This window comes from Pleurodeles waltl, chromosome 3_1 (assembly GCF_031143425.1).
Source record: "Pleurodeles waltl isolate 20211129_DDA chromosome 3_1, aPleWal1.hap1.20221129, whole genome shotgun sequence".
NCBI classification, from domain to species: domain Eukaryota; kingdom Metazoa; phylum Chordata; class Amphibia; order Caudata; family Salamandridae; genus Pleurodeles; species Pleurodeles waltl.
Genome location: NC_090440.1, coordinates 822,130,128 through 822,202,216, shown reverse-complemented (window position 1 = coordinate 822,202,216; position 72,089 = coordinate 822,130,128).

Below are 72,089 nucleotides of genomic sequence, written 5' to 3'. Positions count from 1 at the left end.
CCCTGTCACTTCTATCCCAACTCAGGAGTTGAGAATGTTTGGCATAGGTTTAGAAAACAATTGGGTCAAAATCAAATTTTTGCTACTAGAACAAGGTAAATCCTAGGCACTCTCAACAGCTGCTGGGTAATGAAACAATGTTCTGTGGAGGACTAGTTATTTGATGTATTTATTTAGTGTAAGTAAAGGGCACATTAGCACCTATAGGCAGTTAGGCATTCCTTGAACATGGCAGCTTGACTACATGAATTAAAACATAGGAAAGGAGATTAATACTGATTTACATCAAGACAATGGAGGTAAGAAAAACAGTGAGGAGGAATGCAGAAAAAAATTAAGGAATGTACTCTGGAAGCTAGTAAAAATGCAGTGTAAGAATTTGAAGAGGAAGGTAGAGACTTAGCCTGATTTGCAGCTGAAGCAATGGATTCAGTGTCATTTTACCTCAGATAGGGATTCAATCTGTCATTTTAATTCAGGAGGGGCAGTTCAGGGAGTATACCAGACCTTATGAAAAAAGAGGCAGAATGGATGAGTTTTTAGATATTGCCTGAATTGAAGCACAGTAGGCTGGGTTCTGATGTTTGTGAGTACAAGGAAATAATTGCTGTTCTGAACTATGGAGTTCTTGAATTTCACAACACCAATTCTGAGGTAATTATGATTTTGAAGGGTTCTTTGACCTTCTGACATTGGGATTAGAGCAGAGATAAGAAGGATTATTTGTATATTAGGGCTACTAATCAATCTAAACAGTTTGAATATTAACATAGATTTTAGAAGTAGCTAATGTAATTCTCATAGGATGGATGAAAGGAGGTCAAATTTCCTTTCACTAACCTGGTTGCAGAATGGAGTATTGCTGGTAGTAACTGCAGGCTTGATTGGAGAACTCCTGCTATAATTGAGTGGACATGTTATGATGTGAGAGCACTAGACAGTGAACTGCAGTTATTAGATGCTCTTTGCTACTGATCAGTGATGGAGCAGTAGTCAGCAAAGATATGAGAGTCTTCTATTTCAACAGTTTTGTCTTCAGACCTACTTTTTTAAAGCACAAAACCCTTCAATGAGGAAAGGATGGATGCTGGGGCCAAAAAGGGCTTCAGGAGATAGTTTTCTCAGGTAGGCTTGGCATCTTGACGTAGTCTTCTAGAAGTTGGAATGTTCCCAACTTCCAACATGTTCAAACCTTTTTACTGGATGCTCCAATTGCTTCACAATATTCTAAAGGTCTTCTGGGGATCTATGCCAGAGAGTTTAGGGAAAGATACACCTCTTAACTGCTTCCTTCAGATTATCTACTATAGTTGGGTTCTAACTTGGATACTAGTTATTTTTCAAGGTAGCAAAGCTCACTATGTCCTGGATATTTTTCTTCCCATTGCTCTAGGTGTAGTTAGACATCATTGGTTTCTCCTCCTGGTGTAGTCCTGTGCCCTTTTAGTTTTGGGGAATATCAGGGGATTCTAGGTCTATAAGTTTAGCTTCAAGCTCTGAAGATGCCAGAGGAAGCAGAATTGCCTCAGTCCTTCCTTCAAAGTTACTGTAGCATGCTTTCCACAGTATCTCCTGGTCTTTTTCATATTTGAATGGCAATCTGGTTGCTGGGTGGTAGGGATCCCAGTTTATAGGGAGTAACACAGAAATTGATAGTAGGGATCACTGAATATATACTTTCAAACTTCAGACACTGCATCCTCACAAATGTTAAAGTACTTCCCATAATTCATGATTATAGCTTACCCAGAAACCACTAATCACTCAGTTTTCCAATGAGATAAGTGACTCTCAGTATTATTCAACTGTGTGGCTTCCTCAAGTTCCCTTATGTGATAGTTCATTATTTCTCAGAACCTTCCTCTTTCCACCAGATATAAACCTTCTTAAAATGGTGCTCTCCCTCTAATTGCATCAATATCAGAGGTTCCAGAGGGTCTATGGGAAGATCGCCTTCAAAAGGTTGTCACAATGTCAATCTATCTTTGACATAGGAATGACATTTCCAGAAAAGCATTTAAAATGTTTAAGGTATAATCCAAAACTGCCCTTCTTTCTATCTCAACTATCTTCTAAATTTGTGATGATGTTTCTTCTGTGTAAGTCAACAGAAAAAGTTACCAACCCCTTTTACAAGTCAATGTTGTGAAATTTGTCCTACAATCTACGTTTGCTAGTAAATCTGATTTTCATTAATTACTCAAATGTTGTGCAAGAATGCCATTTGTACGTAGCATGTAGCAGAGAAGCAAGGATGAACAATTGTGATTTTAAATATTGTTCAGGCATAGTCTCTGACAAAGCAGCTTTACCCTTTTTCTGCTATTAGCAGATCTGGTGACTGCTACTCCAGTAACATGCTTATATTGTTCTTATTTCATTTCTACACATTTTTCAAAAGGGACTTGAGGGTTTCAAGGCAGACTTATTAGAATCTAGAGGTAGGTGTTAACATGTAAAAATATTTTATTCTGACAAATACTGCAGCTTGACATGTAGAGTTCTACAGCTGCTTGCCAGCTTCCTACAATATTTGTACTCTCATCGGCTTACACTGCTTTTGACACTTAAGCTTCTTTAGCCATGTTTGTACATCCCTACTGTGGACCAATAAAATCATCAACTATTCCAATTTGTTTTGGATAATTAATTGCCATGCACTGTGAGTAGAGGTTATGCACAGTAGGCGTGTCTCTTCTGCCCTCGTGCTAGGTGCCAGCAAAAAAGTGCTTTCTTGGGGCTAGTTAGCCCCTCACTCAAAGATACCGGCTCTGCAAAAGCAGACACACAAATCCTGCTTAAATCTGGGACAGATTGCAATGGATTGAACACATTTCATGGAGCTATGCGAGGGCCAATAGCACAAGATCACAATATTGTGGGCGCAGGCTAGGATCGTGGTAAACATTGTGAACTACAAAGTAGTGAACTCACGGCTGCAGAATGAAAAACTGTTGCTGGAAGTGGCTGAAGACTGTGCAAATAAGTGGTCTGCTTTGGTCTGGGATGTTGGATGCAAGCGGGGAAGCACTGCAGTTGGCTCTTGAGGACAGAGGTGAGGCTCTGAGAGGTGCCTAGAGACTCACAGCAGGTGAGGTTGGGGGAATGTTGCTTCGAGAGGCATAGACATAGTTGAGCAGATGAGGGCAAGGAAAGAGGTCTGTCACTGGCCCTACTTCGACCTGTGGACAGGTGTGTTCCCTCTGCTCCAAGCCACTTAAACACTGCAAAGAGTTGGCAACCTGGTCAGGAGGCCCTCTGCCATTCCTATGCCATGGAGGAAACAAGAAGCTTCTGTGGAGAGAAATGAGCATTGATCCGCTGGTGCAATATTAAGATGGAATGCCCTTAGGCAGCTGGGACTAGAGTACAGCTATTGTCCTAAGGTAGTTAATAGTTAGCCTTAATAAAAGTAGTAAGGTGGGCCCAAATCATACTGAGTGCTTCAACAAAGACTGCAATTAATATTGAAATGCTTTGGCATATTTTGAGATATATTATTAATGATGAATTCATAGGTTTGCATATTATGTGTGTTTTATTAATGACAATATTAATGCATTGAATTTATTATTTCTGCAGAATTAGGCCTGAATCTTTTGTATCGCAGTAACATGAACTGCTGAGTCATCTTCTTTCCCTCTAACATGAATTTTTCCTTTAGGTTGTTTCACATAAATTGTAAAGAGTCCTATTGTATTTTGTATATGCTTCATTCACAGTAACCTTGATGCAGCACTATTGTTTAACTGTTTGGTCTCATGACAAATATTTGAATTATTGTGAGCCGTGGGAAGGTGTTTGAAAGTATCAAAAAATGTACAGAGCTGCTAGTTATTATCAGATAGAAGGAGAGATGACTTCATCCACACCTGGGAATCTTCATCATTGCAAATTCATCTCATGCTTCAATTTTTATTGGATTTTTTCCTTTTTGTGTAATGTGGACTCATTGAATAGACCAATCAAACAGTTTTGCATATTCGAGAATAGGGATTGACATTCTAAGTTAAAGTTCAGTTCCTAGTTGTTTTCCATTCTGCTAAGAAGTCCCCCCTTGATCCTAATATTGTGTTCTGCATTTTCCAGCTGATGGTGCTTCTAATGGACTTTGAAGAAGATTTATTGCTTTGCTGACAAATCTGAATTGTATGCTGATCCCTGGCGAGATATATTTAAATGAAATGCTAATTGTTTCCCCTTACTTGCCTTATTTCCAATTAAAGTTAGCATGTTGACATCTACCTATTTTATTTTTCTAGTCTGACTTAGTCCGAGATAGATGACCTTGTTTCAAATTTTTTTGCCTTCTTTTTTCTTGTTTTTGCCAACACGTGTTAATCCATTCCCACACATGTTTATCCTAATTTGCGAGAGTAGTAGGTTGCCCGTCCACCTGGACCACCTAATCTGATATATTGATCTGTGAACTTGGCTTGACTAATTTGTTCTTTGCTAGTATGTGTAAATCTTTTGCATGTTCAATGGTGTTGATATTAAGCAGATTAAACTTATTTTGTAGATTTGGTCAACCTATGGTTTTCATTTACTTGTTTAACTTGATATTTCACACAATTCACGGTTACTTTGTTGTAGTTTATCAGCGATTAGATTAAGCATTAGCAGAAGGCATCTTGTATTTAGTAACTATTGGGAACATTTTGCGGAATCCATTTTGTATTTATGGCAGCCATTTTCTCTGCCACATGCTGCCATGTGCTCACCATGTGCTCTCTCCTACCTTTCTGTTAACTACTCTTGAAATTCTGCCTAGTGACAAGTTATATTTAGCATCTCCCACTTCGCACATGCTCAGTAAGGTCTGCAGCTGCTAGTCCTTGAAACTGTCAGCTCCTCCTACCTGTCGACTGTGCATTTCCACATGACTTTACATGTATGCAAGTCTTGCTTCTATAATTGTACCACCTCCTTTTAGCCCCTGCGTGGGTATAAAAGGACCATGCTCTCTCAGTTCAGTGTGCTACTTCAAACATTACTGAAGGGTGCTGTTTGAACTGTAGTACCACCTCATGAGGTTAATAAACTTTGGGGGTCATTATGACCTTGCCGCCCGCCAAGATCTGACCGCCATGCGGCCGCCAATTCGGCCGCACCCCCGCCGCAGCCATTTGGAGATCCCCGCTGGGCCGGCGGGCGGAAACCTGGTTTCCGCCCGCCGGCCCAGCGGGGATCACGGCTGCAACATAGGAGCCGGCTCCAAATGGAGCCGGCGGTGTTGCGGCCGTGCGATGGGTGCAGTTGCACCCATCGCGCTTTTCACTGTCTGCACAGCAGACAGTGAAAAGCCGCATGGGGCCCTGTCAGGGGGCCCCACGACTGCCCGTACCGCCAGCATTTTCCTGGCGGTTCAGACCGCCAGGAAAAGGCTGGCGGTTGGGGACTCGTAATCCCCTGGGCAGCTCTGCAAGCAGCGCTGCCCTGGTGGATTACATCCGCCGGGGCCATTGTGGCGGAAAACCGCCGGCCCCAGCGGTGCGACCGCGGCGATACTCCGGGAGGCACCGCCAGCCTGTTGGCGGTACTCCCGTCGTTTTGGCCCTGCGGTTGTAATACCGCCAGGGTCATAATGACCACCTTTGTCTTTTATTTCAGTTTCTGTGCCAACTTCTTCCTACATGGTCTGAGGACTTTGTGCAGAGAAAGGTGAACCCCATGCACTAGTAGGCCTTGCTGAGGCTTACTTCAACAACTTTGGCTCTGTGGTTATAAAATAAAGCTTTGAAACTTTTCACACATTGGAGTTTTGTTTCCATGGTCATATTGGGCATGATGTTCAAATTTTGTGTTGTAGTGATAGAGATTGGAATGACAGTATGAGGTTAACTACACTCCTTACCGAGTCTAAAGATCGCATCAACCTTGACAAATGTGTTTTCAAATCCGGGAGGAGAAACCACGTTAGCAATTTCTGGTAGCAGAGGGATGGTTATGTCCTTTGTGAGGGGAAACCATGATTTTGTTCAACATTAGGATTGACAATTCTATTATTAGATCGATGATTGGTTATGTTTCAAATTTTGCACACATTGTGAGTTATTCTATGGTTAGTTGAGAGGTTGATGAAGTTCCAGTGTTGTGTTACAAGTGTTACAGGATGTGTAAGTGTAGGGTTTTTCGCTTGTGGTCTTTTTGCTAAAATTGCGGTGTAGTGTGATGTTTTGAGGTGTATGTGGAGTCATTGTACTCAAAGTGATTATGACGCTTTGTGCTGAAAAATGTCTGCAGTTGTTGTATACGGGTCCGTTGTGGCCTAATACCCTGGGGCGATGCACAAGTGTATGGAGACACTTGGTTAACTTATTGTCTGCAGTGAGATATTGGTCACGAGGCACAATTGAAAATTCCAGTAGTTTCCTTGAGTGAGTGTGAGTTGTTGGTTGGTATTAGGTGAATACTGAGTGTATGTGGAGGTTCCATAACAACCAGGGTGAGATTTGCTGATCAAGTCTTGCTTGTGTAAATGCTAAAGCCACAGACAGATGTGTAATCTGTACAGCCTTCAAAGCGTTTGAGTCTAACCCACAGTGAGCAGACAGGTTTTTGTTTTTTCTAGTGCTCGCAATATTTTGCATTTAGTATACGTGTGAGTTGTGTCAGAGACAGTTGTGAAGCGAGTTGCAGCTGCAGAATGAAATGAGTGTGATGTAATTTGGTCCATACTGGAATTGGTCGGTTAGTGAGAAAGCAGTACTCATAATGGTGGGCAGTACTGCGCTGTCATTGGTTGAGGACTGCTTGCGAAAAGGATTGTGGGACTGAAATTACTTCCTGATTTCTTTCGTATTTATATTTGTGGATTGAAATTATCTGAAAATTAAAATTTTCAAAGCGTTAAGAAGAGTGCTGAGAGGAGACGTGTTTATTCTAGTTAGGGAGGGGGAACCAATACCTCCCGAAGGAACACCAGCCTATTATGTGATAAAAGCGAGGAGTTTTGGCATGCATGTGAATCAAACAATGGTGTGAAATTACAGAGAAAGAGGGTTCATTAGCTTTCGCATGTTACAGAACCTTTAATTTGGGGATTTTAGAAAATTTGAGAGGAGTGTTGTGTGAACTAAAGCCTCCTCCAAGATTTGCACAATTTGAAGCACTTGCTATTGGGGAACTAGTTGCAAGACAAAAAGAAACACTGATATTTGAGAATAGAATGAGAAGGGCAGAAAAGACACTAATAGAAGCTAGATGGGATGAGGAAAAGAACATTTGGAGATCAGATATGCTGGAGGGAGTAAAAAAAATTCCAGCAATAACAGAAGAAGGTAATGGAAGTACAAAGTTTAAAGCAAAAGAGAAGCAGACAAACAAGACAGAGCGGCAGGAAGATGAGAATAAATAGACAGCTGCCCATGACAGTGACTCAGAAGACAAGTTTATAAATCAGCTTTTAATTAATTGTACTCCGCCATATCATACAGTTGAAAGGTTAGCCCAGAACGTAGCCCTGCATGTGCCCACAGTTCCAGTTTCACAGAGTCCGGTTCAAGTAGTCCCAGGTACATATGTCTGTTCAGTGATGCAGCTGCCGCCAATTTATCCAGCAGTCACAGTTGTTAGTACAGCCCAGTAAATTACAAGCACAGTTGTGAATCAGATAATACCGAGTACAAAAGTGATTCAGTTGGAATCACCGATTAATATGACAGCAGCTGTGCAATTTTTTTAAATCAGAGACAGACGATGCCCGTGTATTCTCCAATATTGACAACAGATGATGCCCATGTATTCTCCAATATTGACAACCCCAAATATTGCCCTGAATCAGGACAGACTTACAGTACAGCATTTACAGTTCAAAGTGCAGGAATGATGATTCCGCAAAATCAGACAAATTTGACAAGTCCAGAAGCATTGACAGTCCCCGTAACCACAGGTCCAGTTGTCCCACTGTATGCTCAAGGTAATAATGGGAGTAGCCTCCAGACCCCAAATCGACCATCTGCAGGGGTTTCACCATAGGATACACAGAAATCAGTGTTCTCAACAACTTCAGAAATGGAAAGGTTAGCTTTGTCTGTTCCAGCTATGATATTCATTCGAATCACAGATCCCAGCTAGATTTGAGATTGGACTGGTCCAATAATAGATGTGAGATGTCCTCCCAAAACCCTAGTTACACATATATCTTCACCAGAACAAATTGAAAGGGACCACGCAATACCCCACATAATATGACACAGGAAAACATCACTTTGCAAAGACTTTCAGCACAGCAATTGAGTGAGTGGATATAGACTGAGTGGAGCAATGGGTACAGTAAACAATAGTGGCAGAACAAAAGAGACCCCATAGATAGACAGGCCAGTGAATATGCCTCGATTAGGAATACAATTAAATTAATTAATTGAGGGAACACCTGAGCTGGATAGATTGGATAAATATAATGAAGGAGGATTGTGCTTCATGTGCAAGGATGTCACAAAATGTGCAACACTGACTTATGACAAATTGGAGGATTTGGCTGAAAAATATGATGTGGATTTAAACAAACCAAAACCCTTAAGGAAATTTACAGATTAGAATTCAGCTCCAAAGACATTGCAAATATGAGATCACCCGGCGAAGAATAAATTCCAAACATTCGAACATTGGGAGCATTAGATAAATGGGTAGGCAGATGGACAAAGAAAGGTGTTCAGAAAAAAAGAAGCAGAATTTGCCTCGGGCTGGAGCAAATCAAGCTGATGAGAGTGTAAAAAATGCTGTTGATGAGAGAGATTCCACGTGGAAATTATGTACATGTCCCTTGGAGTAGAAGTAACACATTGACATTCACAAATGATTACCCGAGATTGAGGGAGAAACCAGTAGAGTGGTACACACAAACAGAGAGGTTTATGAAACTTTCAAAATGCCTGTGGGAAGATTTGAATACCTTATTTGACATTGTGGTTTCAGTAGATTTGTGGGTTGAGTGCAAGCAGAGTGGTCATCTTCCATCCAGGAAAAAAGGTGTGTGGTCTGAAGAGGTGATGAAAAGGTACTGGAAAGTGATTACTATTCTGAAAAAACAAAGTTTTCCCAAACTTTGTTGATTGGCAAAAGATTGACAAGACAGCACAGGAGACGAAGGAGTAGACTGATACTTATTTTGAGAGATTTGTGCCAGCATTTAAACAACATAGTGAGTCTGAAGTTATTGAACAGAAAGATATGTGTCATTTTGTGTTCAGATGTTTGCAAGGACTGAAATCTGAAATTGGCAACATGATTCAGAATCATTTGATTTGTTGGCAGAATAAACTGATTGATGAAGTGTTGCAGTATGCTTTGTACTGTAGTCATGAAACTGAATTGAAGCAGAAAATGTTGAAGGAGAAAATGATGGTGATGCAACTTAAATCTGCCTAGCCAGGAACACAGAGTCCACAAGGGATGGTAAACACTAATGGGATGCTAGGTATGCAACAGCAGGTTCACAACGTGCCTCAGTTTAGAGGACATAGTGGTCGCATATGTTAGAGTGGTAATGTGGTTGATTTTTAGTCAATGAAGAAGCTGAGCCCATGTGATGCTTGCTGTAGTTTCGGGCACTGGAAGTGGGAGTGTCTGTACAGTAACGTAAATAATTTGGTGCTGAATGGTGGTGTTGCACAGACTGTGGATAACAGTCAAGTTCAAATTCAGAGAGTTCAAAGACCTGAATTCAAAATATGACCATTACTTCTGGAGTGCAGCAGATGCAGGTGCCAAACAAATGCAAGTTCACCAGCAAATGCAGGTTCCTCAACCTCCAATGCAACAGCAAGAAGAATGAGAAAGCAAATGCGAATGTGAATCAGTTAATCACACAATACCCATCAATTGATTCCAATAATGATGAAGCCCCCAAAACATATAACAGTAACAGTTCAGATGAGGAAAAATGTGTACTGACTGCATCCTAAGAGGTGGATCAGTGTGGTCCCTAGGTAAATGCAAACACTATATTATAATAATGGCAAAACCATAAACCTCCCAAAATTCTGCTACCTCCAGGGACATGATGTTTCATTCTTGGTGGACACTGGAGCAACGCATTCCACTGTCAGAACTGCAGAAGTGTCAAATGTGCCCTTGTCAGGAAGGAAAGCACAAGTGGTAGGAGTAGCAAATCAGCATTTAACAAACCCTATAACAGAACACATTTCAGGTAAAATAGGGTCATTCGATGATTTGCATCAATTTGTGGTTTTTAATTCAAGTCCTGTGAGTTTGTCAGGACGTGACCTGTTGTGCAAATTAAATTGTTCCATTAGTTGTAGTCACAATGGAATAGCAATTCAAACAAATAGTGATGATGAGACATCCAGCAAAATTGATGAGATGTATCCTCTCATTTCATTGTTCCCAATGATGAGAGTTAATGATTTGTCCAACTAGCTGCAAGGAACAGTGATGGTGAAGGTTTGGGATTTTTCAGGGAAAGATGTTGGACTAATAAGAGGCGTTGAGCCAGTCAAAATAACAATTAAGCCAAATACAGTGTTTCCCAATATTCCCCAGTATAACGTGGCCCAGAAGTGAATGCAGGAATTACTTCAGTAATTGGAAATTTAGTTGAGCAAGGAATTATGAAGGAAGTCGTTCGAAGTCATATATTTCTACTTCTATGGGACTGTGGAAACCCAATTGAAAATACTGCATAGTGCAGAATTTGAGAGAGGTGAACAAAATTGTCGCTCCCTGTTTTCTAGTGGTACCGAATCCTGCAGTGATTTTGTTTCAGTTTCCCTGTGAAGGGGAATGGTTCTCTGTCATTGACTTTACAAGGCATTTTTTTTCCATTTCACTCCATAAAGATAGTCAGCTCTTATTTTAATTTAAATCAAAAGCTGTGTATATTCCTGGTGTCGTACTACTCAGGGGTACATGGAGTTACCATCCATTTTCAATCAGATACTGAAAAACAATTTAGAGTCCCTGAACATGCCATTTCATTCAGTCCTTGTTCAGTACATCAAAGATGGTCGCATCAAACACCTGTGAATCCTGTAGAAGAGATAACATTGTCCTTTTGAATCATTTTGGTGAGAATGGTCAGAAAGTTTCCCAGTGAAATTACAGTATTGTCAGGGAGAAGTGAAGTATTTAGTTCAACACATAGAGAAAGGAGTAAGGATGGTGTCCCAAGACAGAATTGCAGCAATCATACAAATTAATCCACCAGTGACACAGAGAGATGTCAGAGTGTTCCTGGGAATGTTCGGCTACTGCCGCCAGTGGATCTGGAATTTTTCAATGATTTCCAAGACATTGTAAAAATTGACACACAAGAAAGTGCCTGACCCGGTACCATTTTATGACACATTTCTGAAATTGTTCTCTGAGCTGAGAGAAAGCCTGTGCTAAGGACCAGCTCTGGTAATCTGATTATCATAACTGTTTTTCACTGTTTTGACATGAATGTGATGGTTGTGGACTTTCTGTTTTGACACAGTTACATGGAGGTGTCAATAGACCAGTGGCCTATTTTTCTGCCACATTGGACCCTTTAGCTGCTGCTTTGAAAGGCTGGTAAAAAGCAGTTGCGGTGGTGGTTGTTAGCATCAAACAGTGCGAAGACGTTGCTATGGTCATTCCCCTGAATGTCTATGTACCCCACTCTTTTGTGGTCCTTTTGACCCAAATAAAACCCAATACTTGACCAATGCACTTTTGACCCATTATGAGCTAGCAATTCTTGGTTTGCCAAATGTTAAAATTAAAAGATGTACTATGTTAAATCCTACAACATTCTTACCTGTGAGTGTTGGCAATCTTAATGATGAAGATGAAGTGGAACATGACTGCCTTGATGTGACTGAACTGTGTATTTAACCTAGACCTGATATTCAAGATACCCCATTAGATGAAAATGACTATATCCTGTTCCTTGATGGCTCAAGTTTGAGAGATATTGAAGGAACTCTGACAGCTGGTTATGCAGTTTGCACCAGGTTTAGGAGTAATAGAAGCTTCATGGCTTTAAGGAGCTGTTTCAGCCCTAGTACCCAAATTGGAGGGTCTTACTAGAGCATGATATGCTTCTGAACAGCTTCAAGTGACCATTTTCACTGATAGTCAGTATGGGTTTGGTATGGTTCATGAATTCGGACAGTTGTGGTCCTAGAGAGACTTTATGATCTTTTCAGGGTCACCAATCCAAAACGGTGAAATAATATTTCAGTTATTGAAAGCATTACATTTTCTTGTAAAAATTGCAGCTGTGAATTGTGCAGCACATCAAAAGTCAAGTGATTATATTTCGTTGGGCAATGCCTATGTTGACCAAGTGGCTAGATACTATGCTCTACGCTGCACATCCTTAAATGAGGAATGGAGTGATGAAAGTAGCACCAATGAGACAAACCAAAGTTTCTTGATGACAGCCATTGACACCTAGGAAGAGGTTAAGAGATTACAGGAAGAAGCTATGGAAGAAGAAAGCAGAGTTTGGAGTAGAGCAGGTAGTGTTCATCGAGATGAGGATGATGCTTGGGTTTCAAATGAAGGGAAAGCAGTGTTGCCAAACAGTTTGCTGCCTCCAATAGTGCGGTATTACCATGAACAGGTACACCTTGGCAGGGACGCTATGATTAGAAAATTCAAACCGACATGCTACAATCCCAGATTCAGACTAGTTGCAGAAGCAGTGTGTCACAGATATATAACATGTCAGCAGATGAATGTTGGGAAACACACTGTGGTTAATCTAGGCCACATATGTAAAGTATGAGGTCCTTTAAAATGAATGCAAGTTGATTTCATTGAAATGCCTGCATGCAATGGACTGAAGTATGTGTGGTGATGTGTGTATTCTCATACTGGATAGAACCCTATCCAACTCACAGAAATGGTAGCCTCACTGTTGCAAAGCTGCTTTTAAGGGAATTGATCCCAAGGTTTGGATTCCCGACCTCTTAGGAATCAGACCAAGGATCAAATTTTTAACGATGAGATCCTTTAATTTCTGTGTGCAGCATTACAAACTGAGCAAAGATTGCAGTGCATTTACCCGCCAGAGGCATTTGGATTGATTGAGCAAATGAATATAATTTTAAAGTCTTGATTCGCAAAGGTGTATGCTTCTACAGCATTGAAATGGCCTAATACATTGCCACTTGTTCTGATGAGCATACGTAGCACTCCTGACAGGAAGACAGGATGGTCCTCACACAAGATTCTCATTTGACGCCCCATGAGACTGCCAGTTGTGCCTGCAAATGCATTTGCATACGTACAGATGAATTAGTGCTGGATTATTGCAAAGGACTAACTGATGTGATTTGTTCTTTGTCTCATCAGGTTTAAGAAGCAACAGTTCAACCATCACAAAAGCAATGTCGTGACTTTGGTCCTGGTGAATTGGTTCTGGAGAAGAAACATGTTAGAAAGATATGTCTAGAGCCATGTTAGAAAGACCCGTATCAGATTGTTCAAGTAACTACAACAGCTGTGAAGTGTGGTGGTCTGCAAAACTGGGTTCATGCAAGCCATATGCCCAAAGTTCCAAGTCCTCTTGAAGATACAGGTGGTCATTCTGACCGCGGCGGGCGGCGTTACCCGCCCGCCCTGCGGTCACCACCATTTGGCCGCTCCGCGGTCAAAAGACCGCGGAGGCCATTCTGGCTTTCCCGCTGGGCCGGCGGGCGCCCGCCAAGGGAAAGGCCCTGCAACCCAGAAGCTGGCTCCGAATGGAGCCGGCGGTGTTGCAGGGGTGCGACGGGTGCAGTTGCACCCGTCGCGATTTTCACTGTCTGCTGAGCAGACAGTGAAAATCATGCTGGGGCCCCAGGGGCCCCACAACACCCGTTCCCGCCATCCTGTTCCTGCTGGTAAAAACCACCAGAAACAGGGTGGCGGGAAGGGTGGCGGAATCTCCATGGCGGCGCTGCTTGCAGCGCCGCCATGGAGATTCATCCCAGACAGGGGAAATCCCCTTTTCTGACCACGGCTTTACCGCCGCGGTCAGAATGGGCAGGGAAACACCGCCAGCCTGTTGGCGGTGCTTCCGTGGTCATCCACCCTGGCGGTCGATGACCGCCAGGGTTGGAATGACCCCCCACAGTGCCTGTTGCTCTATTGTCGGAATCGGTGAGATAAGGGTGAGGACTGCACAAGTGGCTATCACAGAGCCGGCACAGACTGGTGAGAGTTTGAGCACATCAAAGATTGATGGAGGTGCAGGGCAGTCCAATCAAAGTCAGTTGACTCCTGCTAGCTCAGCCAATGCGGAGACTCCAGATGTGCCTGAAACACAAATTGTGAGAGGAGACCAGTGGCCCTCAAAAAGTCTAGACCCAGTTGCAGATGTGCTCCCAACAATTGCTGAAGTAGCCGAAGTGTCTGATGAAAGTGACGGTGAAAACAGAACAGCAAGAATATCAAAGCGAAAAAGGATGCAAAGCCACAGGTACTTTGCTGCAAATTAAAGGGAGAAGGAGTTTATTGCCTTCTGTTTTGACCGTGCGGATTCAGGTGTATATTCTGTAACTTGAAATCGCTTTAGAGTGGAACTTTGAAATAACCTTGCCAATTGATTATCAAAGAGACACTACATGTTGGAAGTGCTCATTAGTGATTACTTAATGGTAATTTATTAAAGACTTTTCCTTTTAAACTCTTTGAGAACTTGTTAGTAGAAACTTGATAAACTTTCAAAATCTGTTGTAAGTCAGTGCAAAAAAAACTTTGAAGTACTTATGATTTTGTTTTGCTAAAGCTAAGAAAAAACATTTTAAAAGCCACTTTACATTTTTGAGTTTGTTTATGATTTTTGAATTTGGTCTTTTGGTCTGATTCTATACAAATCATTAATCTGGATCAGGGTAAGCGGAGTAAATGTAAATATGTGTGTATTGGTTTAGCCATAGTATGCATGATTGTGAGCATATTGATGATTGCTGGTTTGAGTGTGTCAGTGAAGGACAATTTAAAGAGCACAGTTACACCAGTGCACGAGGAGACACATACAAAACAATAACAAATGTATAAGGATGAGAGATTGCTTTATTTGGACAGCTCAAAGGGAGATTAGTCTTCTAATGTATACAACAAATTACTTTATTAATACATTGAAACTATGGATGTGCGTGATTATGTGAGTAAGCAGATTCTTTCATCTATACAGGAAGGATTCAAATACCATAGTCTGCCTTTGACTTATGGTGTTAGCTGCAGTTTGTTATTAACACATATATAATCAAGAGTAAATTACGTATTTTTATTCCAATATGGATTTCGATGGTCAGTATGAACATGGCGGGAAACACCGCCAACAGCCGTGGTGACGGTGAACAGAAGACCGCCATTGGCGGTGAACAGCACACTGCCATATAATAATGGCAAAACCATAAACCTCCCAAATTTCTGCTACCTCCAGCCACTGCCAGGGCCCTTGGTGGAGGAAAGGCTGCACACCCACCCCGCTACAGCCAAACAGAAAAATCCCCCACCCGCCAAATAAAGATGTAGAAATCACCGTGGGGGATAGTGGATGTCGAACAACCATTGGGGGTACGGACTGCCACGGCCAGCAAGTGGACCCAATAGCAAGATATGCACACATTGGCAAGTTTGAAACCCACATACCTGACACACATCCACTACACTATAAAAAAGTCACATATACACCCCACAATCCTTTGCATTGCCAATAGGACAACTGCGATTGACAACACAACACGCATACACTGAACGCAGCATCACACAAGTCACACACACCACAGCACCCTCACCAGTAATCCTACAACACACCACACACAACACAGACCATGGCACACCCTAAGCACCCCCGCTTCACAGATAGGGAGATAAGAACAATGGTGGACGAGATACTCAAGGTCGAGCCACGTATCTTTGGGGCACAGGTCCAGCACACACCCATCGCCAGGAAGATGGAGTTATGGCAGACTATAGTAAACAAGGTAAACACAGTGGGAAACCATCCACTCACAAAGGACGACATCCGCAAGAGATAGAACGACCTGCAGGGGAAGGTGAGGTCAATGGCATCCAGGCACTACATTGCGGTCCAGAAGAGTGGTGGAGGACCCCCACCTACACCCCACCGACTACACCGACTGGGAGGAGAAGGTACTGGCCATCCTGCACCCGTAGGGCCTCATTGGACTTACTGTTGACTGGACTCGGGTAAGTCATCTACAAATACTTCATATCCATCACATCTGTAATGCATGTACAACCCTACCCCTCCAACTACCATCAGGACCACTACCCCACCCAGGCCACAATTGCTACATCCAGTCACCCTGCATGCCCACAAACCCACAAATAGGCCCTCATCCCTCCCCCTGTGCACAGCCACCTACCCCTGCAAGGAATCACAATGGCACCACTGCACCCACAATGCACCTTCACATTCCATGCAAAATGTTAGGACAACCCCACAATAGGTCCCTGCATGGCCCGACAGGGGAATAAATAGCACAAAATAGGGCAGAGCTGTGCATCCTTATTCGAATTAGTACATGTAACATACATGTCCATTCCCCCCCACAGGCACCATCCACCCTTGCCACCCTGACGGAAAGGCCAAGGAGTGTCAGAACCCCACATGGAGACAGAGGCCCCACTCAGGAGACTGGAGAGAGAAGTATGGGCAGTGATGATTACCCTGGCCCGTCACACAGTCCTGGACTGTCACCCTCCAGCAGTCCCACCCAGGATACCACTGACACCCCTACCACCCAGCCTCCAACATCAGCTCTGGCCAAACGACCCCACACTAGTGTGCCCGGGCCACAGATTGGCAGACCACAAGTACAGAAGCCAGAGTCACCACCTTCTAACAGGCAGGATGATGATGGCCCCAATGCAAGTGGGACTGACAGACCTGTGCAGGTGACACAGGCACAGGGGGCTAGGCCGAGTGGGAGGGCATCAGTGGCCCAGGGGGAGGCCAACGGATGGATGCTGCAGCCCAAGAGGTGATCTCTGAGGTCCTGGGAGCATACCACTATACACAAGACAGGATGGGACAGATCCTGGCCACCCGAAACAGAGTTAAAGGCTGAAGATAGCCCAACATCAAGAGACCATGGAGCAGTGGAAACAGCTCATTGCCACCATGGCCACTATTGCAGGGATGCTGCAGCACCACTACCCAACCCGGCCTGTGGTCCCCACAAACCTGGAAGCCCCTACCACTGCAGGACACAGACAAGATCTCTACATCAGCAGCAACAATTGGACAGGTGGCACTGGCAGAGTACACACAAGAGACCAGCACCCCTACCCGTGCAGCCAAGCACTAGACACTCAAACGGGCCCTTAGACCCAGATATGGCACTGGAACACCTGCCAAGACCAAGGCCCCCACAAAGAAGTGACTTTGACCTGAACTGTCTCCCAAGTGTGCCACTGTGCTACCATCCTCACTGGCCAATAGCAACTTAACAACTTGCAAGGGACAATGCACCTATACCCACTGCCACCAATCGCTGAGCCCATGTACCTAGTATGGACATCCACCATTAGCCCACCCCCATCACTGTACAGTGCACCAATGCATTTGTGACACCAAATAAAACACATTTACACCAATTCGTATGTCCCTTGTCATTATGTGGATTAAACTGCAAATGTGAATGCATTTGCCAGTCAATTCCATAATCATACCTTTATTGCAGGAATAGTACCCCACACACAACATCGTTTGGTGTAAACCAAAATGTACACCATGTTTGTTTCCATGGCACATGCCACCTTATTCTTCAGGTAACAGTGTCAATGACTACAGACCCCACATCCCCAAACAAATTAGTTAGGCAAACATTATGCAGTACAGACAGCATCATCAGTGAACAGTACCTCATAGTCACTTGAAGTATAGTTGGATCAGCTGGTTCCTGGTGTGGACATCTTACCCCTCTTCATCCTCACCATAACTCTCATTCCCTCTGAGAGGTAGCAGGTCTGGATGTACAGCACTCTCCTCCTATAGTAGGGGGATAGCTCTCCTTGCAGCCACGTTGTGCAGCATGCAGCAGGCCACCATTATTATACACACCTTCTCAGGGCCATAGCACAGGGATCCCCCAGAGAAATGGAGGCAACAAAATCTAGCCTTCAGGAGACCTATAGTGCGCTCAATTACCCTCCTAGTACATCCATGGGACTCATTATAATTCCTCTCTGCATCTGTCCTAGGATTTCTCACAGATGTCAGGAGCCATTGCATGTTGGGGTAGCCAGAATCACATGCAAAAGTGGGCGAAACAGGACTGTAACAAAGTGCCATTACTTGCAGACAGCCTGGCTGTCAGCTATGTACTGATCCAGTGTCATACACACTCACCTATAAGCCATCCTCTGTCCCCTTGTAGTTGTTCCATCATGTGTGCCACACTGCTGTTCCTCAGGACAAAGGAGTCATGAACTGATTCTGGAAACCTGACATTTACATGTGAAATGTACTGGTCAGCAGTACACACCACTTATATATTCATTGAGTGGAAGTTCTTCCTGTTCCTGTACACCTGTTCATTCACTCTTGGGAGAATGAGAGCTATGTGGGTGCCATCAATGGCACCTATCACATGGGGAATGTTAGCAAAGGCATAAAATTCAGACTTGATGGCAATGAGTTCAGCCCTTTGGGGAATCTTGACATATGTCTGCAGTTGTATAAATGCATCCAGGAATTTGGACAGGACGAGCCTAAACATTGGCTGTGAGAACCCTGCACCAATGCCCACTGTCACCTGAAATGAGGCCGTAGCCAAGAAATGGAGTACAGACAGCACTTGCACTTCACTAGGGATGGCATGCTGATTCCAATTAACCGGTCTCAGTACCGGATCCAGTAAAGCACATAGGTCATGGATTGTTGCATGTCTGTAAGAAACAATGATGTAACGTTCTACCATGGTTTCCAAATCAACAAGAGGTCTGTACACAGATGGGGCCCCCCCTCGCCACATGGGTTGTACCTATGGGAAGGAAAAAACACATATGAGGGACAGACATACACATGCCAAACATGTTCTGTATGAATAACTGCTGTACAATACGTTGGTTACACACACAAGCGATGTATGATGTACAATATGTAGGACCTGTATGCAGTGATACCTCTGGACTGATATGAGACACTCATGTGGGCAGGCACCAAAGGGCTGGGACCTGAAGGCCCTGAATGTGGCCCCTGACAAGAAAATATGTACATGGTGCTAGCAAAATGGCGGCCTCCTGCCATCCAGATATGAAGGAGTGAAAGTGACCACATTCCGCTGGCAGTAGTTGTCATGGCGTAAGGCGGTGTTCACCACCGTGCACCCATTCATTGGTTTTACATGGTTGTCAATGGGGAACCTGGGCCTATCATGATCACCGCCGGCAGTGATGGTGCACACCGCTGCAGAGTGTACACCATGTCATCACCCCAATTTCACTTGACTCCCGTATCACTTGCATGCACATACTCCACTGAGTGTGCTGCTGTGTCCTGACTCTGGTTACTCCAATGGCACGAGTCACAGGGGAAAGGTCCCCAGCCTTCACCATGGAGGAGCTGGAAAGTCTGGTAGACTGGGTCCTACCCATGTATGCCAAGTTATATGGGCGACCAGAGGAGCAGGTGATTTGGCGGTTGCCTTGCATGAATGTGTGTGATGGTGGCAGATGCCTGTATGCATGTGTGGTCAATATGTAACTGCACAGGCATAGATTGTGTGGCAAGTACTGTGAGTGAGGTGGTGAAATGATCCTGTGAAGTGTCCGTCCCTTAGGGGAACATATTGTCAGCTGTATGAAATGGCCATATCCTGACCTCTGTTTTTCTTCTCTGTGTGTCCCGTACTGGTAAGCACCCATCAGAAGAAGGGAGTCTGGCAGGCCATCATCAGGGAGGTGCATACCCTGGGGGTCTACAACAGGCGGAGCACCCACTGCAGGAAGCGGTACGAGGACCTGCGGCGTTGGGCCAGGAAGAGCTGCGAGGCCCAGCTGGGGAAGGAATCCCAATGAGGAAGGGGAGCCCATTGGACCCTGACCCCCCTAATGTGTTGCATTCTGGTGGTGGCATATCCGGATTTGGATGGGCGTTTGAAGGCAGCACAGCAGCCACAATGGAGTAGATACCAACACCGTTTCATACCATTTTGATGGATGTGTTTGGGTGCCGTAGTATGTATGCTGTCTAGTGCCAGGCACTCTGTAGGTGTCTTCCAGCAGTCCTGCCCCCATGGGCACAGAAATTATTAGGGGCAGGTCTCACAGTTAATAGGGTCTGTGGGAAATACGTTTTATGCTGGGTAGTGGCCACTAGTGAGGGGCATAGTCATGACTATAGTTGTAGGTGATGCGTGTAGGTGTGTGAGCTGGATGGGAGTGTGTGTGCATCAAGTATGTACATCCATTCAGGTATTTACATATTTCTCTCATGTTTTGTCTTCCCACCCCTATGCTCTTGTGTTCTTTGTGTACATTAGCATTATCTGGCGAGGGAGCAGTGGCACCGGCGAGTGGGGATGCAGCGGACCACAGTTCCAAGGAGGCAGAGTCGACTGACGCCAAGGGGACCAGTGGGTTGGAGGGCGGGGGGAGTACCACAGGGAGGCAACTACCACTGGCAGTAGTGACTCTGATACCTCCTCTGATTGGGGCTCCCTGGTGGTGGCAGACCCTAGTGGGCCCACCCATTCAGTGTCATCATCCGGCACCCCCCATACCATCCCCGCCCACCCAGAAGGGTGGGCGTCTCCTTTGCCCTAGGCACCTCATCCTCTGCCCCAGTCAGCCCTGCTGCCCTCACGGATGAGGCTATTGACCTCCTGAGGACCATCTGTGTAGGGAAGACAACCATTGTCAATGCCATCAAGGGGCTAGCATCCCAGATGCAGCAATGCAATATATACCTGGAAGGCATTCACAGTGCCATGTCTGGCCTACAGAGATCTTTTCAGGCTCTGGCCTCCTCTTTGATGGCAGGCAGTGTCCCTGGTCTTTCCGTTCCCCCTACAACCACCTCTACCCCTTCCAGCACCCCACTCCCTTCACCCATCCCAAGCACACGTTCAGACAGCCATGCACACACCTCAACACACAAGAAGCACTCAGGGAAACACAAGCACCACACTTCCCACCACAGGCATACACTCAGCCAACATACAAAGGCACACATGACAACATCCACTTCCCCCAGTGTATCCCCCTCTCCTGCCTCCCTGTCTGTCACCTCAACATGTACACCGACAAGCACTGCACCCTCAGTCACTGCTGCTGGCCCCAATCATCCACCACAGACACCACACCTGCACTTACCACAGCGACATTGACTGACACATGCTGCAGACACCCAAAGAACATCCATTTATACTGGCAGCCTGCCTTGTCCTACTGTGTCCACCCCCCTCCTCCCAAGACGCTCAAATGTTCCCAGATACCCACTCAACACACATCCACCACATCTCAGCATACTGTACAAGCACCTGCATCCACTTCCAGCACACCTACACCAGTTACAAGAACTCTCTCTACCTCTGCTCCACACCTTCCTCCATGTCCACCGCAACTGCCCCTAAAAAAGTTTTCCTGTCCCTTGTTGACCTGTTCGAACACACTGGCTCACCCCATCTCGTCCCTAAACGCACACATCTTGCCCTGTCCACTCCTTCCATGTCTAAGTCCACACCAGTCTGCCCTTCCCATTCCCGTGCCCCTTCCCCAGAAAGGAAGAGGCACTGTGCTGCCTCAGGTCCATCTGCCACCACCCGGTCTAAGCCCACTCCCCTAGCTTCCAAGAGCAAACCCAAACCACCTCCACCTCCCAAATGTAAGCCCAAGCCCCTCCTCCTAGACCTAAGTCCCCACCTCCGACACCCTCTCCCCCTGTTCCCTGAGGTGTCTGGCTGCTCCATTGATGTCCCTTTATGGTGAAGTACCATTTGCACATGTGGGAGTCAAGTTTTGGCCATTTGGGCCCTTCAGCCTCATGGACTGGCCAATGGCCTTATTTGGACATTACATTTTAATGTTCAATTAAACATTGTGTGCCCAGTGTTGCTGTTGGCACAATATGGAGACATGGGGGGTCATTCCGCAGTGCGGTCATTCGGCGGTTCCCTCCATGCGGGCGGCTCCCGCCGCCCGCTGGGGTCAGAATGACCCCCATGGTTCAAAGTTTCATTGTGGTGGTGTGGTGTGCACATGTGAGTACTTTGGGCAGGTTTTATTTGCCTTGTGTCAGGTAAGTACCTCTTATTCTGGTGTGTATAGCTTGTTATGGTGTGAGGGGTTGGGTGTGCATTGCATGGGTGTGTAACTGTGCCCTTTCTTCCCTTGTTTACTAGGTTGCGATACTTACCGTTGTCATCTTCATTGGCGATCACAGTGGTGGAGGTATATTGCAAGGAGCAGGACTGGCATTATTTGCAACTCTCTCTCCATGTCTGCTTCAGCGAGTTGTGTGTGCCTACGGTGAATGTTTCCTTTTATTTGGCTTGTTTCCAGGTCCCTCCCCGGAACTGATGGCGGTCTTCTGCTTCATTATTTGTTAGGTGGGTGGGGCCTTTCCGTCGGCCTGTGATCGGCCTCTTCCATCTTTGACGGCACTCCAATGCTGGTGGTGTGTGGATTTCCCGCTGGCTGTTTCTCATGTGCTTCATTATTTGGCGGTCCGGACCGCCAGCCTGTTGGCGGGAGTTACCTCCACCGCCTGTGGAGCGGTGATTGCCACCATGTTCATAATGAGGGCCTTCGTCTTTTCCTTTGTGACTATTAACCAGCATTTAAGTAGCATTGCTAAAGCTAACAATATTGACATAGTGGGAGGTTTCTTCAAATCAACACTAACCTTTGTCACTGCTTATGTTCAGAAGAATATTCTGATATGTATCCTCACGCAAGTAGAGAAGGATTTCATTAATCAAGTCAATGACAGGAGAAAAGCAATGAAAACCATAATAGAAAAGAGAGTAATTTTACAGGTTTGGAAGCAAGATACTACCCATCTTGCAGGGGGTGATACACAAGGATGCTTAGCTTTAGATTGGAAACAAGTAGGGAAACTATGTATATATAGGCTGCAATCAAAGATTGATGATAACTTTGTAGGAACTAGTGAATGCAGACCTATTTTTGTTTAAGAGTGTTTGGCCTTTCATGTGAAATGGATAGGACCCTGCCGTAGCAGGTGTTCATTTAATTTCTGTGAAAAATGCCTATTACAAGCTGCTGAAAGGCTGGTAATGCACGTTTTTAAGGAGTAGTTTTTCAGAAAATCTACTGTGTAGATTGCACGTAGATGAACATGACAAACTTGAAAAATTACCTAAAAGACCTGAAAGACAAAACATCTGGGATACAATACAAAGAATTTTCGAATGTTGGATCATGGCTTGGAGATCTAGGAGAGGGAACTGTGAAAATGATCCTGAGACCTTTGTTGATTTAGACTGTGGCCCTCATTATGACATTGGCGTTAAATCCCGCTTACTGCCAAGCTGACGGCCGTTAGAGACAACTGTAAGTGGGTATAGAAGTGGGAAATACTAGAATGCCAATGCCACACAGAATACAACCAAAGTCATTGAAATGTAAAGTTACACTCGCACCTGTGTGTCATTGGAAGTACTGACAGATTACAGTTGTTCTGTTGTCCTCATCCTCTGCCTCCTCATCCTCACTGTCCACAGGCTCATCTGCTGCCACTGGGTCATCTACAGTCTCCTCCTCCTCCTGCAGAAAAGGGATATGGTGTCTGAGGGCCAGGTTGTGCAACATGCAGCACGCCACTACTATCTAGCAGACCTTCTTGGGTGAGTAGAACAGGAATCCACCTGTCAGATGGAGGCACTGGAACCTGGCCTTCAAGAGGCCAAAGGTTCTCTCAATTATCCTTCTGGTTCACCCATGTGCCTCATTATAACATTCTTCTGTTGTTGTCCTGGCATTCCTCACAGGGGTCAGCATCCATGATAGGTTTGGGTAACCAGAGTCACCTGCAAATATTGAGGGACAACATTTAGTCACACACCATCCTATATGGCCAACACCATACCCATACACCAACATATACTGGGTGGGAACCAGGGCTCACCTAGTAGCCACACCCTGTGCCTGTGTAGTTGGGCCATCACATTTGGGATGCTGTTATTCCTCAGGACAACGGCATCATGCACTGACCCAGGGTACTTGGCATTGACGTGGGAGATGTACTGGTCCGCCAAGCAAACCATCTGGACATTCACAGAGTGGAAACTCTTATGATTCTTGAAAACATGTTCATTCTGGCGAGGGGGGGGGGCAAATGCAATATGTGTTCCATCAATCGCCCCAATTATATTGGGGATATGTCCCATTGCATAAAACTCAGCCTTCACAGCGGCCACATTCTCAACCTGGGGGAATGCAATGTAGCTGCACATGTGTTTTATCAGAACAGACAATACACTTGTCAGCACTATTGAGAACATTGGCTGTGGCATTCCTGCTGTCAAGCCCACTTTCACTTGGAAAGAACCAGCTGCCAGGAAATGGATCACTGATAGAACTTGCACAAGAGGATGGATCCCTGTTGGATGACGGTGTCAAAGCCCAGCTCACCTGAGTCCTTGTTCAGTTCTGATGGAGGTTGAAGACAATCCGACCCCACCCTGAAACTGCTTGTTCCAGCACACTAGTTTTTAAAACAGTGCACTAAGAACAGAAGCTCAAGGGAAGGGGGGAAGTGGATAAAATAAAAAAGAGAGACAACACCGTTCTTGCGTTTCCACTGTTGAAGTGCTGCACAAATCTGCGGCCCTTTCTGACTTCTGTAGAAACTGGTGCCTAATGAAACATAAACAAAGAACAGATAAGTACAACCTATTCCTAAATGGGTTCCTGACTATCCCTTTTTTTTATTAGAAATTCTCTTCTAAAAGTACCTCTTGGATCCTGGTCTCTAGTTTCCAGGTTTGGAATGTGTTACTGCTCTGGGATGTGCTTTCTATTGCTGTAAAGCTTCTAAAACATTAAACAAATACCGTTATCAGAATTACCAATATCAAACATTCATCTTAATATAACTAAAGCCTAAACTCCCAATAGCAGACTCACTTTTCCCATATTTCCAGAATCTTTTATAAAACAAATACTGTACTTTTACATCAAAATACAGCATGTAATTTGTGCAAGTCCTTGATTTACTGTTTGTCTTGCTGTTAATGGTTTCCACTGTTCGATTCTTAAAAGTTCCATAAAGTATTCTTGTAACAAAGAGTTTGAATCACAATGTTCGTGGAAGGTATCTTGTTTCAAATTGTCTATACATGAATCCAGAAATTGTTGTCAAAGTTCTTTCAGGTAATAAAAGTTTTGCACTTACTTGTTGCTGGCAAGAGATACTGATCAGTCTAACCTTGTCTTCTTTCTCTTTTGCAGGTTGCTTGTAGGAGAGAGGCTGAGGCAAGGAGGAACCGGAAACCGGAGGAAGGAAGAGCCAGCAGCTGCACCCATTGAAGCCAATGAAAGTCTGTAGAGAGCAGGAGTGCCAGCGCCAAGGGATCTGGTCTCAGGTAAGCGGGAGGTAGACGAGCACAAGGACTGGGTGAGGTTCGGGGGCTGCCTTTTATAGACAGGGCTGGGTGTGGTTCGAAGAGCTGGGTGTGGTTTGAAGGGCTGGATGTGGTCCTCACATGCTGCACATGTTCTTGAAAGGTGTGCAGAGCTGGGTGTGGTTTGAAGAGCTGGGTGTGGTCCTCACATGCTGCACATGTTCTTGAAAGGTGTGCAGAGTTTCAATTATTATACACATGAGTTGAATTAACACATGGCCTAGGGAGGAGTGTTTTAAAGAAGCCTTGGTAAGAGCAAGGCCCAATGTGTAAACAAAACAGCATATTAAACAACATACACAGAAGCCGGGGGGGGAAGGTGAGATAACAAGAAAGGCTTTCAATAGTAAGTTTAAAAGGGAGCTATTACAGAACCCACTAGTGCAGTGAGAGGGGACATGCTCTTTGCTGTGCACAAACCCTAACAGTTGCCCCCCTCAAAGGCCCTCCTACAGGACGGGGTTTTCCTGGATTTTTTAAATAAAACCGTCTAATCAGCTGTGGGGCATGATCATATGATGCTGGTTCCCATGAATTCTCAGATTCATCATATCCTTTCCATTCTTCTAAATAAAACAGACGTCCACTAATTCTTTTTGAGTCTTTTATGCTTTTCACTTCATATTCTAGATTTCCCTTAATTGGTATGGGTGGAGGTGGTGGTTCAGGTCGGGTTTTTGGGTTGTACGGCTTAAGCAAGGACACATGGAATGTAGTATGTACTGGATATTCTTTTGGTAAATCTAATTTTACTGTTACCGGGTTTACTATGGCAGTTATACTAAAGGGTCCAATGAAACGTGGTTGCAGCTTTCGGGATCCCTCTATGTTTAGGTTCTTTGTGGAGAGCCATACCTTGTCACCAATTTTATACATTGGGGCCTCAGATCTGTGTTTGTCTGCTTGCCTTTTCATGCTTTCCTTGTACTTTAATAAATGTTTCCTGGCTTTGTCTTGTATGTCACCTAACCTTGTTAGTCTCTCCGTTACTGTAGGTAACAGGGAATCTTCTAACAAAATGGGTATAGCTCTTGGATGATACCCCTGCAAGAAATAGAATGGTGAGCAAAGTAGAGCTGAATGCTCAGTATTATTATAAACAAACTCCGCTACAGGGAGAGCTTCCAACAATTCACTAGAATAATCAGCCAATAAACAACGTAGCGTTTGAAGTAAGGTTTGGTTCAGTCGTTCAGTCTGTCCATCTGTCTCTGGGTGGAAAGCAGTGGATAATGCCACATCTATTTTCAGTTTTTCACATAATTTTTTCCAAAATCTAGAGTTGAACTGGCTCCCTCGGTCTGACACCACTTTGCTTGGCAAACCATGTAAACGCACAATTTCCCTTATAAAAATATCGGCAAATTCTGCCGCCGTGGGTAATTTCCATAATGGTACAAAATGTGCCATTTTAGATAAAAAAATCCACTATAACCAACACTGTTGTGAAAGATTTTACAGGTGGTAAACCTACAATAAAGTCTATGCTCACAGTGTGCCAAGGTTGTTTGGGTGTTGGCATTGGTATTAACAAGCCGTCAGGGGCCTTATGAGAAGATTTATGTCTTGCACAAATTGGACAGGTAGTGACAAATTGCTTAATGTCCTTTCTTATAGTGTCCCACCAAAAGTGTTTTTGCACATTTTCCAGGGTTTTTACCCAACCAGGATGACCTGCCAACGGTGAGGCGTGATGCCACATTATCACCTGTGTTTGTAATTCAGAGGTGGGCACTAACAGCATGTTGTCATGATACAATAAACCTTGTTGTATTGTGTTATGGGAATCCTTTAACCAATCCTGAGGTGCTATTTGCATGAGTGCATTATATAGATCTGTGATGAAATCCTTCTGTTGTACTGGTGCCAAAAACTTTTGGGGAGGAATAATGGGTTCTCCTATTTTATCTTGTTTCATGTCTGAGGTATGTCCGTATCTAGATAACACATCAGATTGAATTTGTTGTGCACCTGGTCTATAGGTTATTACAAAGTCAAATGTGCTAAAAAGAATTAACCAGCGCATCTGACGTGGTGTTAGTGCTTTAAGTGATCCAAAAAACTGTAGATTCCTATGGTCAGAAAAGATTGTAACTGGGTACTTGGCTCCCATTAAATGGTGCCTCCATTCTGAAAAGGCTACTTTGATAGCTAGTAGTTCCCTTTCAGCCACAGTGTAATTTTGTTCAGCTGGTAATAACTTTTTGGAATAGAAGGCTATAGGATGTAACTGGCCATCTACTGCATCTCGTTGAGAGAGAACTCCTCCCAAAGCTACTTGTGAAGCATCCGCTTCAACAAAAAAGGGCAAGTCAGGATCAGGATGTTTCAGAATTGGGGCTGAAGTGAATTTTTGTTTTAGGAGTTGAAAGGCGTGTGCCGCCTCATCAGTCCAAAGAAATCGTTGCCCTTTCCGCAACAAGGTAGTTATTGGGGCCGCAATGTCTGCAAAATGTGCAATAAACCTCCTATAAAAATTGGCGAAACCCAGAAATTTCTGAATATCTTTTACAGAGGGTGGTTCTGGCAATAGCACTGATTTTCTTTACATCCATAGTTATTCCTTGAGGTGACAGGCAGTATCCTAAAAAGTCCACCTTGCTGACATTAAAAGTACACTTTTCTAACTTAGCAAAAAGATGATTTTCTTTTAACTTTGATAATACTGCACGAACATGTTGGGTATGTTCTTCTGAGTTCTTAGAGTAAATGAGGATGTCGTCTATGTATACTATGACACAAACGTCCAGGAATTCGTGTAGGACCTCATTTATAAAGAACTGAAAGGCCGCAGGGGCATTACATAACCCAAAAGGCATTACTGTGTACTCAAATAAACCAAACTTTGTCTTGAAAGCTGTCTTCCACTCATCCCCCTCTTTTACTCGGACCAGGTGGTAAGCTCCCCGCAGATCTAGTTTAGTGTATACAGTAGAATGTCTTAACTGATCCAACAACACAGGTATTAGAGGAAGAGGATATTTATTCTTTATTGTAGCCTTATTTAGTCCTCTATAATCGATACACGCGCGCAGGGATTTATCCGGCTTCGGGATAAAAAAGAGTGGAGATGACACCGGAGATGTGGAATGACGGATGAACCCAGACTGTAGTAGGTCATCTAGGTAGGTTCTTAAGTATTTGGTTTCTTCGTCAGTCAAAGCATATACTCTGTTATTAGGTAAAGGGGCCCCTGGGATAAGATCTATACGACAGTCATAAGACCGATGTGGGGGCAGCACACTAGCCTTTACTGGATCAAAGACGTCTTTAAAGTCAGAATATTCAGGAGGGAGACTTGGTTCATCTTGTGTAAGACTAGCACAGTGTAATACTGTGCTCTGTTCTGTACCTGCTTCTTGATAGCAATTGGTTCTACAGAAAGAGGAATCCAAAGTAACAGTTCTATTCACCCAATCAATTTTTGGGTTATGAGTTGTTAACCAGGGTACCCCGAGAATCAAACCAAAATTAGGAGTATCTATCAGATCAAAGCTAATCACCTCTGTGTGCCCGTTCTGACAGACCATAACAAGTGGACTTGTTTGTTTTGTGATTAATCCAGAGGTCAATTCTGACCCATCCACTGCACATACAGCTTCTAGACAAGGCTTTAGGCACATAGGAAGTCCTAAATTTTCAGCTAACTTATTATCCACAAAATTTCCTGTCGTGCCTGAGTCCAGTAGGACAGGGAGAGAATGCCTCACTTGGGTAGTAACAATTAAAACAACCTAAATTATGAAATGTCTAGGTATGTGCGGTACCATGAAGGCTGCAGCATTAGAGGTTTGATTAAGATGTTTTCTCGAACAAGTAACCTCTCCCCTTGTCGAGCTTAATCGTTTCCCGATTCAGTTGAGGAGGTGGAGGAAACAGCACCCTTTCGTGGAGTTTTAGGCTTTACTGGACATTCTCTGGCAAAGTGACCTGCCCTGCCACAATATAAACATAATTGAAGTTTTCTCCTTCTTTCTTTTTCCTCTGATGTGAGTGGACCTCTGAGTGTCCCTATTTGCATAGGCTCAGGTTCAGGGAGTTTATTATCTGAGACTTTCTTCTCGTGTCTAATAAAAGTTAACCGTGATTCCAGTTTGTATTTATCTCCCTTTCTTTCTCCTAGTCTATGTTCTAATTTCACAACTAAATCTACAAAGTCCGGATAGTCTTTTGGCAAATCAACGATATGAGCCAGCGCGTCTTTTAACTCGTCTCTCAAACCTTTATAAAAAAGGGAGACACGCTTTTCTTCTGGCCACTGTGTCTCGGTGAGTAAACGATTAAAACTAGTGAGATAGGTCAATAAATCCTTGTTACCTTGTTTATGATTTAAAAGCTCATTATCACTTGCCTGCATGAAAGTGTGTTTTGCAAAAAGGCTGGTCATGGTACGTTTAAATTGATTCCAATTATGGAGGATGGGATCATCTCTCTCCACGAAAGGAATTGACCAATTGGCTGCTGTGCCACCCAAATAAGACAAGACGAATGCCACTTTCGTAGCATCAGAAGGGAATTGTTGTGGCTTACAAACGAAGTGTAATTGACATTGATTGATAAAAACATGGAATTTGTTACTATCTCCATGAAAACGTTCAGGTGCTGCTAAGGGCACAGCATTAGGAACATTAACAGTAACCTCAACTGGGGGAGGCAAAGTTGTATGTTTTGATGGCGCCCCTGTCTCTGAGGAGGTTTTCAACAAAGGCGTAAAAGCTGTGTTGCAGTGAGATCCCCTAAATTTATACCTGCTTAAATCCTGTTTTAAAGAGGTATTCTCCATCTTTAATCTCTCTATTTCCTCTTGCATATGTTGCAAGATGCCAGACACTGATTCATTATGAGCCAAGTCCTCATTTAGGGCCTGCGCCATATCCGTGACGTCAGTGCCCTCTATTACTTCACCGGTATTCATCGTCCACCAGAACTGAAATATATTTTTTTTTAAGGCTTGTGCTTCTGTCAAAGCCCAGCTCACCTGAGTCCTTGTTCAGTTCTGATGGAGGTTGAAGACAATCCGACCCCACCCTGAAACTGCTTGTTCCAGCACACTAGTTTTTAAAACAGTGCACTAAGAACAGAAGCTCAAGGGAAGGGGGGAAGTGGATAAAATAAAAAAGAGAGACAACACCGTTCTTGCGTTTCCACTGTTGAAGTGCTGCACAAATCTGCAGCCCTTTCTGACTTCTGTAGAAACTGGTGCCTAATGAAACATAAACAAAGAACAGATAAGTACAACCTATTCCTAAATGGGTTCCTGACTATCCCTTTTTTTTATTAGAAATTCTCTTCTAAAAGTACCTCTTGGATCCTGGTCTCTAGTTTCCAGGTTTGGAATGTGTTACTGCTCTGGGATGTGCTTTCTATTGCTGTAAAGCTTCTAAAACATTAAACAAATACCGTTATCAGAATTACCAATATCAAACATTCATCTTAATATAACTAAAGCCTAAACTCCCAATAGCAGACTCACTTTTCCCATATTTCCAGAATCTTTTATAAAACAAATACTGTACTTTTACATCAAAATACAGCATGTAATTTGTGCAAGTCCTTGATTTACTGTTTGTCTTGATGTTAATGGTTTCCACTGTTCGATTCTTAAAAGTTCCATAAAGTATTCTTGTAACAAAGAGTTTGAATCACAATGTTCGTGGAAGGTATCTTGTTTCAAATTGTCTATACACGAATCCAGAAATTGTTGTCAAAGTTCTTTCAGGTAATAAAAGTTTTGCACTTACTTGTTGCTGGCAAGAGATACTGATCAGTCTAACCTTGTCTTCCTTCTCTTTTGCAGGTTGCTTGTAGGAGAGAGGCTGAGGCAAGGAGGAACCGGAAACCGGAGGAAGGAAGAGCCAGCAGCTGCACCCATTGAAGCCAATGAAAGTCTGTAGAGAGCAGGAGTGCCAGCGCCGAGGGATCTGGTCTCAGGTAAGTGGGAGGTAGACGAGCACAAGCACTGGGTGAGGTTCGGGGGCTGCCTTTTATAGACAGGGCTGGATGTGGTTCGAAGAGCTGGGTGTGGTTTGAAGGGCTGGGTGTGGTCCTCACATGCTGCACATGTTCTTGAAAGGTGTGCAGAGCTGGGTGTGGTTTGAAGAGCTGGGTGTGGTCCTCACATGCTGCACATGTTCTTGAAAGGTGTGCAGAGTTTCAGTTATTATACAAATGAGTTGAATTAACACATGGCCTAGGGAGGAGTGTTTTAAAGAAGCCTTGGTAAGAGCAAGGCCCAATGTGTAAACAAAACAGCATATTAAACAACATACACAGAAGCCTAGGGGGGGAGAAGGTGAGATAACAAGAAAGGCTTTCAATAGTAAGTTTAAAAGGGAGCTATTACAGAACCCACTAGTGCAGTGAGAGGGGACATGCTCTTTGCTGTGCACAAACCCTAACAGACGGATAGCAAATATCAGGTCAGGCTCCAATTGGGCACACAGCTCTGTGATTGTGGCTCTGTCCAGTCTACAGGTGAGCATTATGTGCCTGTCCTCCAGTGTAGCCACGTCCACCAGGGGTCTGTACATGGGGGTATGTCTCCATCTCCTATTCATCCACAGCGGTAGGAATCTAAGGGACAAAAGAGTGAGGAGGCTGTCACAAACTGAACAATAGAGCCACAACAGTAGTTTGCAATCTGTAAACATGTAATGGGTCAGTGTGATTTGTCCAGTATGTGCCTATTTCTCCTGTATTATTCCATAAGCCTGCCTCCCCTGAAATGGCGTCCGCCTGTCCTGTGTGGAGGGACAGGTAGAAGTGAGGTAATGCTGCTGACGTTGTGCGCCGTGGCCGGAGGCGGTAGGTAACCGCCATGCAATTCCTCATTGGTTAATATTGGGCCCTATGGGGTAAAGTGGCCAATGGTGATCTACACAGGTGGTGACAGGATGCACCGCCGCAGACGTGACCACCATTTTCTATCACATTCCTCACTTGTTAGCTGACCTTCCATAGGAGAGGACCTACACTGCATGTGCTGCTGTGACCTGTGTCTGGAACCTACCATGGCCCGTGTGACCTGGGAAAGGGCCCCAGCCTTCACTTCGGCGGAGTTGGAGAGACTGGTGGGTGGGGTCCTACCCCAGTACGGACTGCTGTATGGGCCTCCAGACCAACAGGTGTGTACACTGTGGGCACGATACATGTGGCATGCATGTATGGAGGTGTGTGTGAAGGCATTGTGTAAGGGGGTGATGTCCCCAGGCTGCGTACACATTGAGTGCTGGGCTATATGTGTGCCAATAGTGCTGGAAAAGGGTATGGTGGACCATTTGTGTAACTGGCTGGACTATTTGTCTAATGGTATTATCCTGTCTTTATTGCCTCTGCAGGTCAGTGGCCATGAAAAGAAGGGTATATGGTGTGCCATCACCATGGAGGTCTGGACCCTGGTGGCCTATGGCAGGTGGAGCACCCACTGTCGCAAACGGTGGGAGGACTTGAAATGCTGGGCACGGAATACCGTAAAGGCCCAGCTGGGGATGGCTTCCCAATGAGGAAGGGGTGCCCGTCGAACCCTCACCCCCCTGATGGCCTGCATACTGGCAATGGCCTATCCAGAGCTGGATGGGTGCTTGAAGGCAACACAGCAGCCACAGGTGGGTGAGTATAGTGGCCGTCATTGAAGGAAACAGCAGGAAGGGTGGTATCTGGGTGGTGGTTGTGTGTCAGTGGGTGCCCCTAGGCCAGGCCAGACATAGCAGCGTAGGTCCTCTGATATCTAAGGGTCTGAAGGGGAAATACTGCCTACCTAGCTTGTTAGCATCCACTACTGGTCAGGACTGAGTGGCTCCCTGGTGTGCTGCAGTTGGCAGTGTGTGCTCCTCCTCATGCCTTGGTGGCTAACATTATCACTGGTAGTGCAATGCATAGTGTGTAGGTCTGTACCTTGTGTGTGAGGGTGCTGTGTACGCCAACGGTGGTGCTGGTGCAGTCATTGACCCAGTGTATCCTCTGTCTCTCCCCCCTCTTTTTTGTTTTGTCATCCTGTCCTTTTGTGCATTAGCATCATCTGGCAGAGGAGCAGAGGCACCGGCGATGGAGGGAGCTGCATCCCACAGAACCCTGGAGGCAAAGTCCACCGACGCTGAGGGTACCAGTGGGATGGGGTGCGAGGGGAGCAACACGGCGGAGACTGGAGGGGACAATACAGACTCAGATACCTCCTCCGATGGGAGCTCCCTGGTGGTGGTGGACACCTCTGTGACCACCCCAGCTACAGGAACAGCCACCAACCCCATACCAGCACTGCCCTCCCAGCAGCCCCTCAGCGAGTTGCCCATGCCCACTCACCCAGGAGGGTGGACATCTCCTTCGCCCCAGTCACCTCATGCCCTGCCCCAGTCAGCCCTGCTGCCCTGAGTGAGGAGGCTATTGACCTCCTGAGATCCATCTTTCTAGGGCAGTCAACCATTGTGAATGCCATCCAGGGGCTGACAGCCCAGATGCAGCAATCTAATGCATTCCTGGAGGGCATTCACAGTGGATTGGCACCCCAACAGAGATCGATCCAGGCTCTAGCCTCCTCTCTGATGGCAGCCATTGTCCCTGTTTCAACCGTCCCCCTCCAACTTCCACTTCCCAGTCCCATTCTCCTCAACCCCAACCCTTCCCAAGCACACAGCCAGACGAGCATGCACACAGGACAACACCCAATAGTGTCACAGGCAAACACAAGCATCACACTTCATCCCACTGGCACTAACACAAACACCATTCATTTGCAGACACAACAATATCCACTATTTCCACTGTCTCCCCCTCCTCCTCCCCCACTTCCCACCTAGTTATATTCACACTCACACCTGCATGCAATACACCATCATCCACTACCAGCATCATCAGCCACCAAGCAGAACACACACCTCACTGGCAGACACCTCCACAACTTCCATGCACATGTCCCCTTTGTCCTTTCCCACTGTGTTTGCCCCCCCTCGTAAAGTACACAAACTCAAGCGCTCAGACACCCAACAGCCATCACCCTCACAACAGTATACAACCCGTGCACCTGCACCCAAGTCCAGCAGACAAACACCTCCAACAACCACTTCCTCATCCTCCACTCCCATTTCTACTCCCTCTTCCCATCCCAATGTCCCTAAAAAGCTTTTCCTTTCCACCATTGACCTCTTCCCTACCCCTACCCCCATCCTGCACGTATGGCCAGGGTATCGAGAACCCAGCCAGGCACCTCAGCCAAACAGTCCACGGGCCCAGTTCCATCAGCACCTACTTGTGGTGGAAAGGATTACAGGCCACAAATACTGAAGGGGAAGGAGCCTGCACCAGCCAGCAGAAAGGGGAAGGACCCTGCACCATCCAGCAGAAAGGGGAAGGAGCCAGCACCAGCCATGGAAAAGGTGAAGGAGCCTGCACCAGTACCTGTCACAGAGCCCCCACTGCCAGCCGTGGTTGTGCAGCCATTAGTGAGTGGCTGAGCAGGATCCTCACACTACCACAACCACCACAGTGCAGCCATCTGAGAGTGCAGGGGCTGAGCAGGAGCCTTCCACTACCAACACCACCACAGTGCAGCCATTGGAGGGTGCAGGGGCTGAGCAGGAGCCTCCCACTACTACCACCACCAAAACAGTGCAGCCGTCATCGCCGGCGGACGCCATATGATCGAGCTTCCATGGGCTGCTGTGCAGTCTGTCCCCACCAGAACCAGTGGGCAAGTCACCCACTTGAGAGACTGTGGCCTTGCACTCCCCAGGACCATGCACAGGGCATGTTGCCCCCTCCAGAACCAGTGGGCAAGTCACCCACTCGAGAGACTTTGGCCTTGCACTTCCCAGGACCAGGCACACAGCATGTTGCCCCCTCCAGAACCAGTGGGCAAGTCACCCACCTGAAAGACTGTGGCCTTGCACTTCCCAGGACCAAGCACAGGGCATGTTGCCACCTCCAGAACCAGTGGGCACGTCACCCAGTCCAGAGACTGTGGCCTTGTACTCCCCAAGACCAAGCACAGGGCATGTTGCCCCCTCCAGAACCAGTGGGCTTGTTTCCACATCCGGCTGAGGTGCCTCCCCTCCCCCTGAGGTGCCTGCCTATTTGCCAACTGATGCCCCTGCAGTGTTCTCTCCATATTGGTGCAGGGAACGAGTGGGGCCTTGGAATTTGCTCTGTGGCCATGTGGCCCCTGTGAACTGAGAACTGGACAGTGTCCCTTTTTACACATTTGTACATATATGTTACATTGCCACATCAATGTATTAATTTTGATTTTGAACTGATTACAATCACTCTGGGCAATTCCTGTTGTCCTTGTATTTTTCAGCCAATTTATGGGGATACATTGTTTTCTTGTGCAGCTGGTTGTGTGTATGGGGGGTATGTGTTGTGCGTGTGTGTGTACCTCTCGTTTTCCTCCACCCTTCCCTTGTGTGCTAGGTGGCTGTACTCACCGTCGTCGTCTTCGCAGGCGTTGGTGTTCCAGGTGGAGCATAATGTAGAAGCCCTAGTGAAGAGAAGGATATCCACATCGGCTGTGCTACTACTGGAGAGTTGAAATGCTTGAACCGTAACCCCTCAGCAATGGCTCAAGAGAGGAAAGCAATACTGAATAGCTCAAAGAGGCAAGATAGCATCTCAACCAGATAGCGCAGAGAAGGTGAGGGCGGGCCTAAGATGTTTAAATATTTCTCGCAATGTTTTTGGAAGATGCAGTATTGCCTTCTGTAATTCACTATCAGAGGGTAATAATGGTATTCAAATTCACCATAGCTTTTGCTTCGATTTCGATTTCATGTTCAAGCTCTTCAGTTTGACTTGCTCATTGGGGTGAGGGGCAATTTATATTATGGAGTGCATAGCTACACTGCAAAATTGAGGAAAATAGGGAAACAAAGGGACCAGCAGATGAGCTCTCATTTAGGGCAGCCTGTGGGGAATAAAGAGAGCCAACATAGAAAAGGAAGTTTATGTTACATGATGCAGTTCAAAATAGTTAGCCTTAACATAAAGAGGGTAAGCAACCTAGGAAAATTCAAAGTGATAAGTAGGAAACTGTGCTTTAGATTGAGGGGGTGAAGACCCTTCTTAAGCAACAATTACAATCCCTGTAAGAGTGAACCACCATAGTTACTTGATTAACCACTGCTTAACCCTCTTTTAGTATGCCACAAAAGCAGTCAGGCTTAACTTAGAGGTGCTGTGTAAAGTATTTATGCAGCACACAAACAGCAAGAAATTAAACAAAATACACAAAAATCGCAAACTAAATTGGAAAAATACAGAAAACGTTAATGAATATTTGACAACCAAAACAAATAAAATAAAATCAGTAGAGCTGGAGTTATGAATTTTAAAAGTTTTCAGTGAAAAATTGCACCTAATACCTGGTATGACACTACCATGGCAAACTCAAAAGTTAAGTTTGACCACAATGGAGTCTTGTTCAGATACACAAAGTAAATTGGACCTGGTCTCAGCTTACCTTCAGACTTTTAAGAAATTTAAAACAAAAGTTTTTGAGAAGGTAAAATTCAATGAGGCAAGGCAGTCGGTGGAGTCAGAGATAGAGGGGTCGTCAGAAGGGTGCTGCTGTACGTCACTGCGAAACTTTCTACATTCGGACTTTGGCACTTTTTTGGGAAATAAAAAATCTCCACTGGTATGAAGCTGCACACTGTAGTTGAAGAGGGCTCTGTTAGGCTGGATACCCATTCTGAGAGAAGCTGATTAAGAGGATTTGCTTCTGCAGAGAATGTAGTGGGAATTACCGCAAAGTAAGGCCAACTGGCAATGCACCGTGGGCAGATCAGCGAGCAGTTAGGTCCTGGTGTCCTGTCAGTTCACAGACCACTTTTTGGTGGAACATTTTTTAAGTCCCACAATTCAGGTTTTGGTTTTTTGGCCACCATTAAGACCACTTCCAAGGGTCCAGGACTTTTTGGGCACAACTTGGAGGTCTGGACCCACTTCAGGCAGGGTACAGGTGCAGGAATCAAGGTTGTTTGGAGCTTGTTGTGTCTCTGTAGTTCAGAAAAAGAAGGCAGCCAACTACCCCTTGGAGCCACTCTGGCAGTCCTCTGTTCAAGCAGCAAGGCAGTTCTCTAGTAGCAGCAGGGCAGTCCTCTTAGTTACAAAGCAGGCTTTTAGCAGCATGGCAGTCCTCTCAGTTACAAAGCAGGCTTTTAGCAGCAAGGCATTCTTCTGGATGCAAGGCAGTCATTCTTAGCAGGTCCAGGAGTGATCTGAAATGTTGATCTGAGGATCTGATGTTAATACCTGGTGCCAGCATTTGAAGTGGGAGAACCTTCTAGACTATCCCTCTTTCTTGTTCTGGAAATGTCCTTCTCCTGCCCAGGCACTAGTTGATCTAGGGTGACAATAGGCTGGTGTCACATCCCTTTGTGAGTGTGCTGGAGGCAGCCTTTTGAAATGTGGGCAGCAAATGTGTCAAGGAACACCTCTGCCACCACCCATCAAAGCAGGATGGCCCAACCTGCAAACACCTGCTCCTCCTTTATCTCACTGTCTGGGAGGAATATATAAAAGTGTTTATCAACTACAATGTTACATACCACAACAAATGAAAAATGTTTCTGCACTACGATATTACATTCAAGTAGCCTCGGCTGGTTCATAGTTTACACAAATAGGTTATTTAAATGTGTTGATATATTTTACAGACCAGCTTAGAGGTCAGGGGGCAGAAATCAAGAAAATTAAATTATCCATTGGTTCATGCTATAGCAATAATAAATATAAATGGATTTTGTTCAGAATGCATGCATTAACATTAAGAACTCATTGGACACAATGTTTTATTAGCTCATGGAAAGAAGACAATAACTAAAGAACCGTCACCTATTATCAATATTATGCTTTTAGAAAAGAGCACACGTGATGATGAGTGTTGCTAAATCACAGAAAACCAATATATTAATCTCAAAGATGATTTGTCACCCATGGCAAATACATTTTTCCCAGAAACACAAGTATTCACTGTCATTAGAAAGAGGTTCTTGAATTATAAGCCTGATGTACGATGGTCTAATTCAGTTGCAAATCCATGTGATTCACATTTTCTTCAATTGAAAAAGCTTTTTACAAATCAAAAACGTTTGTGACTCATAATAGAGCTTTTACGTTACTTTCGAAATCGCAAATAGCAGCAGCCATGAATGGGACGCCCCCTTCCTATTCTGATTCAGAAGGGAATGTATCAATAATTTATGACCACAATTGAGGATGCAAACCATTGAATAGTTACCGATGCCTGAACTGGGGTGGTAACCATCAAAGGTGAAGGTGTTCTTCTGAAACACCTTTTCTTTATGATTCATGTAGGCCTGAGGGGGAGTAGGATGTGATCCAGGGGGACCACTGCCTACTTTCCCTTTGTATTTCCAAAGAGGAAACATTTCTTTACAAGGGACACCTGTGCCTTTAATGGGCACAGCCTGCTTAACAAAATATCCAGTTTTTAACAGTGAATACAAGGAGAGAGGACTGTTATGCCCTACATCTGTTATTCCCTGCATTGATAGCCAGTCACATGGAGTGCAACTCATGACCTGCTTAAGTAATAATCATTAGGCATGTCATTTTGTGAGCTCCTGTGAATGGACATTTGGCAGTGCATCTTATTAGTGCAAATTGCATTTCAATTCATAAATTAGTGGGTGTACAAGGTGCACATTGCTGTTTTAGGAATGGGAGCTATAACTCTGTCACTTAATAACAAACTTGTAAAACAAATCAGTTACATTTTAAATGATCACAGTTATTACAAGATCTAAGATTGGCAAACATACCAGGCTTGTAACTGCAATAAACAAGTAGCAACGTACTTAAGGCAGTATGTGAGCTAGAAGAGTCGTTAAGTTTTCAAAAGCGCCTCTTGCAACATTTTTTGAAGTTCAAATTCCAGGGAGCATGAAATGGGTGTTGCACCTCCTTATTATAAGACGCAGTAAGATACAGTTCTTAATTCGAGCCAGTGGTTTCCAGTGCGGGGCACCAACATCTATTTTTGAGGTCTGTCGTTATTTTTCTGCCTCGAGTATTTACTGCAAGCGAAAGACACATATGGGAAAGACGGAGAAGGAGAAAAATTAAAAAGTGTCAGAAAGGGAGAAAGCAGAAAGCTGCAAGAGTGAGATGAAGGGGCAGGTAGTGGCTGTAAATCTATGAAAGTGGCCCAAAATGTCTTTAGGATAACACTGCCTCAATATTCTGTGCTCAAACATTTAAATGCAGCAGCCACATGTTTCAGAGGAGAGCTTTGGGCGCCGGTTCATTTTTATTCACAAATTAAGCAATGGTAAGATATATCAATGCTTTTCACTCTAAATTGTTTTTGCAAAACATTGAAAAAAACTGCAGGATCCAATTTGTTGTACTGACTTGTTTGCAAAGCGAAAGCTGTACCAATGGCCAAATGGGATGGCCCTCACTGTAGGAATGATGATTACTGGCATTGGGCTGGGGAGGGGGGGTCAGACAGTGGGCTGAGACCATTAGATGCTATCTCAAATGTATTCTCAGAATGCAAACTTTTTAAATAAAAAACATCCCGTCTATTTAAGGAGTGGAGGATGCTTTTAACCCCTTCGCTGCCAGGCCTTTTCCACCTCAGGTGCTAGGCCTTTTTTTGGCTATTTGGGGCATGGCACGCTTAGACCCTCATAACCTTTTGCCCACACAAGCTACCCACGCCAAATTTGCGTCCTTTTATTCCAACATCCTAGGCATGCTAGAGGTACCCAGAGTTTGTGGGTTCCTCTGAAGGAGACCAAGAAGTTAGCCAAAATACAGCATACATTTCGTTTTTTTTTTTGTTTTTTTCAAAAAGGGAAAAGGGCTGCAGAAGAAAGCTTGTGTTTTTTTCCCTGAAAATGACATCCACAAAGGGTTTGTGGAGCTAAAATCACCAGCTTCCCAGCTTTCAGGAACAGTCAGTCTTTAATCAGAAAACCCATTTTTTCAACACAATTTTGGCATTTTCCTGGGACATACCCCTTTTTTACGATTTTTTGTGCTTTCTGCCTCCTTCCAGTATGTGACAGAAATGGGTGTGAAACCAATGCTGGATCCCAGAAACCTAAACATTTCTGAAAAGTAGACAAAATTGTGAATTCAGCAATTGGTAATTTGTGTAGATCCTACAAGAGTTTCCTACAGAAAAAAAACAACTGAAATAAAAAAATATTGAAATTGCGGTGAGAAAAACTGACATTTTGCTCCACGTTTTACTCTGTAACTTTTTCCTGCGATGTCAGATTTTTTAAAGCAATATACCGTTACGTCTGATGGACTCATCTGGTTGTGAGGATATATAGGGCTTGTAGGTTCATCAAGAACCGTAGGTACCCAGAACCAATAAATGAGCTGCACCTTGCAGTGGGTTTTCATTCTATACCGGGTATACAGCAATTCATTTACTGAAATATAAAGAGTGAAAAATAGGTATCAAGAAAACCTTTCTATTTCCAAAATGGGCACAAGACAAGGTGTTGAGGAGCAGTGGTTATTTGCACATCTCTGAATTCTGGAGTGCCCATACTAGCATGTGAATTACAGGGCATTTCTCAAATAGACACCTTTTTTACACACTGTCTTCTATTTGGAAGTACAAAATGTAGAGAAAGACAAGGGAAAATAACACTTCTTTTGCTATTCTATGTTCCCCCATGTCTCCCGATAAAAATGATACCTCACTTGTGTGGGTAGGCCTAGTGACCGCAACAGGAAATCCCCCAAAACACAACATGGACCCATCACATTTCCTAAAGAAAACAGAGGTGTTTTTTGCAAAGTGCCTACCTGTGGATTTTGGCCTCAAGCTCAGCCGGCACCTAGGGAATCCTACCAAACTTGTGCATTTTTTAAAACTAGACACCTAGGGAAATCCATGATGTGGTGACTTGTGGGGCTCTCACCAGGTTCTGTTACCCAGAATCCTTTGCAAACTTCAAAATCTGGCTAAAAAAACATTTTCCTCACATTTTGGTGACAGAAAGTTCTGGAATCTGAGAGGAGCCCCAAATTTCCTTCCACCCAGCGTTCCCTCAAGTCTTGTGATAAAAATGATACCTCTCTTGTGTGGGTAGGCCTAGTGCTCACGACAGGAAATGCCCCAAAACACAACATGGACACATCACATTTTTCCACAGAAAACAGAGGTGTTTTTTGCAGAGTGCCTACCTCTGGATTTTGGTCTCTAGCTCAGCCGGCACCTAGGGAAACCTAGCAAACCTGTGCATTTTTGAAAACTAGACTCCTAGGCGAATCCAAGAGGGCGTGACTTGTGGGGCTCTCAACAGGTTCTGTTACCCAGAATCCTTTGCAAACCCCAATTTGGCTAAAAAACACTTTTTCCCTGCATCTCAGTGACAGAAAGTTCTGGAATCTGAGAGGATACACAAATTTCTTTCCACCCAGCGTTCCCACAAGTCTCCCGATAGAAATGATACCTCACTTGTGTGGTTAGCCTAGTGCCCACAACAGGAAATGCCCACAAAAACACAATGTGAACACAACACATTTTTCCAAAGAAAACAGAGGTGTTTTTTGCAAAGTGCCTACCTGTGGATTTTGGCCTCTAGCTCACCTGTCACATAAGGAAACCTACCAAACCTGTGCATTTTTGAAAACTTGAGACCTAGGGGAATCCCAGATGGGGTGACTTGTGGAGCTCTCACCAGGTTCTGTTACCAAGAATCCTTTGCAAACCTCAATATTTGGCTAAAAAAGCATTTTTTTCTCACATTTCGGTGAAGGAAAGTTCTGGAATCTGAGAGGATACACAAATTTCCTTCCACCCAGTGTTCCCCCAAGTCTCCCGATAAAAATGATACCTCACTTGTGTGGGTAGGCCTAGTGACCGCAACAGGAAATCCCCCAAAACACAACATGGACCCATCACATTTCCTAAAGAAAACAGAGGTGTTTTTTGCAAAGTGCCTACCTGTGGATTTTGGCCTCAAGCTCAGCCGGCACCTAGGGAATCCTACCAAACTTGTGCATTTTTGAAAACTAGACACCTAGGGAAATCCATGATGTGGTGACTTGTGGGGCTCTCACCAGGTTCTGTTACCCAGAATCCTTTGCAAACTTCAAAATCTGGCTAAAAAAACATTTTCCTCACATTTTGGTGACAGAAAGTTCTGGAATCTGAGAGGAGCCCCAAATTTCCTTCCACCCAGCGTTCCCTCAAGTCTTGTGATAAAAATGATACCTCTCTTGTGTGGGTAGGCCTAGTGCTCACGACAGGAAATGCCCCAAAACACAACATGGACACATCACATTTTTCCACAGAAAACAGAGGTGTTTTTTGCAGAGTGCCTACCTCTGGATTTTGGTCTCTAGCTCAGCCGGCACCTAGGGAAACCTAGCAAACCTGTGCATTTTTGAAAACTAGACTCCTAGGCGAATCCAAGAGGGCGTGACTTGTGGGGCTCTCAACAGGTTCTGTTACCCAGAATCCTTTGCAAACCCCAATTTGGCTAAAAAACACTTTTTCCCTGCATCTCAGTGACAGAAAGTTCTGGAATCTGAGAGGATACACAAATTTCTTTCCACCCAGCGTTCCCACAAGTCTCCCGATAGAAATGATACCTCACTTGTGTGGTTAGCCTAGTGCCCACAACAGGAAATGCCCACAAAAACACAATGTGAACACAACACATTTTTCCAAAGAAAACAGAGGTGTTTTTTGCAAAGTGCCTACCTGTGGATTTTGGCCTCTAGCTCACCTGTCACATAAGGAAACCTACCAAACCTGTGCATTTTTGAAAACTTGAGACCTAGGGGAATCCCAGATGGGGTGACTTGTGGAGCTCTCACCAGGTTCTGTTACCAAGAATCCTTTGCAAACCTCAATATTTGGCTAAAAAAGCATTTTTTTCTCACATTTCGGTGAAGGAAAGTTCTGGAATCTGAGAGGATACACAAATTTCCTTCCACCCAGTGTTCCCCCAAGTCTCCCGATAAAAATGATACCTCACTTGTGTGGGTAGGCCTAGTGACCGCAACAGGAAATCCCCCAAAACACAACATGGACCCATCACATTTCCTAAAGAAAACAGAGGTGTTTTTTGCAAAGTGCCTACCTGTGGATTTTGGCCTCAAGCTCAGCCGGCACCTAGGGAATCCTACCAAACTTGTGCATTTTTGAAAACTAGACACCTAGGGAAATCCATGATGTGGTGACTTGTGGGGCTCTCACCAGGTTCTGTTACCCAGAATCCTTTGCAAACTTCAAAATCTGGCTAAAAAAACATTTTCCTCACATTTTGGTGACAGAAAGTTCTGGAATCTGAGAGGAGCCCCAAATTTCCTTCCACCCAGCGTTCCCTCAAGTCTTGTGATAAAAATGATACCTCTCTTGTGTGGGTAGGCCTAGTGCTCACGACAGGAAATGCCCCAAAACACAACATGGACACATCACATTTTTCCACAGAAAACAGAGGTGTTTTTTGCAGAGTGCCTACCTCTGGATTTTGGTCTCTAGCTCAGCCGGCACCTAGGGAAACCTAGCAAACCTGTGCATTTTTTAAAACTAGACTCCTAGGCGAATCCAAGAGGGCGTGACTTGTGGGGCTCTCAACAGGTTCTGTTACCCAGAATCCTTTGCAAACCCCAATTTGGCTAAAAAACACTTTTTCCCTGCATCTCAGTGACAGAAAGTTCTGGAATCTGAGAGGATACACAAATTTCTTTCCACCCAGCGTTCCCACAAGTCTCCCGATAGAAATGATACCTCACTTGTGTGGTTAGCCTAGTGCCCACAACAGGAAATGCCCACAAAAACACAATGTGAACACAACACATTTTTCCAAAGAAAACAGAGGTGTTTTTTGCAAAGTGCCTACCTGTGGATTTTGGCCTCTAGCTCACCTGTCACATAAGGAAACCTACCAAACCTGTGCATTTTTGAAAACTTGAGACCTAGGGGAATCCCAGATGGGGTGACTTGTGGAGCTCTCACCAGGTTCTGTTACCAAGAATCCTTTGCAAACCTCAATATTTGGCTAAAAAAGCATTTTTTTCTCACATTTCGGTGAAGGAAAGTTCTGGAATCTGAGAGGATACACAAATTTCCTTCCACCCAGTGTTCCCCCAAGTCTCCCGATAAAAATGATACCTCACTTGTGTGGGTAGGCCTAGTGACCGCAACAGGAAATCCCCCAAAACACAACATGGACCCATCACATTTCCTAAAGAAAACAGAGGTGTTTTTTGCAAAGTGCCTACCTGTGGATTTTGGCCTCAAGCTCAGCCGGCACCTAGGGAATCCTACCAAACTTGTGCATTTTTGAAAACTAGACACCTAGGGAAATCCATGATGTGGTGACTTGTGGGGCTCTCACCAGGTTCTGTTACCCAGAATCCTTTGCAAACTTCAAAATCTGGCTAAAAAAACATTTTCCTCACATTTTGGTGACAGAAAGTTCTGGAATCTGAGGGGAGCCCCAAATTTCCTTCCACCCAGCGTTCCCTCAAGTCTTGTGATAAAAATGATACCTCTCTTGTGTGGGTAGGCCTAGTGCTCACGACAGGAAATGCCCCAAAACACAACATGGACACATCACATTTTTCCACAGAAAACAGAGGTGTTTTTTGCAGAGTGCCTACCTCTGGATTTTGGTCTCTAGCTCAGCCGGCACCTAGGAAAACCTAGCAAACCTGTGAATTTTTGAAAACTAGACTCCTAGGCGAATCCAAGAGGGCGTGACTTGTGGGGCTCTCAACAGGTTCTGTTACCCAGAATCCTTTGCAAACCCCAATTTGGCTAAAAAACACTTTTTCCCTGCATCTCAGTGACAGAAAGTTCTGGAATCTGAGAGGATACACAAATTTCTTTCCACCCAGCGTTCCCACAAGTCTCCCGATAGAAATGATACCTCACTTGTGTGGTTAGCCTAGTGCCCACAACAGGAAATGCCCACAAAAACACAATGTGAACACAACACATTTTTCCAAAGAAAACAGAGGTGTTTTTTGCAAAGTGCCTACCTGTGGATTTTGGCCTCTAGCTCACCTGTCACATAAGGAAACCTACCAAACCTGTGCATTTTTGAAAACTTGAGACCTAGGAGAATCCCAGATGGGGTGACTTGTGGAGCTCTCACCAGGTTCTGTTACCAAGAATCCTTTGCAAACCTCAATATTTGGCTAAAAAAGCATTTTTTTCTCACATTTCGGTGAAGGAAAGTTCTGGAATCTGAGAGGATACACAAATTTCCTTCCACCCAGTGTTCCCCCAAGTCTCCCGATAAAAATGATACCTCACTTGTGTGGGTAGGCCTAGTGACCGCAACAGGAAATCCCCCAAAACACAACATGGACCCATCACATTTCCTAAAGAAAACAGAGGTGTTTTTTGCAAAGTGCCTACCTGTGGATTTTGGCCTCAAGCTCAGCCGGCACCTAGGGAATCCTACCAAACTTGTGCATTTTTGAAAACTAGACACCTAGGGAAATCCATGATGTGGTGACTTGTGGGGCTCTCACCAGGTTCTGTTACCCAGAATCCTTTGCAAACTTCAAAATCTGGCTAAAAAAACATTTCCCTCACATTTTGGTGACAGAAAGTTCTGGAATCTGAGAGGAGCCCCAAATTTCCTTCCACCCAGCGTTCCCTCAAGTCTTGTGATAAAAATGATACCTCTCTTGTGTGGGTAGGCCTAGTGCTCACGACAGGAAATGCCCCAAAACACAACATGGACACATCACATTTTTCCACAGAAAACAGAGGTGTTTTTTGCAGAGTGCCTACCTCTGGATTTTGGTCTCTAGCTCAGCCGGCACCTAGGGAAACCTAGCAAACCTGTGCATTTTTGAAAACTAGACTCCTAGGCGAATCCAAGAGGGCGTGACTTGTGGGGCTCTCAACAGGTTCTGTTACCCAGAATCCTTTGCAAACCCCTATTTGGCTAAAAAACACTTTTTCCCTGCATCTCAGTGACAGAAAGTTCTGGAATCTGAGAGGATACACAAATTTCTTTCCACCCAGCGTTCCCACAAGTCTCCCGATAGAAATGATACCTCACTTGTGTGGTTAGCCTAGTGCCCACAACAGGAAATGACCCAAAACACAATGTGAACACAACACATTTTTCCAAAGAAAACAGAGGTGTTTTTTGCAAAGTGCCTACCTGTGGATTTTGGCCTCTAGCTCACCTGTCACATAAGGAAACCTACCAAACCTGTGGATTTTTGAAAACTTGAGACCTAGGGGAATCCCAGATGGGGTGACTTGTGGGGCTCTAACCAGGTTCTGTTACCCAGAATCTTTTGCAAACCTCAAAATGTGGCTAAAAAACACTTTTTCCTCACATTTCGGTGACAGAAAGTTCTGGAATCTGAGAGGATACACAAATTTCCTTCCACCCAGCGTTCCCCCAAGTCTCCCGATACAAATGATACCTCACTTGTGTGGGTAGGCCTAGTGCCCGTGATAGGAAATGCCCAAAACACAATGTGGACACATCACATTTTTCCAAAGAAAACAGAGATGTTTTTGCAAAGTGCCTACCTGTGGATTTTGGACTCTAGCTCACCCGTCACAGAGGGAAACCTACCAAACCTGTGCATTTTTGAAAACTAGAGACCTAGGGGAATCCCAGATGGGGTGACTTGTGGAGCTCTCACCAGGTTATGTTACCTAGAATCCTTTGCAAACCTCAAAATGTGGCTAAAAAAAACACTTTTTCCTCACATTTCGGTGACAGAAAGTTCTGGAATCTGAGAGAAGCCACAAATTACCTTCCACCCAGTGTTCCCCCAAGTCTCCCGATAAAAATGACACCTCACTTGTGTGGTAGGCCTAGTGCCCGCGACAGGAAATACCCCAAAACACAACGTGGACACATCACATTTTTCCATAGAAAGCAGAGGTGTTTTTTGCAAAGTGCCTACCTGTGGATTTTGGCCTGTAGCTCAGCCGGCACTTACAGAAACCTACCAAACCTGTGCATTTTTTAAAACTAGAGACATAGGGGAATCCAAGATGGGGAGACTTGTGGGGCTCTCTCGAGGTTCCATTACCCAGAATCCTTTGCAAACCTCAAAATTTATCTAAAAAACACTTTTTTCGGTGACAGGAAGTTCTGGAATCTGAGAGGAGCCACAAATTTCCTTTCACCCAGCATTCCCCCAAGTCTCCTGATAAAAATGATACCTCACATTTGTGGGTGGGCCTGGTGCCTGCAACAGAAAAAGGCCAAAAACCTGTAAAGGTTGAGGGGATGGCACAGCGAGTTGATAAGCACATATTTTTCTTTTATATATCTTTAGGCTAACTCTGCTTTGGGGACCCATACAAGTGAAGTGTCATTTTACTTGGGAGACTGAGGGGAATGCTGGGGAGTAGGAATTTTGTGCCGGAGCGGTGATCCTACAAAGAAAAGTCAGGATAATATGCTTTCTTAAGCAATTCTTTGACTTTGCAGAGGAGTCTGGGTAAGAAGATGTTGGGGGATCCACGCAAGCCACACCTCCCTGGACTCCTTGTGGTGTCTAGTTTTAAAACATATCTGAGTTTGGTAGGTTTCCCTAGATGAAGGCCGCACCCAGGACCAAAAACATAGGTACCCCCTTTCCCCCAAACACAGGTAGTTTTGTAATATATCATTTTGATGTGTCCACGTTCGTCTGTGATGTGCCAGACACTAAAATTGTGAAAATAAATGCACTTAGGTTATGTGAAAAAGACCCCTCACCCACCAACCAAGTTGTTGGCATGCTTCTTCATCGGGGTCCCACCTGAGACACCTCGCATGTCACAAGTGTGCTGTGATGCCTGATTACAGGGGATCAGGTTTTGTAATTTTTACCACACATACTGGTTGGATTTGGCACAAGGGTGAGTAATGGTTCAGTAGATCAAATTTTATAAATACTAGATGCCACAAAAGTGAAATGCACTGTTAATAACTGAAAGGCCAAAAAGCTGAACCAATGACTCACAGCTCGTGAGTCGTGAAGTCGTGTCAATGCACCAACCGTTTTACAGTCCATTCACACACCTTTCATACATGACATGCACAAGACCATTCACGCCGCCAGCCACGGGCCCAGCACATTACAAAACTCACATCGACAGACAGCGCAACGCAAGGGCCCATCACTTACATACGCCCACATGCCTGATACAGCAATCACACTAGGTGATGGGAGTGTATGGAGTGACATTTGGCTGGCACCGCCAGCCAAACACCACCCCATGCGCACTGCCAGCCAAGGCCACTCCACGCACACCGCCAGAGAAGCACCATCCCATGCTCACCGCCCGCCAAGAGCCACCCCAAGCACACTGACAGCCAAGCACCACCCCACGCACACCGCCAGCCAAGCACCACCCCAAGCACACCATCAGCCAAGCGCCACCCCACACATACCACCAGCCAAGCGTCACCCCACACACACTGCCAGCAAAGTGCCACCCCACACACACCACCAGCCAAGCACCACCCCACACACCGCCACCCAAGTGTCACTCCACACATACCGCCAGCCAAGCGTCACCCCACACACACTGCCAGCCAAGCGCCACCCCACGCACACCATCAGCCAAGTGCCACCCCACGCACACCGCCATAACATTTTTTGATTATAAACTACAAAGAAACCACTAACTAATTATAAAATAAGTACAAAACTACAAATACAAAAGCTCTATCTAAATACATGAGAGTAATGCCAATCGTGAAACTGAACATATGACAATATAAAATAGGCAGTTTACGCTCACAATATATCCCAAAAATGTTTCTTGGTGTGGTAACTCCTGAAACAGACGGCCACATGCAGCCCAGTCTTTGAAGGGCAATCGGGGCAGTACATCCGGCTCTCCCTCTGGACTCCTCTTCAGGCACATACTCTACATTTCTTAGTGGGCAAGTCTTTTTTGGGAGTGGGAGGAATGTGATATGGAAAGTGGCGATCTTTCAAACTAGCCACATCCTCCAACACTGCTACTCTAAGAACTCTTGCCTGTTCCACCACAATAAGGCTCTCTATCACTGACTCCTGAAATGTAACAAATTTCATCCTTGACTCAGGTGAACAATCCTTGAACACAATAAAAGCATTAAAAGTTGCCAAATGAAATAAATGTAGGGCCAACTTTTTATACCAAACGTGAGATTTACGAAGAGCAGTGTAAGGTTCCAACCTCTGATCTACTCTATTAACACCACCCATGTGCCTATTGTAGTCCAAAATGCACGCAGGTTTGCGCACTTCGGCATCCTGACCCCAAACAGTCACAGTGGAAGTACTCTCATCATGGATGGTAGATAGCATGTACACATCCCTCCTGTCTGAAAATGTCAGAGCTAGCAGCTCATTATTCCACAAGGCACTGCACTGTCCCTTCTCAAGTTTTTTACAGACAAGCTCCCTTGGATAGCCTTTCCGGTTAGAACGGATTGTGCCACAAGCAACACTGTCCACTCTAAACAACTCCTTGTACAACTGCACTCCAGTGTAGAAATGATGACCTTTGTTAAACAGTCGTCACCAAGTTCCCACACAATTTTCTCGCTAACTCCAAAAGTGGGCAGACAAACCAGGTGGGCCAATACTGGAATCCCTACCAGTGTAGACCCAGAAATTATACACGTATCCTGTACTACTTTCTGACAGCATATACAATTTAGTTCCATACCCTCCGTGCCCTCTTACTATGAATGTACTGCTTAAAAACTAAACGCCCCTTGAAAAGGACCAAAGACTTGTCCACACTTATCTCTTTTCCTGGAACATAGACCTCTGAAAACCGATCTACAAAATGATCAAGGACAGGCCTAATCTTAAAAAACCTGCCGCAATCAGGGTGATCTTGTGGCAAGGCTAAAGCATTGTCTACAAAATGCAGCATACAAAGAAGTAGCACATAGCGATTACGAGTCATAGTTACAGGAAATATAGTCGTTGCCATCAAGGGACTAGTAGACCAATAAGAAGCCAGTGACGGCTTCCTTATCAACCCCATCAAAAAAGTCAAACCTAAAAACTTTTTCATCTCTTCCAGATATGTGGGAACCCCCTGAGTAGCTCCAGACTGAGGCCTAAGTCTGGCAGCGTTGTCCCTCAAATATTGTTCCGCATACAAATTAGTCTGCTCCACAATCTCTTCCAAAAATACATCATCAATAAACAAGTGAAAGAAATTGACAGGCAAAATGTTTTCCTTATTGACTCTACACCCTAGGAAACCAGTAAATGCAGGTAACTGTGGCTGCTCCATGTTTGGGGCAATCCAGATGTCAGGTCTTCTAATGGGAAACCCCCAGGCTGCTGCACTCTTGGCACATTAATGTACTCATCTAAAACAGGCCCTTCATCTGCACTGAGAGTGGCTTCCTCATGAGAAGGATCCTCTCGGACGGAAAACTCAATGCCAGAATCTCTCACTTACTCCTCTGCCTCAGATGCAAAGTCAGTCTCATAATCATGGTCGGAAGACGACTCAAAAAGCATGTCAACAACCTGCTGAGCGGTCACTCTGCAGCTAGCCATGATCCTTTCTAACAACAAATGGATTGCCAACAACAACCAGCACTAAAATAAGTAAGAAACAAAGTGTAGCTTTATCACAAAGAGTTATTTACTAAAAAACTATACCACTCACTTGCCTGAAAAAGCTACTCACTAACAACTACTCTGCACAGACACAGCAATCACCAATGATATCCCACTAAAAAGAAAACAGACACAGCAATCAAATATGACAACACAAATAAAAAATCCCTGGTGTATTGGTGGTTTCTGCCCCCAAGGGGAGCAGAAATGGCCATCAGTAATGTGCCCCCCTTTGGGGGGGTGACCCTTGCCAAAGGGGCCGCCCCACCCACATAAAACCCACACACACAAGATCCCTGGTGCCTAAGTGGATTCTGCCCCCCTTGGGGGAAGATGGGCCTAAAAGAAAAAGGCCCATCTGCCCCCAAGGGGGGCAGAAATGGCCAATACTAATTTCCCCCCTTTGGGGGGCAACCCTTGCCCAAGGGGTGCCCCCAAACACACAAAACTCACACACACACCACACAATCCCTGGGGCCTAGTGGGTTTCGACACCCCCCGGGGGTGAGATCGGCCAAAAACATGGCCGATCTACCCCAGGGGGGGAAAAACATATAAAAAAATATTGCCCCAGGGGCACCAACCCCTGCCTAAGGGGTCGCTGCCCAAAAACTTCAATAATAAAAATCCCTGGTAGTCTAGTGGGTTTCGACCCACCCTGGGGGCAGATCGGCCGATAAAACGGCCCATCTGCCCCCAAGGGGGGCTGAAACAGGATTTATTAGTGCCCCCCCAGGGGAGCGACCCTTGCCCAAGGGGTTGCTCCCCAAAGTAATACTAAAAGTAAATCCCTGGTGCCTAGTTGGGATTCCTGCTCCACAAGAGTGGAGCAGGAATCCATTGAAAACAGGGTCGGGGGGAAGGAAAAACTTTCCCTTCCACCTGTGTATGTTCCCCCCCCCCAAAACCCCTAAAAAGAGAAGGACTCCCTGAAAACAGGTCCTTTCACTAGACGCGCTGGAAGCAAATGGCTTCCAGCGCGTCCTCAGCAGCTTCTGATGATGTTGGCGTGCTGTGAGCGCGCTGACGTCATCAGATTGCCAAGGGGAAGGGGGGTCGGGGTGGAAGGGGAAGCGATTCCACTTCCATCCCCGACTGGGGTGTGTGGAAGGGAGGCCCACAGGGGAAGCGCTAGCGTTCCCCTGTTGGCCGGGTGCAGGACGAGCTGGTCTCCGTGTGCCTGGACAAGACCAGCTCGTCCCAGGCACCCTAGGGGTTAAACAAAATATTGGTAAAATGCAAACACAGTGATGGAAGGTTGCAGTGCCTGGAAGTCCTCAATAAATTAATTCTCAGCCGTTTGCAGCAGCCTTAAAAGTGTTCATGCTTCATGCATATTAAAGAGAAATATGTTTTTAATTTATGCTCAGTTATTTGAATCAGGAAACAGGTGCAACACAAATTTAGGTTGAGCAGGATAAAATTCCACATAACTAGGTCAAATCAGGCTAAATAACATAAACAGGACATAGAGCTATGCATTATATAGTTAGTACTTCTAATCATGTCCATTTGATGGTGTTGTATTTAACTTTGCCAACATCTGGGGCCAAATATATATGGTCATCTCATTTCAACTATCAATTTCCACATGATACCATTAAGATGTGGGAGTTGTCTCCAAAAGATAACTCCTTAGTGAGGACCAGATCTCCTTACGGCTAGAAGTGGGAGTTAGGGTAGAGGAATAAATATCTACATTTTCAATGCAAAAGGTTAAGCCAGAAAGCCAACCTGCCACTTTGGATAGGGGGACAGTGCCCCATTATATACCCACATGTTTCCTGCCCAAGAGACATGCCAGCATAGTAAACCTATAGGTAAGCTTTGGGATTTCCTTGACAAGTGCAGCAGGGAAAGGAGCGGTGGTGAGGTCAACTGGTAAAGTATCTTGTCTGAGAGTATATTAAAACCCTGACCTCAATATTCTCGAATCTGTGGACAGGCCCATGGCAAGTGGAAGTAGTCCATCTTGGAATAATGACATCTAGAGAACCTCTAATCCAATCAAATTAAAACCTGCCAGTGTGAAATATACTCAATTCAGAAATTTAAAATGGAATAATCTATGTCAGTCATTAAGCTAGATTTCTCCAGTTTGGACAAAACAGTAGGCCACAATGGGTTGTTATTTCCACTCCTATGCCACTTCCCCATCATCTCCTCACACCTGGGTTACTGGGAACAGGTAATGCAGGAGAGGATAGTATCTACTGAAAGCGTGTAGCTTGGCTGGTCCACTATGTCTCTGGGAACAAATTTGTGAAAGAGTGATAATTTTCTGGTAGTCACAAGATGATGGCCACCTTTGAGTAACATTTAATATCGTTCATTTCATTTCTGCACTGCAAAGCATGTGAGTGGAGTGCATCTTTGCTTATGGCATGTAATCAACATTTTATAAATATTTTTTTTAGACTAATGTTTTAAAGGTTTTATTTTACATACACATCTTGTGTTTTCCTTATATGTAGTGTTTAGAATTCACGTAATTTGAAAGTATATTTGTATTTTATTAACCTGGCTAGAGTGAAGGCCTACACATATAATTTTCTTTTTCCACTTAACATTTACTGTGAAGTTTATTAAATGTTTCTTTTGAGATGTGGGTGTTAGGAGCAAGGACAAAAAGAGGAGTGTTCTGGAAGCTTGGTAGTAATAATTTTTTTGAATTTGCTGAGACAGAAGAGTAGTACAATGGGATGTGTCAGGGGCTGGAAACTTAACTTCCAATTAATTTTAATTAGGGTTTTCATTCGAGAAGCTTTGACTGTGATGACATCATTCTGCGGAATTTTGACTCAAGGAGGATTTCGTTAGTGAAGATTCAAACCCTTTCCTATCTTTAGAGCTGAACGGACCCTTCTGAGGTAAAGACCTCATACTTTGTGTGGCTTCATGCCATTACATCTCTCTTCACAGAATATTCTACTTTTGTTTTTTTGTTTGCTGAGCGTTTTCAAATATTTTTATTATTAGAATAGTTAGAGTTTAGTTTAAATTGTTAGGTAGGATAGTTTGGTTCTAGTGACTAAGAATCATATGCTTTTCCTGATCTTTTGTATTGTTGCAATTGAAGTTTTAGTCCTGTATATGCTAACAGGTTTAACATAGTGCAACATTTGAATCCTCCTTTAGTGATATTATATGTTTATACTATGGTTTTGAGACTCTTTTATGTAATGTTGACTTTGAGTCTGTAATAAAACCTCACTTAGCCCTATGAATTGACTCTGAATATTATTATGTGACATCTAGGTTATAAAGAAACTGATGAAATTGAAATTTGTTACTTTTGACCCCGTGGAACTGAGAAGAAAAATCAATTGAACCCCAGAATAAGTGAAAGGGCCCCAGGCTCTATCAGATGCTAGCAGTAACAGATGGTTCACTTTTCGAAGTGGAGAGAACTAGAACCATGTTCTAGAGTAGGTAGTCCCCAGTTTCCACTGTCCATGCCCAGAACTGGAAAATCGGCAAAGTTGCAGAAGAGTGGAAAAGACTTGGGACCTGATTTAAGAAAAGTGGCGCTGCACCCAGTGCAGTGCCACTTTTTTTGCACCCTTAATCGCCCCTCTAATGCCACTATGTGAGCACCATATCTAAGATACCGCTCACCATGATGGTGGATAGGGAACTAGCGTCAACATTTTTTACACTAGGGGGCGTGGCCAACTGCCGGGAGATGGCGCATGCGTAGTCTCCTCGCTCCGGAGGGGCCGAATCATTTGTTGCTAGTAAGCGTGCCATCCCCAGGCGGTCTGATGTCCGGAGCCGAGCTGTGAACAGGGGGCCGGCCCTGGAGGCGGCTGGGCCCCCATCCTGGCGCTGGGGCGAGTGGGGAGAATGAATCCGGCCCGCTGACTGCGGACTGGACCTGCGGCCTACTCGGTCATGGAGAGCCGGGGCCTCGGGTGAGGCTGGGGGCTGCCACCGTGCGGCCGCGGCCGGCTCGCACCGGTGGGGTGGTCTCAACCGTAGGACCTTCTGAGTGAAGCAGAGGAGTGATCGGGTAGCGCCCGATCTACCTAAGAGCGGAGCGGCCCAGCTGGGCATGGAGACAGTGGCACGGGGCCTGCTCCGGAATGGAGAGCCAGGGCCTTGGGTGGGGCTGAGGACCGCCGCCGGGTGACCGCGGCCGGCCCGAGCCGACGGAGCGACCTCAGCCGGTTGATCCCTGAGGCGGGAGGCCGAACCATCTGGCAATCATTGGACCGAAGCAGAAAGATCTAGCGGCAGAGGTGACTTCTCTTGCTGCTAGAGTAACACGACTTGAGCAAAGGGCTGAAGATGCAGAGGGTAGAAGCAGGAGGAACAATGTGCGTGTGGTGGGTCTTCCTGAGGGGGCCAAAGGAGCCAACATGATGGACTTTTTGGAGAAATGGTTTAGTACAACGGTGGCGCCTGGATGCCTAACACCCTTCTACACTCTGGAGCGGGCGCACCGGATGCCGTCGAGACCTCTCGCCCCCGGTAGGCCACCCGAGTAGTGATTGCCAAATTGCTGCATCACAAAGACAGAGACATTCTTATAGAGAGGGCCAGAGAGATGGGTCCATTTAAGGTAGCAAACGGTGAGGTGACGCTATTCCCGGACTACACTTTAGATGTTCAGAATAAGAGAACCTCATTCCTAACAGTTAAAAGGGCCCTCAGAGACGAAGGGATTCAATATTCATTGTTGTATCCGGCCAGGCTGAGAGTAATACTGGAAGGGAAAACCAGTTTCTTACAAACCCCGGAGGAGGCATGGGAATGGTTCGAGAAGCGAGGGCCCCAGGCGGGGCGATCTGTCGGCGAGAACGTGACCGCGAGCCGGGCTCGTCAGGCCCCTAGGGCGCGGAGGCCCGGGGGTCATTCAGGACTGGCACAACACAAACGCAAAAGGAAAAAGGCAAGAGAGTGGCCCTGGAGGCGGCGGCCCGAGTTGGTGGTGGAGGCCCCCCCGGAGGGCTCAGGTGAGGAATCGGATGACACAGTGGTGTCCTTGGCTGGGGACTCAGGCTGTTCGACACGTGCTCCCAAAGTGACGCCACAAACAGCTGATGAGCTCGGATAAGCTTGGCACTAAAGGACCTGGCAACACGGCACAATAGGAGAACGTTAGGCCCCTCCGGACTTGGCCGCCCCTCGAACCAGTATCTTGCTGGTCTGCCTAGCCTGGCGAGAACTGTAGCTAAAAGTTTGAACAAGTTGCACTGTTGCGTGATTTACTGGGCTACCTGCAGGTTAGTAGGTGCCCTGGGGAGGGGGAGTTGGGGTTTACAGTTATCAGTTAATTTGGCTAAATGGGTGGCAATGCGTGATAGTAGTAGAGGTTTGAGCAGGGGTAGGGATGGTCCAGAATTCTGGGATTGCCGGGGGCGCTATTATCAAATTACTATACTAAAATGGCAGACTACAATCTCTTAACGTGGAATGTCAGGGGGATGAGCACTCCGGCCAAAAGACACAGAATCCTCTCCTACTTGAAGAGAAGAGGGGTGCAAGTGGCAATGCTGCAAGAGACCCACTTAACAGCAGGGGAGGTGAAGAAACTGAGACGCAGATGGAGGGGACAGGTGTTTGCCACAGAGTACTCAGCTTATGCAAGGGGAGCACTGATATGGATCAGGGCCGGGGTCCCACTAACAATAGATTCATCTGACATAGACCGGGAGGGCAAGTTTGTGGTGTTGGAGGGGAGACTGCATGGTATTTCAATTGTCATGAGTTGCATTTACGCTCCCAATCAGGACCAAGTCCCCTTTCTGACTAAATTGTCGAGTCACCTTACCTGCCAATGCACAGGAGAATTGCTAGTGGGGGGGGACTTCAATGCAATATTAGATATTAACATGGACAGATCGACCCCGCCGCTGCAGGGCGCAGTATCCACTAGAATAGCTAAAAAACTCTGTGAATGGCTGAATACCTGGGGGCTTGTGGATGTTTGGTGGGAACAACACCCAAAAGACAGGGACTACTCGTATTACTCAGGCCTCCACCGGCTGCACACCAGAACTGATAGAATGACATGCACGGCAGGCCTTGTGCGATATGTGACCCACTCAGAGTATCTTGGCTGCACACTGTCATACCATAATGCCCTGCTGATGACACTAAGGCCCTCATTCTGACCTTGGCGGTCTTTTCGCCAGACCGCCGAGTTACCGCCGCGGTGAAGACCGCGGCGGTATGCTGCTGTGCGCATTCCGACCGCTGGGAGTGTTCCGCCGGGAAACCGCCAGCAGCCACACTGGCGGTCGGCGGAAAAGTGGAGACTGGTCAACCTCCAGCGCCACGCCAGCAGAACACCGCCCACAGAATTACGACCCACATATCTGTGTGGCGGTCTTCTGTTGGCGGTGTTCTGTTGGCGGTCACCTCCCCATGGCTCCCGTCGCCTCCCGGAGGACCAACGCACAAGGTAAGTTGACCGTCCGTGAGGGGAGGGGGAGGGGGGGTGTTGTGTGATGTGGGCGTGCATGGGGGTGTGCGTGTGAGTGTGTAGAGGGGGTGTGTGAGTGCGTGTATGCGGGCGGGGGGTGCTGCTGTGTCTATGGGTAATGTGTGCTGTTCGGCAGGTGCGCATGTCTGCATGTATGTGTGCGGGTATGTGTCCCCGTTGTGTATGTGTGTGTAGGGGTTGTGTATATGTGCATGTTGGGGGTGTGTGCATGTCGGGGTGCATGTATGTGCATGTCGGGGTGGGGGTGGGGAGGGGGTTCGTACCACCTCTGGGGGGTTGCAGGGGGGTGGAGGGTGTGGGGGGAGGACTCGGGTGGGTAGTGGGGGGTGGGGGAGACCCCTATCAGTGCCAGGGAAGGAATTCCCTGGCCCCGACAGTGCTTACCGCCATGGTTCGCATGGCGGTTCCCGACTGCCAGAAACCGCGGCGGTAGGCAGGGTCATGATACCGTTGGCGGTCTTGGGACGACCGCCGGGCCGGAGTGCGCAAACTCCAGCCCGGCGGTCATGACCGCCGTGGCGGTCGGAGTGGGGAAGTGGCGGTCGATCGCGGCGGTGACCGCCGCGGTCAGAATGCCATTTTTCTGACCGCCGGTCTGTTCGCGGTCCGACCGCCGCCTCTCCGCCGACCGCCAAGGTCAGAATGAGGGCCTAAATATTTTTGAGGACAGACCCCCAATTCCATTGAGTAGACTATCCCCCACTGCGTTGGAGGATCAGTCGTATAGAGAGGCCCTTCGCTGCCACCTGACAGAACATATCAAGATTAATAGTGAATCCACCACGTCTAGAGCCACAGAGTGGGAAACACTTAAGGTGGTAGCGAGGGGCTTCTGCCTGGGTCAATCGGTGGGGGTGAAACGCACACTTGAAAGGGAACTGTCCTTTTTAGAGAAGCAAATACACGTGGGGGAAACAAGACAGGACTCAGGAACCCAAGAGAGCGAGGAATATAAACGAGCCCGAAGAGAACACTCCCAGATCGAGGCGCAGCTTAGGTGCCACAACACACAAAAATACCTGCCATCAGTACAATCAGAGGAGGGTAGGTCAGGGAGACTACTGGCCTGGCTGGTGCACCCAGACGGGGGGGAGAACCCATCACAAGTGTACAAGACAAAGAGGGACTTTGCAGGCGAAGCCCAGGCCCAATTAATGAAGCGTTTAAGGAATATTACATGCACCTGTAGAGGAAACCCAGCAACCTGGGGGTGGAGACCTTTCAGAATTTTCTTCAGCAAATCACTCTACCGGCTCTTAACCCAGAGGGGAGGGATAGCCTAGGGGGTCCCGTGTCAGTGGAAGAGATAGGCGAGGCCATATCACAGCTAGCTCCCGGAAAGACTCCCGGTACCGATGGCCTCCCAATGGACTTCTACAAAAAATATAGGACATTGTTGGTGCCCCAGCTGGCTGAGGTATATGCAGAGGCACTGCGCCGGGGGGAACTACCAGGCACACTGCGCGAGGCACTAGTGGTGCCACTACCTAAATCAAAAAACAGGGAAGCACCAGTGACCGACTTCCGTCCTTTGTCAATGCTGAACAGCGACTTCAAGATCCTTAGTAAGGCCATGGCTAACAGACTGCTCCCCCTAATGACCACACTGGTACATGCAGACCAGAATGGTTTCATCCCTGGCCGCAGCACATCACTGAATTTAAGGCGGATTTTTGCTATCTTACACATGCCAGAAACAGAGAAACATCTTACGGGGGTCTTGTTAGCAGTGGACTTCGAAAAGGCCTTCGACTCGATTAGGTGGGACTATCTTAGAGCTGTGATGCTAAAGATGGGTTTAGGCGAAAACTGGGTGAAATGGGTAGACCTGCTGTATTCCTCCCCGCTAGCTAGGGTAAAGACGGGCAGATCAATCTCTAATACATAGCTGGTATACCGAGGAACCAGGCAGGGATGTCCCCTATCCCGCATCTATTTACCCTGGCAATCGAGCCCCTAGCGGGCCAGATGCGACAAAAGGGAGTCGGCAAAGGAATTAATTGGGGTCTAAACGAGCATATTATCTCCCTATATGCGGACGATATATTGGTGTACCTGAAAGATGGAACCAGTGGCCTCCCATGGGTCCTAAGGATTCTAGAGGGCTTTGGGGAGCTATCGGGACTTCGCCTCAACCGAGGCAAAACATTTGTGTTCCCCATCCTACCGAACTACAAGTGCCCCGAAACGTGCCCAGAAGATATGAACTGGGCCCCACGGACCTTTAAATATTTGGGGATCCAAATATTCCATGAACCGAGTGACCTCCGGGATGGCAACTTGGGTAGGGCGCTTCGTTCCCTGCGCTCCTCGATTGGGTTCTGGCGATCACTGAAACTAACAACAATGGCAAGAGTAGCATTGTCTAAAATGGGGATGCTTCCCCGCCTCCTCTACTTCTTTGCTAACCTACCGTTGTGGACCCCCCCTGCGTGGTTCCGTGAATTGAACGCTCTGCTTAGGGAATTGATATGGGACGAGGGCTGTAGGCACACAGCACTGACCACAATGTGCAGACCGACACACGCGGGTGGACTGGGGGCGCCTGACTTTGAGACATATTACTTAGCATCCCAACTGCAGTGGGTGGCCGGCTGGACGATAGGTAAAGGACAACTGGACTTGATTACCTCCTGCCGTTTGCTGAATATAGACCAAATGATAGCACATATGATAGGGAAGAGGGGACTTCCCCCTGGAGACAACTTAATGACTAACACTGCCACGTCGTGCTGGAAAAGATGTATGAGAAGGACCGGAGTCAGTCCACCCTACTCTCCGGTGCTACCGCTCTCGGTCTTAGTAGTGGACCCGAAGGGAACAGGATCCGAAGACCGAGGGCTGGGCCCATGGACGAGAGCAGGAATGACGACGGTGGGACAGCTTTTTAAGGAGGGGGCACTGCAGAGCTTTGTTGACTTGGTAGGAAAGGGGGTCCCTCAGGGTCAATTTTTGATGTACAGGGGATTGGTGCATACTCTGAAGGACCATTGGGATACGATTAATGCGGAGCCCGGGGTCCACGGAGTGTTTCACCTCATACTAACATCGGGGGAAGAGCCCCACTTGATTACGAAAATATACCGAGCCCAGATAGAGGCTGCATTGGATCCTATGCACTCATTGAGGGAGAGATGGGAGAAAATGATCAGACATGTGCTGTCCGAGATAGAATGGAACAGAGCGCTGGCATATCCCCGGAAGATCTCACGTAACACCTGCTCACAATACATCCAATATAACTACCTACATAGAACATATCTTACTCCTCACCGACTGCTCCGTATATATGGGGGGACCCCGAGGTCGTGCCCCAGGTGCGGGGAGGGAGAGGCAGATTTTGACCACATGATGTGGAAATGCACAGTGCTACAGGCTGGCCGGAGGGAAATGATGGAGCACATGTCGGAGCTATACGACACGGAACTGCCGATTACCCCCGATATATGTCTGCTAGGCCTAAAGACGCACACCCCACGAGAGAAGATAAAAAATCGATTCCTGGATCTCGCACTGGCCCTCTATAAGAGATTGATTATGAGGGGTTGGAAGGCTCCTACCCACCCCTCACTCGCGGAATGGAAAAGTGACGTAGTGAAATGGGCCAGGGCGGAATGGCAGGTCTTAAAAGCCGAAGAAGCAAGGGGTGTCCGTCAGACCCCCATCGCTGTGGAGTGGGAAGAACTAATGTTGAACTGGGAGAGTAGAGGGAAAAGGCCATTAACTCCCAATACAACACCAACAGTAGCAGAGTCCTGAATGATTACAGTAACGAGATAAGGGATACACCCAACAATACTACCTATGGGGGAGAGAATAACACCAATGAAACAGTCAGACGAGGGCACCGACAACTCACAATAAACCACGGGAAAAGAGCGGGCGGATCACATTCCCATGCAAAGAGCAGCAAGAAAATATACAAAGGTGAATAGATATCCCCCCAAGTATAGCGCCCCTGGGGAATGACCCCTATTACCCAACACCAAAACCACCCACAAAAGGCCACCAAGTGTGTACATAGTTAAATTTCCAGTTATAGTTGTTATGAGAGCATATAAAACAAATGGGTAACAATAGAACGAAAATGAGCAAGACCCCCAGAGAAAGAGACACTAGAATCCTAGTACTAGCAGAAGACAGCAAACAGATAAGGATCAAGAAGTACGTAAAACTTTGACAAGAAACATATGTGAACTTATGTAAAATAATGTATCCACTTGGACAGCGTGTACGACAAAAATTATATGTTCCCAACAATATATCAGTGAAATGTAAAACAGCGAAATGTTAATAAAAAATATATTCTAAAAACAAACAAAAAAAAAAAAACACTTTTTACACTAGTTTAGAGCTTTGCAGGATTAGAGTAAAACATGTTGATGCTAATCCTGCAGAGCCCATTGAGGCACATTGTAAACAATAGTGTGCCTCCTTTTAATGCCTGCTCTGAGTAGGTGTTAAAAGTGCTGAAAAAATGACGTAAAGAAATCTCTTAGATTTCATTTTGTTTCCCAAAAGGGGAATGCCCTCTTTTCATATGTTATGCCTGGTGCAGGCATAATGTATTGCAAAGGGTTACAAAGTGAATCAATGCATGCATTGCACCAATTTGTAAATTTGATGCCGTGATTTTGGCCTCATTGGGCCACATTAGTGTAAAAACAATGATGCTAATGTGGGCAAAGAGGCGCTAGGGCCTCTTAAATATGCCCCTTGGTCTGATGGACTCATGAGTATTAACATGATGCGGAGTGCAGCAGCTTGCAATTAGATTGCCATGATTGAAAAGTTGGATGGTGGTTTGCGGAGATGTTTTAAAGGAGTGTGGTGATCTAACCCATTAGGTGCATGTGACTGACAATGGTGATACATGCACATCCTCTTTGATGTGGGCGAGGTCCATGGGCCCACATGAGGGACGGCTTTAAAAAAAATCCTTCAGTGCTTTGCACCTCAGGATTTTTTTTTCTTTGAAATGCCCGCGGGAGATGCGGAAGAGCTTTCACGTTTCCACCCCTATTTCCTCCCCTCCTGCCCATCTGTGATGTCAGCACACCGCGAGGCCCACTGATGTCACAGTTTTTCTCCAGATTTCCCCACCGGAGGATCGGGGAGCAGGTAAGCATCCTCTCCACACTCGGTGGGGAAAAAAGGCCATAACGGCCACCTCAGATGCCAGGGAGTCTCCCCTTTCCATCAACGCCTTCCTGGCGCCATTTCCTGGCCTTGGATCGCAGTGCGGCTGTGACCCACGGCCAGCAAATGGGCCAAAGCCCCAGGGATCTTGTTTGGGGGTGTTGGCCCCTGTGTAAATGGGCCGCCCCCCCCTCATCAGGGCACAATTTTGTTAAAAACACAATAGTTTTCCCTTGGGGGGAGTGATTGCGCCCCCCAGGGAATAAAAAATATGTATTAAAAAAAAAGAGATTGGAAATAGCAAGGTCGGCCCTCATGACACGGGTTGACCCCCTAGATTTGATTTAAAAAGAATGTTTTTTTCCCTGGGGGGATTGTCCTCCCCCAGAGGATATAGAAAAATAATTGAAAAGGTTGGGGTTGACCCTCCTGACACAGGCCAACCCCATAAGTGGGCATAACTGTATAAAAAAGAATGGTTTTCCCTTGAGGGAGCGATCACGCCCCTCCAAAGGATTTAAAAAAAAATATAATTGTAAATGTTGGGGTCAGATCTCCTGATGTGGACCGGTAAGTAGCTCTCCTGTGTGCAACCCAGTGCACTAAATTAGAAGCTTTTACTTGGTTGAATTCGTATGGATACACCAACATGGAAAAGTATGTATTTTAAACTGAAATGTTTGTAAATATATTTAAAGCTGATATTTGAGTAAAAATCAAACAATGTTGGGGAGAATATTGCTAATATTATTATATATATCAAACAAGCACATGCAAATATGAACATGAGCATTTTACTTGAATTCAGGGAAACACGTTTAAATGCTAAAATACTCACAGCAGTTAAACAATAATAGGCATAAAAAGTGCAATACATCAACAATGAATATGTGCAGTGAATACATATATATGATTATTAAGAATAAAAATGCATCATCATGAGGATCGAATCCAACATCATCCTTGCCAAAGCTGAGGAAACCTGGACAGCTGATCAGCTGAGAGAGCTGAACCTTCCCCAATGGAAGTGATTTGGGCAGTGCATCCACCCCTAAAATGAGTTCTCTCTGCCTCATTGCCAAGCTTCCCTACCTTATATACCTTAAACAAACCCAAGAGTAAGGTTCTGATAACCCCCCTCCCTTCAAATAAGTTATGAAATTCAAGCGTTGATTGTACACAGTCTGCGTCCAAAACACTCAAAGGAACAGGCCCTGCCGGATGCGCATTCCAGAGACAGAGGAGCAGTACTTTTCCATAATGAAAATGTTCAAAACATTCCCAAGTTGAGACTGTCTTATCATGTCTACTGTCTGCATTCCCATATTATGTTACTGACAGTGTAACACAGTGCTGGTGGAAAGAAGCTCAAACATGTTCTATGTGGAAAACAAGCATGCTGTGGAAAAACCCTGGTCCACCAATATCACGGCAGGCGCTTGAGGTGAAGCTAAGCACAAAATGGAGTCAGTGGTCAAGATGGAGTAAGTGGTTAAATACTGATAGCATTACACCACCCTGTAGGGTTTATGATCGTTGGATAGACCTAGTTCCTGGAGCAGCCCAAACTTGCAGTAGAATATATGCATTAACAGAACCCGAGAATCAATATCTGCTCAAGTATTTGGATGAGTTGTTGGATTGGGGGTTAAGAAGACATTCTACTTCTCCCATTTTTTTGCCTCTTTTTTCTTCAGGGCAAAGAAATCCAGGGACTTGTGGGCTTGTATTGATTATAGAATGGTTAATAAATCAACCATAAAAAATTGTTACTCCCTTGCCTCTAATACTGGTTCTGTTGGGCCAAGTCTGGGGTTCCACCATTTACATAAAGCTAGACTTGCATGGTTCATCTCACCTGATGCATGTCAAGAAAGGAGATGCATTGAAAACCACCTATCGGACAACGTTTGGTTTGTTTAAATACACTGTGATGCCCTTTGGGCTTTGCAATGCCCCGGCGGCATTTCAATACGTTATCAATGGTGTACTACATGAGTTCCTAGATGTCTGTGCTGTCATCTATATATATGACATCTTGATATTCTCTAAAAATAGGCAGCAACACACTCAGCACGTAAGAGCCATTGTGCAACATCTACGTGAACACTCCCTGTATGCTAAATTAGAAAAATGTACCTTTAACACTGGCTCAGTAGAGCTCCTTGGATATCACTTATCACCAAGAGGCATCACCATGGACCCCAAAAAGGTAGAGACTATTCTTTCATGGCCAACCCCTACATATGTTGATGATGTTCACAAGATTCTTGGTTGTGCCAATTTGTACAGGGGCTTCATCCCACAATTCTCACAAATAATTATCCCTACAACCACTTTATTAAAGAAGGGACTCCCATTTATATGGTCTCAAGCAGCGGGACAGCCATTCACAACTCTCAAAAGAAGTGTTACCTCTGCTCCCATTTTACTCCAGAAGATCCTGGGCAGCCGTTTTATGTTGAAGCTGATACTTCTCAATGCACTTTGGGAGATGTGTTATTGCAAAAAGCTCCACAAACAGGACATCTCCATCCTGTAGCCTTTCATTCTAAAACTTCCAGCTGAACAAAATTATACCATTGCTGAAAGAGAACAATTAGCTATTAAAACAGCGTTTACTGAGTGACAACACCATTTGCTGGCAGCAAAGCATACTGTCACCATCTACACCGACCATAAGAATTTGCAATTCTTTAGTTCAGTTTTAGGCTTTGACCCCTAGACATATGTGCTGGCTTCACTTCTTCAGCTATGTTGATTTTATTAACACATGCAGACCAGGGACCAGACCATATAACTTCAGTCAGATATCTTGTCACGTATGGGGCACCCAGAGAATGCTAGTTCTTGTAACCCTCTGAGTACAATATCTACAGACAAAGGTTCCTTTATGCATATTGTCAAGACGGCATCTCATGACCTCCCACCTGAACAGTGGTTCAGCAAACCATATAACACGATCGAGCAGGACTATTACTTACATGCAGGGAAATAGTAAATTCCAATGCAGGAATTGCAACTTCGAGTACTAGTCTGGAGTCATGATTCCGCTCTGGCTGGATACCCAGGTATACAATAGTCTTTAGAAAACTGTTCACAAACATTTTGGGGAAAAACCATGCACCAAGATGTTTATGACCATGCAAATTCATGCCCAATCTGTGCTTGGAATAAATCTGTACACCTCGCAATCACTGGTCTTCTCTAACCCTTTCCAATTCCCCCTAAACCATGGCACAGAGTCAGCATGGATTTTATCACAGACTTACCAGAATCTAACAAACCTACTACTGTGTTACTTGTAGTAAACCTCTTGTCAAAAATGACACATTTTGTGGCATTCAAGAAATTACCAACAGCTGCTGAGCTAAGCACCCTGTCACTATACCATATAGTCAAACTCCAAGGCTTGCCCATAAAATTAACTCTTGTAGTGGAAATCAATTCACATCAAGATTCTTGAAGGCCTTTAGTTCTTCACTTGGCATAGAAATAGCCCTATCCACTGCTTTCCAGCCTCAAATAGTTGGTCAAACAGAGAAAAGTAACCATACATTAGAAAAACACTCAGGTGCCTCCTGTCCTTACTAACAGGAACTTAGGACCAAGCACTTCCATTGGCAGAATTCACATATAATAACTTGATCCACTCAGGGTTAGGGTGCTCACCATTCTATTTTCTCACCGGCACCTATCCCCATAATCTCCCGGTAACGCTTCCAGACTTAACTCCTTCAGTCCCCTCCATCACTGAACGATTAAAGATATTACAGGACATCCAATGGAAAGTGAAAAACAAGCTAGCTAAACACAAGACCCAAATGAAATTACAAGCTGACAAACACAGGAACCCTGATTCCACGTACCAAATTGGAGATTTAATAGGGCTCTCTACTTGTAACATTGACCTAGCAGGTTCCAGAAAACTGTGACATTATCTTAGACGATTCAAGATCAGAAAAGTCTTAGGACCCGTTACATTGAAGCTGCAGCTACCTCCCAAATATACGATACACCTGGTATTTTATGTATCTCTGTTAAAACCCTACCACCCAAACATCAGTCCTGACTCACTAGCCCCTCTAGTCATTGTCAATGGGCATCAGAAATATGAGGTACATCGCATTTTAGATGCTAAACAAATTTATGGTAAATTGCATTATCTTATAGACTGGAAAAGATATGATCCTTCTGAGCGTTCTTGGGAACTTGCATCTTTTGTTCATGCCTCTCGTTAGGTGCGACAATTTAATTTGTTAAATCCTATGAAACTATGCCCAGCATGTCAGCCTTAAGGGGGGAGAACTGTTGTGGGTACACTAGCATATCCAAGAGCTCAAATACAGTAAGATGTTGTTGTTTGCAACACTCAGACTTATTTGGGTATATTCATTGCATCCTTGAATATCAAGTTTACAATAACCAATGCTTGTCAAATATCTCATTTATTATAACCAATTCTTTTTGATTATGCACATTGTAACTCAGTTGCTAAACTTGTGCCAACTGTAACTACCAAAACATGTGTTCTTCACAATGTGATCTGGACTGAACATGTGCCACAATCAGGAGTATAATTGTTCTTTTCCTTAACAAGTAATCAACTGCCATTCCACCTGCTCCTTCTGTAACTGCCAAGACATGTGCTCTTTACAAAGTGATCTGTATTGAATATGTGCCACAATCAGGAGGATAATTGCAGATTTCTTTAACAAACAGTCAACTGCCAAAAGGGGGCATATGCACATTTCATTATTTAAAGATGCTTGTAAGTATGAGGCCTTGCTTGGCTTTGTACCTATTGCTCTGCTTATCTGTTTCCATTCATGTCAAGTTCCTTGTCCTCCAGCCTGCCTCTAATCAAATTCCAGTCCAAGTCAAGTTCCTTGTTCTCCAGCCTGCCTTCAGTCGAGTTCCAGAGTTCCTTGTTCTCCAACTAGCTTCCAGTCAAGTTTCAATATTTCTTGTTCTCCGGAGAGCCTCTAGTCCAGTTCCGGTGATCCTTCCCGTCTGGTCGGCTTCCTGTGGACACCCAGGTCTCCTCTTCTGTCTTCTGTGGACAATCCCATATTTCCTTTAAAAGAGAGAAAATGGGTGAAAAAAACCACTTTAGGTTCTTCTAAAGTTTTCAAGCATGTAACTTCATTTCAAGGTAAAGAAAGATTAATCGCTTAAAAGAAACAAAACAAAGCTCTGTCTTTTAAATAATTTATGGCAATAGGAGCTAGTGTGATTTACCGTTTGGGTGGGAATCCAAAACAATGCTAAACAGACACCCAAAACAACATGCAGTCCAGGGTCCAGTAGTCCGATTCTGCAGTCCACGAAGCTGGTATTTTCTCTTTTCCTCTTACCAAAACCCCCGTTCCCTTGATTGTATGGGAGCTTGCCCAGCCACTCCTTCACAAAGTGCATAACCTTTATGTGGAAAATTTCTGTACTGGAGTAGAGCTGTTCAGTGAGCTCTACAAAGCAGGAACTGTGGCCAGTGGTACAGTTCATTGTAACCGCAAAGGATTCCCGCAGGAGCTTGTTTTCAAGAAGCTCCAGAAATCCCAGAGCATTCCAACGCACTGCTTGCAGTCAAGTACTCGGATGGGCGTGATGTATATGTGCTCACTTCAGTTCATGATGAGAGCACTTCCCCATCATGGTTGGGGTCAGATGAACAAAGTCCACAAGCCCACCTGTATTCTTGATTACAATAAGTACATGGACAGGGTGGACAAGAATGACCAGGTTCTTCAACCATACAATGTGTGTCATAAAACTCGCACTTGGTACAAGAAACTGTTTAACCACCTGATGCAGATGGCAACATAAAATGCATATGTTGTTTATTGTCAGACAGGAAGACTCATATCTTTCCTTGACTTCCAGTTGTCTGTCATTGAAAGCCTCACTGCTGCTACAAAAGCAATAGCCTCCACTTCATATGTTCTGGGGAATGTGGCAAGGCTGCAGAAGTGACACTTTGCTGATCGCATTCCTAAAACACCCAAAAAGGATCGTCCATGTCATCGCTGTAAAGTTTTCTTGAATCATGCAAAGTGTCAGGAGAGTAGTTATTACTGTCCCCGGTGCCTATCTCAGCCAGGCATCTGTTTCCAATCTTGCTTTATATTGTATCATACTAAAGCAAAGTTCTGGGAAATTGACTGAGGTGGAGCTGCCATTGGGTACCCATTTCAGTGGCTGTGCTTGGATACTGAACATCCACGGGCCACTGGTTTGTTAGGCAAGCAGACACATAATTTTTGTTCATCCACTCAGGAAACCATGGACTTACTTATGGCCTGATCTACAACTTTATCTGCCATCAGAACGTGGTAGGTGTTCTGTTTGATTAACGTGCATTATAGTCCCCACACTGAACATACTAGTGGACAGAACATATGCCACATTGTCATAGAGTACCCTGTGTGGCAAAATGTTAAAGGTGTGACTGAATTTTGAAGTGTTTGTTAGGGAACCTATATATGCTACACAAGGACCACCCTGATTGCCAACAAGAACCAGAGTAAGTGTAATAAGTCAAATACATTTCCTATGGGTCATATTCACCAACATTTTTAGTTGTTTGAAAGTGTGAAAAATCAATTTGTAGCTTAACTTTCAATGCAACAGTAGAAGTGTTGGCGAATGAGTCCCACAGGATATTTGTTTGGCTTTTTACTTTAGAGATCTTAGGAAGCATTCACCATAATTTCTGCCTTAGTTTCAATAGTAGATATGCTACCTCAGTTTGAGGAATAGGCCTCCCAAGGCATACTCGGATGCCCCAACATTCATCCACAAACTGGAAGGAGTTGGATTAAGCACAGTAAGTGCGTTGATGGTGCATGAAAGACATGTTTTCTTGAGCTTCATGTAGCTAATGGCGGAAAGAATTAGCATAGGTTCACTTGACAATTATACAGGATTAGTCAGGACTTGGTAAGAAAAGCTTACGCTAGGTGTGCTTTCTCAGGGATATTGCACAGGTAGAAGGCAGATAGTAAAGGTAGTACAGATGTACATAATCTACATCTATTGATTCAAACCCATTGGTGCCTCCTGGCACTGAAGATCAATGACACGTTTGGGTCAGTGTTTTAACTGCTTATCATGTCGATCCTCTGTCAGAACTTAGTAGATGTTCAATTTTCTGTATAATAAGGGCATCACAGTGACAGCACTGCACATAACGGTGGCTGGGACATATGCTACATTCTCACAGACCACCCTGTGTGCCAAACACTACCCTTCTTCATAATTTATGACGTTCTCTTAAGGGAACTTTGTAAAAATTCCCCAGCATGTCTGTCTTAGTTTGAAAGGAAGATATGCTCACTCAGTTCGAGGCTTAGGCTTCACAAGACATATTTGGAAACCTACAACTTGCATTCTCAAACTGAAAGGAATTTGATTAAGCACAGTGAGTGTACTAAAGGCACATGAAGAACATGTCTTCCTGTCCTCATGTGGCTATCATGGGAGCCATTAGTAAAGGTTCCTTACGCATGCCTCTGATAATGTTCAGGACAAAGGAGGCGGTTACTTGACAGGTAGTAAAATGTAGTCAAACCTGTTCCATTCTGTGGCGTATCAATGTGATGAACCCTTGTCTAGTGGCGGTAAGTTGATGTGAGTGCAGTGATTGGTTGGAGTGCGCCCATGGCGGGTGGTATGGCAGTGTTGTGCATGAATGTCATGTGAATGGACCATAAGGCGGTTGGTGCCGGAAGGTGGCTTTATAGCTCACCTCCAGAAGGCTTGGTTTCAATATTCAGATACTTTGATAAGTATTCATGCTTTGAAACCATCATTTCAGGAGGTGCTTAAACCAACCAGTGTGAGAGGTGGATTAACTTTAACATACTAGTACTAGGGGAGTGCAAGGGTGCAAGACTTGTGTTGCTCTCACCATTTTTCCTTCACCTAGATTCCGCTTTGCTTAAAAACACATTTTCCTTGCATTTCCATGAGGGAAAGTCCTGAAATCTTCAGGCAGCCACAAATTTCTTACCACCCAGCGTTCTCCTAAGTCTCCTAAGAAAAACATTGCCTAACTTGTGAGGGTGGGCAAGTGACCGTGACAAGGAAGGGCCCAAAAAGGATTGTGGAGACATCAAAATTACCTATCACAAAACACCCTGGTTTTGTGAGACGGTCACATGTTTCTTCGGTCCTGGGTTCCGGCGCCAATATAGGGAAACCTACCAAACCCAGACAATATTGAAAACAAGACAACCAGGGCAGTCCACAGAGTTGTGCAGTGTGTGGATTCCACAAAATTTTCTTACCCAGAATATCCTGCAAAGGTGAAATGTTGATTAAAAACACTTTTTTTCTTGCTTTTCTGTCACTAAAATTACAGGAATGTGCAGGGATTCACAAAATTCCTACCACCCAGTGTTTCCCCACTTGTCCTGATAAAAGCACAACCCTACTTATGTGCCTGTGCCTAGTGCCAGCATCAGGAATGAATCACTCCAGGGTCAACAGTAGCCCTCACACAAGGACTACCATTGACCCTTGTGTGAATTATTACTGTCACGGGCACTAGGCCCAGGCACAACAGTGGGGTAGTGTTTCTTTCAGGACAAGTTGGGGAAGGCTAGGTGGTAAGATGTTTGTGGATCCATGCATATTACTGTAGTTTACTTCACACAAATGCAAGGGAATATAGGGCCTCATTATAACATTGGCAGTAAATCCTGCCTACTGCCACGGCGACAGCCTCCAAAAGACTGTCACCGTGGCTACCTACCATAATATGACCATAGCTGGAATTCCGCCGGAAGGCTGGCGGAATTCCAGCTATGGTCATGGCAGCAGACGGCGGTAAGGTTGCGCTGCTGCCAGCAGCAGAGCCACGCCAGTAGAACGCCACCAACCATATCATGGCACATGATACTGCCCGGCGATATTCCGCTGGCGGGCACTGCTGCTGGCAGCAGTGCCGCGTCCAGTCTCCTGTCGAAGGACCCCCTGCAAGCAGGTAAGTCAGGTTCTTCAACAGGGGAGGGGCGTGGGGGTGTTGTGTATGTGTCTGGGGGTGTGTTTGATTGTTTTTGTATGCGTGCATGCGAGTGTGAGGCGTGTGGAATGCGTGTGTGCATAAATGGGTGTGAGTGTACGTGAATGCGTGTGTGCTTTATGTATGTTAATGTGTGTTGCGGTGGGTGTGTATGAATGTATCCATGTGTGGGTGGATGTGGGTATGAGTGTGTGTATGAGTGTGTATGTCTGCGCATGTAGGTGTGTGTATGTTGGTGGGGTCCAGAAGGGGAGGGGAGTGGGTGGGGGAGGACTCTGAAGAGGGGATGGGGGAGACCCCTATCATTGGCAGGGAAGGAATTCCCTGGCACTGATAGTGCCTACCGCCATGGTTTTCATGTTGGTAAGATTGCCACGAA